General features: G+C 40.5%; 1 protein-coding gene across 2 annotated transcripts; it reads right to left on the minus strand.

Moving 5' to 3' along the window:
* Positions 1 to 29,609: 29,609 nt before the first annotated feature.
* Positions 29,610 to 59,957, minus strand: LOC121337609 (programmed cell death 6 interacting protein). Of its 2 annotated transcripts, none has more exons than XM_041407799.1 (18): positions 59,625 to 59,957; positions 53,569 to 53,623; positions 51,753 to 51,822; positions 48,537 to 48,664; positions 47,814 to 47,967; positions 44,668 to 44,768; positions 42,878 to 42,994; positions 41,840 to 42,062; positions 40,993 to 41,116; positions 40,190 to 40,367; positions 39,660 to 39,771; positions 38,422 to 38,591; positions 37,451 to 37,699; positions 36,033 to 36,167; positions 35,067 to 35,161; positions 33,634 to 33,766; positions 33,049 to 33,254; positions 29,610 to 32,182 (listed from the first exon to the last, which is right to left on the minus strand). In XM_041407799.1, the coding sequence occupies exons 1-18, from the start codon at positions 59,828 to 59,830 to the stop codon at positions 32,017 to 32,019; spliced, it is 2,622 nt and encodes an 873-aa protein (XP_041263733.1). In that variant the 5' UTR covers positions 59,831 to 59,957; the 3' UTR covers positions 29,610 to 32,016. The 2 variants fall into 2 exon arrangements, with proteins under 2 accessions (XP_041263733.1, XP_041263731.1); XM_041407797.1 differs by having other exon boundaries at positions 42,878 to 43,009.
* Positions 59,958 to 69,684: the final 9,727 nt, after the last annotated feature.

The following is a 69,684-nucleotide window of genomic DNA, read 5'->3' on the forward strand; positions in this document are numbered from 1 at the left end:
CTGTTCCAATGCTTGATAATCCTTTCTGTGAAAAAATTTTTCCTAATATGTAATCTAAATCACATCTGAGGTACAGGTTAGGTCATTTCCCCTTGTCCTATTGCTGTTACTTGTGAGAAGAGGCCAATCCCAACCTTGCAACCTCCTTCCAGGCAGCTGTAGAGAGCAATGTGATCTCCCCTGAGCCTCCTTTCCTCCAGGCAAAGCACCCCCAGCCACTCTTCATCAGACTTGTGCTCCAGATCCTTCACCAGCATCATCCACCTCTTCAAGTCCCTGTCCTGATTCCAGAGTCTGTTATCTTTTGTATAAGGGCACCCAGGAAGGCAAAGTAGTCAAAGAGGAACTTCTCCCACACCCCAAGCAGAGACTTGTATCCAATCACTTGTGTCCCACCTTCTGTCCAGTAGGGAGAAGGTGTAGGATCCCGTTTGCCATGTGCTCTACCTATATCAACATTTTTGTTCCCAAGAGGTGAGAGTAGGCTTCCACCAGCAAATACTGAAGAGCCTCCATCTACTTTTCAGTGAAACCTACAGAAAGATTGCAGAAGGTGAATTAGGATCTATTTCATAATATTAAACTGAGTTGATAAAAACATCCTTTGCACTTACCATTTACCTGTCATCTAACAGTATTAAAAACAAATGAAACTCACCTACTGCGTTAATGATGAGCACAGACAAGGGACAGTCTCTCAATTTGGTAGCAATTGAAAGTTTAAAACAACCTTCAAGTGTCATCAGCAAAGGTAATTCAGAAATTCTCCCTCTTTCACGACACAATTCTGTCAATTAGCTGAAAACAGCAATTATCAGTCCTTTCCTTTATTATTTGTGAAGAACCAAAACTTTCCAAGGATGATTAATGGCTCCTTGGAAAACACAATGCTCGTTTCTGCTAAATTTGCACTTTTTTGTTGGTTTTTGGGTTGTGAAGGGTTTTTTCATTTTTTTAACCATTCTTTCACACAGCCTATGAAAAGAAAGCAGTAAGCGCTCCTGGGGGAAAGTGGAGGGACAGGATACGTGCCATGGAAAGAAAACAGCAAGGGGTAGTTTAAAGAGGCTTTTTCTCATTTAACTCACTGACCAGGGCAGAGATGTTCCCGCACTTTCATTAATTAAACAGGAAAGTTAACATTGTTAGCAACATTAGGTACAAAACCTCATTTAAATTGTTCTGAAACAAAACAAGAAAAAAAGAAAATGCATTCAGAGGATGACCTTTGAGAATTCTGGCTTCATTAACATTTCAAACAGCACAGCACAAAATTAAGACAGGAAATAAACTTGCAATGCTATTTGACTGCAGAAATATATGTCATTAACATGCCTATAATTAACAGGATAGCAATGTTTGTCCCGTTGTCTCTGCTAATAACGGTGTAACATGCAAATGGAATTTATCCTAACAAAATTGAAGGGGATATTTAAGTTTATTCCACCTATCAAGCTTACTGAGAAATGTCAAATGACCCCCTTTTTGCCCTTTGAAAGGAATTTCTCCATGCCTGCCTTTGCAGGCTCATGTAAAACAATTGCAGGCTGTTTTTAAAATCCAGAGTCCAGTCATCCTTTCTGGTGTCACAGCAGCAAGTTGATTGGGGAGCCACTAGTGACCCAGCATTACAGAAAGTAGTTCAGAGGCCCACACCACCCCTTCCATGCAACACCACAGTGTTAGCAGCCTTTTTCCTCTGACTGGGATCATTTTCCCTATGCTCTATGGTCCTGATGGCACAGCACTGCCCTTTACATGGCCATATGCTGGGTTTTGGTTTTGAACACTCACACAGAGGCCATACGTATCAGCAGTCTGGTACTGTTCACTCAGAGGTATGCTGCAATCTGATAGACCTCACTGCTGGGAAATATTGACCTGATGTCCAGTCTAGACTCAATTTCATTCTCTGTTCCCCTGTTAGATCTTCTCAGATAATATCCATCCTTGTACTCTCAAGCTGTGGCATGTATAGGTTGGCTGCTTGGTCATCAAGTGGCTGGCTGTAGGACTTGTGCTTTCTCTTATGTCAGATCAGCTTGAAAATCTGATGAAAGCCTGCCCTCCGTCCTAGAGAAGTAAGACACAGTAAGAAGTTCTTGACAAGGACCTGTCTCTTCCCAAGGCAAAATGAAGGGCTCAGTGTAACAAACATTTCAAGTGTCACTGCCAGTACTACACTTTTGTGATTAAGTCAAGTTGCATATTTTCAATTTGTTCCCCTATTATTCCTTTTCTATTCAATCAAAGAGGCTGGAGCAAGAAGAAACACAGCTTACTCCCTTGTAAAGGAATAGGGGGATTATCTAACCTTCCTCTCTTTGTATTAAGACATAATTTACATTATGAGTTTGCCTAAAGTCACAGAAGGGGCAGACACATACTTTGCCTGCTGGTTACTTTGGTCATATAATAAGCATGGACAAAAAAGTCCCGTCATGAAGCTGTTGTACAATCACTGCTGCACCACAGAAGATGTCACCAATCTACTAAGGGTCAAGGAAACAATTATTGTGGGGTACAGAGACTTAGTAAACAGCAAACTTCAAGGATGAACCAGATTTGTGCATCTCAGCAGAGAACTGCTATTAAGATGTAATATCAATTAAGGTGCAATATTTTCTTAAGTTCCCTTCCCTCAGTGTCACTATTTATCAGTATTAAAAAGGTAATTTATACTTCTCAGTTCTTTAGACCAGAGAGCATATCTTACCAGCAGGAAAGATTAGACTGTCCATCACAACAACCTGTCCTTTCCCTGTTCTTATATTATCAAAACCTATTGAGATTAAAACCATAAGAAACGGAATGAAACACATTCATTTGCTTCAAATTCATGGACTTAAAGTGAGATTACCATACACCTGCTGTTACCTCTACCAGAAAAAGCAAAATCACAGCAATTCCCTCATCTGTAGTGAGAGGGTTTGAGAAATATTACATGTGTTTGTTGAAAGAACTGGTAACATAAAATGTCTTCTCAGAAGAAGTTTTAAGCAGCTTTCCCTTCCACAGGACTCTTACCCATCACCTCCCATGCATGCCAGTCAGCAAAGGGGTCTGAAGTTAAGGGATATTTCAACATGCTTCACTGCTCCACACACCATCACTCAAAAAAAAAACAAAAACAAACAAACCTATTATGACTAAGACTCAATACTGCAGCTTTACTATATCAATTCCACATGTTATATCATACTGATCTCAATTATACATGAGCAAGGTGCTTCTAGACACATTGCTGATAAGCCCCTTCCTAGGTCTGAAAACCTGAACAAGTCACTGCATTGTGCAGCCACCTCATGATTGTTCTCCAGTCTAATACTCCTGGTTTTCATTTGCTTCTAACTGCATCCATCAGGCCAGCTGCAAATCCTAGGGGAATCCAGAACTATTTCTCCTGTGACAGAGTCCTCCTTGCCAATTAGTAGAACTGATTTATTTGGTCTTTGTGCTTTCCTTGGTGTTGAATCAACATTATAAAGCCCAAAAAAAATTTAAAGTAAATACATCAGTATTTCCAGCTAGCTCAACACAACTGTGGCCTTTTCACAGGCAATACTGAGCACTCTGAAGGGATTTGGATCTGTCCACGAGCAAAATTTTGTGACTTTGTTCCAAGTGGTGTCCAGTAAATCACAACCACCTGTGCCCCAGGTGAGCTAGCTGTTAATTTAGCCAGCACAAGCTCACCAAAGCTGCAAAATTCCCTGGAGTATCCCAACTCCATGACAATGGAAGCAGCCTAAGAGACAAAGGAAAGAATAAATGGCTGCACAGGGAAAAATACTGTGGGGAGCTCTCCGTGGCACTTTGTGTCAGAGCCCAGGTACCCCCCACTGATTTTGTCTGTACTATCAATAAGATTATCTAAATCTTTCTGGAATTATGCTCAAAAGCAGTGAAGTGGCCCTTCCAAGCTCAGAACTATATAGGGAAGGCCCTCTAGGATGTCCTCATCTTTTTGTACAGCTTCCACAGACCACACTCCAACACAAAACCCTATTAACATACAATGGAAGGAATTTAGGGGTGCATTTTTCTTAGAAGCCTTGACTAGATAACCTTTATCATTCCTAGTCAAAAACACCTTTCTTCTACTCACTAAAATCCCCTGCTACTTAAAAAGCAGAACTGCCTCAGGACAGATGTGTCCCTACAAAGAAACTGCAGAACACAAATTTGGTGTCCATCCCTTCACTGATGAGTCACGTCCTCAGAGGTGACAGCCAAACACAGAGAAATTAAAAGTTTTCACTGCTCAGAGAACAGTGTGAAAAAGCAGAAAGTGAAAGAATGGAGGGCTGAAAATATTCACTCCACAAAAAGGTGATTTTTAAACTCTCTGCTTTGCCCATGTTAATCAGCAGCACGAAAAGTTACTTAGATCTATGTTCCAGCAAAGAGAAATAGGTTCAATAAATACAACAACCACAAAACTGCTGAGGACAGGTAGCCATAATTCTTTTTACAGCCTTAATCTGCTAACTGATAAAGTGTACAACTATTTGTGGTTCATTTTCGTGCCCATTTTAATAGGGAGAACAGTAGTTAAACATCCTTATGAAACTCTTCAGCAGCTTTAGACTGGAGGAGCTGGGGACTGAGAGAAGCCAGACCTTCAAGTATCATAAATTGGAGCTGGGTGAGGATCTACTCCTGTGCTGCCGTGACCTTTTTTTACAGGGTAAGGATCTAGACAACATCTAAATCTTTGGTGTTTCTGTACCACATAAGACAAAAATGCCTTTTGCTTTGCCCACCTCCCCTCAGCAACTTCCCCACCAGCCTTAGGCCTGGTAGTCCATACCAGAGGCTCTGTTAGGCATCATCTTTGGTGGAAGCAAGCAGATCTTGCAGCAATCATGAAGAAACATGTTTCCTGGGCTGTTGGGGTCCACTCCAGCTAGCTATAGACCCTTGCCCACACGATACTTCATAGATGAAGGTAAAAGATTAGAGCAGCACTCTCCTCCACGTGGGAAACGTTGTCCTTTATTCCAAAACACACATCAGGCAGACAAACCCATGGGAGAAAAGAGAGCATTCCCTGGCAGCAGGGAGCTTTTATACCCCCCGGGATGAGGACAGAGGGTGAGGACCACAGCCAATGGAACACCAGTGAGGAGTGGCGAGGGGAGGGGTAACCCAGGGGAGAGACCATCAGGTGGTACCGGGACAGGTGAGGGAAAGACCATGTGATGGGGAAATGGGGTAACAAACCACATGATATAACATAAGCTATACAGTGCAATATAAAACTATTCTGTGCAAATTCCCAATCACTAAGTACAAGGGAACAGCTAAACTGGTGCACCACAACAGAATCATATTGAAGTTGATTGCTGCTGTTGTGCTTCAGTGCAGCATTAACCCAAGTTGCCACTCCCCCACACAAAAAGAGTTCACTGCCTTTTGCAGGACACTGAGCTCTAGATTTCACTGTAGGTGTAACAGCAGTTCTCCTTTGAAGCTGTTTCCACTTATAACTCAGTCAAGACCTCATCCCATTGATGATTCATTGGTAGCAATCAGCAGACCAGAAGTACCAAAACGAATTCCTCAGCCTTGGTCACACTTTCTAAAGGGACCACTGCTAAAACGTGTACCCTTGTCATTATGAGATTGTCTTTCAGTACTGGTATAGGTAGATGTATTGCTGAAAACCATTTTTCAGTGAAGAATTCATTTCACCAAACAGACAAAGGCAGGTACTACAGAATCCAGCTTATTTAAAAAATAAAAAACCACTGAACAATAGGAGAATGGTTTTATCCTGGCAGGATTCAGCAAATTATATGTTACTCACTGCAATACATATAATTGCTCAAGCCAAGCACAAACAGAAACAAGGTGACAAGGCCAAGAAAAGATCCTAGTATAAGTTCATGGGGAGCTTTTAGGCAGCAGGGGGGCACATATGACCTTAATAAAGAAGCAGAGATGCTGATTAACACAAAAACACCTCTCTAAATTCACAACAGTGTCAAATCTAATGCCCAGAGGCAATACCATAGCATCAATCCACATCAAATTGCAAATAGCCAGAACACAGGAAAAAAACATCAGACCTCAAAGGACACATGCTAAGGGTATACCAAAATTTATCACTTATCCTATCTGCCCATCCAAAATTTTTCAACAGCAACCACCACAGTAGTCATTCTTCCTGTTAAAGTATACAGGAAATGACAGAGGTAAAACAAAACAAAAAAAAAAAAGTTTCCAGGAAAATATATTCCTAAAAGAAATCCAGCAGGGAATAGGAAAAAAGTAAATGCCATCCATCCCTCTTCACAGAGTTAAACTTGATGATCCTTGTGGATTGCTTCCAACTTAGAATATTCTGCAATCCTTATTAAAACCAGTTTCCCTGAACAGATGTTAATGGACAATAATAAAGTAATTTAATTCTTACAGACTTCAGCTGTTCAACCCTAATCAAATATACTTACAGCAAGCTAAGGAAAAACAAACACTGTGTTGTGACAGACATCCATCCATAGCACTTTCCTGGTCAGGCTAACAGCCGGACAAGCAGCAAAAAAACCAGCTGGAAGGTAGCCAGGCTTGTTATCCTGCAGCAAAGCTGCTGTAATTTAGCTGGTACCTAGCAAAATCTACAAGATTTGAGATACCTGAGAGACCACAGATATTTTGTGACAAAAGAGGAGAAAAATCCCAGTTTCTCCAGTGATGAATGGCAGGGGCAGGAAAGTGGTGCAAACACCTGCAGATATCAGCAGTTCTGCAGTCACCAGCCCCCTTCTGTGGGAGTCACAAATTAATCCACAAGGAAACCATGTGCAGGAGCAGTGAATCCAGCCTAAGCTCTCCAGTTCTGAAATGAACTCTAAATGACTAATTAAAGGCCAAATAATATTCTCATTACTCACATTGCCCAGTATCTCGCACCATGATTGGTCCCTTTGGCTTCAATTAGTTGCTATCCTGATGGGTGCCAACTAAATAGCAGATAAATGCCCAATCTTAGCAAATTCTGAAAAACTGCCTTACTGAGTGAGTTTTCCTTCCAGGTGCATGTCTGCCCTCAGTTACCTCATTCAAGGTGAGCAACCCAGAGATTTCAAAGGTCTCAATGATACCATTCTTGTTTAAGAAATCTGCTTTTTCCTGGAGAAAAACTTTATGAATCATCCCTGTATCTGCCTTGGCATGACCTGGGGAATGGCTGGCTCAAGTACAGCCTCACCAGAGGGGCTGCAAAGTTCATGGAGCACCTTTTCTCACCTCCTGAGAAGGTACCTTTTTTAAAAGCCCACACTGCTAACAAACAGCCATATTCAGACTGTGACCCGGGAGAGTACACTGGAGAAGTCAGTTTCTTATGTTTCACTTTTAAATTTTAAGAAAGGGATAAAAGCCATAATGTCAATTATACTGCAGAGCCTGCTCAAAAGCCTACAAAATTTTTCAAAGAGGCATTTTAGAGCTACTTATATATACACCTTCTGCACAGGGTTGTGTGAATGTCAAACACAGCCCAAAACAAAAATACCTAAGGTATTTATAAACTCCCAGGAAGGAAAATTCTTGAGAATCATATGTTATTTTTAATTTTGTAGCTTTTTGAGTAACTTCAGAAAAAGAGCAAAGAAGTTTCATTTTTTTATGGCTTCTTGTAGCTTCTGTTGAACACAAACCAGATGCTTTGTGTTTCTTGTGCAGCCATTCCAGCTTGCGCTGGAATGAGACACTGGTTTGCATTCCTTTTATACCCAAATAGCCTCAATTTGTGTGTAGCACTGGTCTTATTCCACAGCAAGAACAAATTGACATGCTATTCCAGAAAATATAATGTCTTTCAATTTCATGGGGAAAAAAAAGACCAAATTCTTTTTAGACTTTTCTCCTCCTCCACCCCCTCCTCAATAGAAAGAGAAGTTGTCCTATGAGCTCTGTGAGCACAGACCACCAGAGGATTGCTTGGAGAGCAAGCCAGGGGGCAGCAGCACCATGGGAAAAAATTAATTTTTTTAATGAAAAGTTCCCCTTTTCATCTGTAACTTCAAACTGTATCAATCACTCCATTTGATTTTGTCACCTGATATGACTTTGCTAAACAGGGTGGATCCTTTCAGTGCCAGGGTAGCCAGGATGACCCTGCTGGTCCCAGTAAAGTTCCAGAAAACACCTGTAAAGCAGAGGGCCAGGCACACTCCCCAGAGCTCCCGTGGTGACCTGGGGTTCACACAGAGCTCATTTCCTCATTTCCAGCTTTGCTGCTGGGCTTATTTGACAGTTGGGTAAGAGGATTTGTCTCCCCTGTGGTAAGTAGGGAAGGTACACAGGAGCTCAAATTGCAGAAATTTTGAATATCTCATGAGCTCTTTTCCAGCTTCAGCCTGAGCCAGCTGTCAGACAAGCAGCAGGTGCCTTTGCTAGCAAGATGTAGGGGAATGAGGGAAAGTGACCAAGTGAAATAAGATAAAAACTGATTTGGCTTACCCTCTCATGTTCCTTCCTCACATTTTCTCCAGCTGCAGGCTCAGGGTTAGAGGTTCAATTGGCTACAAACCAGGAACAGCAGCCCTGCTCACCTGCCCCACCTTTAAGCCAGCAGCTTTTCTGCTTTTTTTTTATATGACTGAGCCAGCGGACAAAATCTGCCAGTGAAGGTGAAGAAATCAAATTAGTGGTTCCACCTGGACTAAAGGAGTACAGCTGATGGAAATGTGATGTAAGTGTAGATACATCTGCAAAAGACTAACAGAAGGGTGGGAAAAAACAAGTTATTCAAAGCATGAACCAGGCACTTGCTAAGCAGCCAGCTGTGGAAATAAATGGACCCATCCTGACTCCCAGCCATTTATAATCGTAGACAAGAATGAAAGTCCTATTACTTTTGAAGCCTGTAGCCATTTTATCATGCCAAACCTCATAACTTTTCAACAAAAAACCTGCCAACTGGCCCCTTTGCTCGGCTGTTCTCACCCAAACCCCTGAACCCTGGACTGTGCATGCACAGCTTGGTTTAGAGCAGTAAGTCTGGAACAGCCCCGGCAATGACAGAGCATCCTCCTAATCCACAGAGGACTCTGGATGACCCAGGAAAGCTCATAAAACACGACAAATGTAGCAGATTTTCCTAATTAAATAGAGACCATCAAAACTCCTTTAAGTTTTTAAAGAAATGTTAGTGTTTATAAAGGGAAGCTGATGCTGTTCAAATGGCTCCTGAGAGGACCATACCAACAGCAAGTTTGCAGCATCTAGAGTATGTTTGTCTACCAGATATTTGGCAATATATCTATGTACACTTATTAAAAGTGAAAACGTATACAAACCTTGGCAGTCTAGACACCCACCATGGATTTAACACATGCTGTTCCTAAGTCTATTTATTTTCTCACATGCCTAGAGCAAGCCCAGAAGGCCTCAAGCAAAACCTTCTAGGGTGCAATACCACTGCCACAGGCAGAGGTAGAAAATAAATGACTTCAGGTGCTTTGGGAACATCAGCGGTACTGCAGGCAGAGAGGCAGGCAGTGGAAAATAAATACAGCTAAACAGTGGGAAATAGATTCCTCTTGCTCCTTCTGGCTTCCCACAGGGGAAGTGGATGGCAAATACAAGCCTGGAAATGCTCCCACAGTCATCAGTGACCATAAATGAAGAAACTAGCCCTTTTCCTTCTAAATTCTTCAGCTCACAAAGTTAACATTGTGAAAAAGAGATCCCCTGAGCTGGGGACAAATCCTGCGCTGCTTCCATAGGCAGGACATGGACTGCCTGAGAGCAGCCAGCTCCAGGGCCAAAACTATTTGGTCACTAGGGAAAAGTAAGGTATCAAGTTAAGAATTCTGTGAGTTGAAAAGGAAATGCAAAGGGGACTGGTGGCTTACAGACCCTTTACAAGCAGCCAAAGTTAGAGGCACTGACATTCTGTAGGTAGGAGAAAGGCAGCACCTATTCCCACCTCCTTTTCCGGGATCTCTTCTCAGAGGGGGATTTCATTTACCCTGTTAGATTTCATCCTGGGGAGAGCTTGTGACCTCAACTAGTCTGGACTGCAACACTTGATATTTCAGCAAGTGGGCAGCAGATGGCTTTCAGAGGGGCTGACAGCTCCTGAGTATCCATCACTGCACACACAGGCTGGCACCAGCCATGCAGCCAGAGCTGTGCAAACTCCAGCAAGACTCAAATTATCATGTGCCTGCCACACACACAGGCTTCTGGAGCATGGTCAGGAGTGGGAGACTCTGGGTGAAAGCAGGTGCTGAGGGGCTGGTGGAAGCATTGCCTCCACCTGGTGCTTCTTATTTGCTGACAGTGGTCTCCAGTAAGAAAGATCCCGAACAAAATGGAGCTTAATTCTTCTTAGAGCTGGACATGAGGAAAAAGGCCACCTTCCTGATCCGTCCACGGGCCTCCCTTTACAGAGGTGGCTGCAGCAGTTTGTGCATTTGCTGTAGGCACTGATTGGGAACAACCAATTTGGGTTGTTTGCAGCTGCACCCCTCCAACCTGCATTCTTTGGGATTAAAATTCAAGTTCCCAGAACTGACCTGGTACTTCTACCTGTTCTGGTCTTTAGAAGATGCAAATTCTCTTTGTCAAGCCTTTTCAACCTCTTTTTAATTACATGCAACTTAAAGAAATTAAGAATGCTTTCCTTTCTTCCACATAAACTTTTTCAGCAAAGTATTTCCAGCTCAGTGAACATACCGCACCTAAGAACAGTTAAACTGCTCTAAGTCCATGTTAATCTGCCAAAATGCCCCATATCAAAGGCTTTATGAGTCCATTAAGTACCACAAAATAAAGAAGAGCTTTTGAGCACTGCCAGCAGTACGAAAACGCATGAAGAGAAACCTGTGTGTGACTATAGTACTACCCACCCACCTGAGCATCCAACACCATGCCAGGGCTTACTGTTCCCAAATATTCAAAGACTTTTGTCTCTTCAGGCTTTTTACTTCAGGTAGTCCCCATGGGAAATTTAACCACATTTTAGAAAGAAAGAGAGAAAACTCTTCAGGCCTTAGAAAATAGTCCCACATAGACCATAAATCTCAGAGTAAAGGTTAAAAAGAACCCATTTGGTTGTCCCCCTCAAACCTCATACCAGGTTGGAGCTGCCAGCCCTCTCACAAACCATCAGCGGAGAACCACCAGCAAGAGCTGCAATGTGTTGTAGAGCTGGCACAAACAAAAGAAAGACAAAAGCAAACACATGAACATCCCTCGATTTCATCCCATGCTCCTAAGGTCTTTGGGAGAATCACTGAAGGAAAGGACACCAGCCTCCATTAAGACCATAAGCGAATTAAAAAGTTATGAATTGTATTTGATTTTTAGCCTTCTTTAAGGAGAGACTTTTGAAGTAGTGCTGTAAAAACATAGCAAGGAATTTTAAAAAGTAGCAGTTTGCATTATTAACATGAATGAATTATAAAACACGAGATTTACTTTTAACTTCTGTGCTCTTCCATTATTAACTTTGCTGTATGCTGCTCTTGGCATAGCCTCATGTAGAAATATGCTGAAGTAATCTAATATGAAGATGAAACAGGTTTGGATGGTTAGGGCAAGTCACATCCATCTGTAGAAAAAATCTTTTGCAATCTTTTTGACAACTAGAAATGAAAGAACATCCTGGTGTCTGTTCTTACCTGAAGATCTCAGAGCAAGTGAGGACCTAGCAAGGTTCAGGGAGGACTGACCCTCAGTCAGAGGAGCTCAGAACAGTATAATCCATCCACTTAGAGGCAGCCAGACACACCTTTACTCAGAGCAAGGTACAGCAGCCGGGCTTGAAAAATGGGTGTCTGCACGGGAAAAGTGTTAGATAGGAAAAGCACCATGTCTGGAGTCATCTGGGAGCACTCAATAGTTGCACGCCCTTGCTTCCAAACTGGCTCTGACTCCAGGTGCTCTCTGCCAGTCGGAGGTGGGAGGCTGGCACCCTCCAGAACCTGGCAGATCACATCACAAACCCTGCAGCAAATCAGCCATCAGGCATCATGCTGTCAGAGCCTACTTCTTCCAGCTCAGAAGTTGCCCTCAACTTTGGAGCAGGGTCAGCTGCTGGAAGACTGGAGCTTCCCACATGCGGCGGCGCAGAGAGAGAGCAGGAGGGCATCCTGCAGGGCGCGAGTGAGGGAGACCTTCTGTAACTGAGAAAAACAAAGCTCCACTGCACCACGCTGCTGAGGCCCAGCAGTGGTGAGGCTGCAACAATCTGTGTGTGTCCAGGGATGAAAGGGGTTTTATTTTGTTGTGAAAAAGGGAGGAAATGCTCGATTTGCCAAAATTTTACTTTTAAAACCGCTTCTTATTTAGAGGAGAAATATTTAGTGAGATATGATGTGGCTGTATTGAAACAGCAGGGCCAAGAGCAGGCTGAATTTCTCTGCAGCAGCCAGACATTATTTTCTAGGTAAGAAAAGATTAGAAAATCTTCATGTGGATGCAGGAAGACTTGGTGGCATTTAGAGAATTAGCATGGAGGAGAGCTCCACGGTTCAGGATATTTCTAGGACATACTGCAGCAGAACTGCAAGAAAAAAAAAGAAAAAGGAAAAAACAAAAGTATTAAAAATATATATAGTTAAGCTACCTAAATGGTGAAAACCAAAACTACTCAAAAGGTATAAAACTCTTCACAATGCAAAGGTTTAAAAAGAAAACAACACTTAAAAAGAGATTTTTTACTGGGTTCTATGCCAAAATAGAGCCAACATTAATTAGTGGCTATTCAAGAAGGGTACTCTGAAAATGTTAATTAAAAGGGCTTTCAATTAATAGAATGTAATTTGTAGGGAGATGCCTGGGAAAAAGATTAAGCTTCTGCTTTGGGGCTTAACAAAACAGTCATGAGGTCTAGTCTGGAAGCCCTAATCAGACATTATTGCTCACTCCTGATCTGCTGGAATTCTTTGGGGGAAAAAGGTGAGCCAAGCCTTTCAACACCACAGAGCTTCCGAAGATTTTGCTACCGAGAATAAGACTCTTTTTAGCTGACCTTGCAGCTCCGGGTGAGTCACAGAAGAGAGAGATCAGTATTTTCTAGTCTGAGCATTTGATCCAAGGCAGAAATGTCATTTGCTTCATGTTTGCTTTGCAATCTGAAATACAACCCTCCCATTCTGAAAAACATATTCCTCCTGTTGGTCCTGACACAAGTTAGGCATGGTGGTAAGGAAAAACTTGGAAAAATACTTTAAATAGTCTTTTCAAAATTTTTTAAAAGAAGATATATTTGCAGGTGAGATGTCGTTTGAGAAGCTGCATTCTGCTGTGTAAAGTGCACTAGAGAAAAACACACGGTGTAGCTAAAGGTGATCAAGGTGTAGCTCTAATAGCAGGGGAAACATGGAAGAGAAAGACAGCATCTCCTCTCAGGGGAAAAGCAGTCTCACTGATGAATGAGACAAGATGTCTAATAGCTCAAGGAGAGCAGATCAAAGGCTGAAAACTAAAATCAAAACACTAATACTAGCTGCCCAGGCAGGTGCCACAAGCACAGAGCATGGTACACAGACCAGTGCAGGCAGGGGGGAAAGCAGCAAGCTGGCTTGCTTTGACCTCCATCGGGTAGGAGAAAAAGGAAACCTGAAGGTCAGGCTGCAGCACAAAGGGGGGCAGGAGGAATCACAAGCCACAAAGTCCAACCTGAAAAGGTTGCACACAGGTAGGAGCAAGGGTCCTGTCTTTGCCATCTCACAGCCAAGCCTAATGAGGCCCCAGCTTCACCACCTAAAGACATTTCACATCCTTTCCTCAGGGCAAAGAACTTTTGAGCCAAAGGACACTGGCACACCCAATTTTGCATGATCTTGTGTCAGAGAGCTGATCATCTCCCAGGGCAGGCTTTAGGAAACTTGGTGAAAGGCAGAATGTTTGATTTAAAAGCTAGCAACAGATCTTGAACCAGAGGATGTGAAGCACATTATCCTTTACACAATCATGCTGACTTGCACTGGACTGTTAGTAAAAAATATACATAGAGAGAAAAAATATGTGCCCCCCCAACACTACTGGGGCCAAATGTTCTATGCATGTCATCATATGAAACAATGCAGGTTACAAAAATGTGTGCACCTCAGCTAAGACAAAGCACAGCAATACCTTCAACAGTGGAAAAACTCACATTGGAAATATAAAACTCCCATAGGTCTTAGTACTAAAGTTTAACAGTTCTGTTTGAGCCAGATGCAGCTGCTCACTGGCTTTGAGTTTTGTACAGGAGAGGCACAAAAGTTGTCCTGCCAGGTAAGCATCCCTGCTAAGTAACCCTGATTAATCCATCAAATTATGACAGCTTTCTGAAAGGATGAGAAATGCTGCAAACTTCACGCTTCAAGGCTTCACAGTTGTAAGAAATCATCTCTTGTCAGGTTTCTGCAGGTTCAGTCAACCCCACAGTTACTGTATCAGACAGGTTGAAATCCTTTTCAGTTAACAAATGCCCTTGTTGGCTGGGTATAGAAGAATGCCTGTGAAAATTTATGAATGAGGTACTTTGTGCAAAACAATGCCCTCGTGCACTGTAGTGGCTTTGAAGGATGCATAGACAATGTGAGAAGGATATTCCAACAGTTGGAGATGAATATAAATGTGGTCCAACTCAGAAGTGTATGGAGTGGGAGTCAAAACGTTTGCTCAAGGGGATTAGAAAACAGAGGAACATGGCATGTGGGATGTCATTGCAGGGAAACCACAGAGTGTCACTACAGTCTTTCCTGGTTGCTGGATTTCCCCAAATTTGCCACAACAACCCAAGCAGCAGAACTGCCACCTCAGTTGGTGATCGGGACTGGATACTCAATGTTGGATACCCAGAGCAGATTCAGAAAAGGAAGAAAGATAATGGGTATAAGCAGAGGGAATGTAGCTGGACTATACAAACTACAGAGCTGTGAACATGCTGATACTGTCAGAAAAACAGTCTCTCTTGCTTCTCACCTCCCCTGGAGCCTACAGACACATGTTTTCATTAAGGTATTAGGTACAACTCATTATAATGGTGTCAGGGTATTTGATCGAGCATCACTGTTTACAGCACAGGAAGAACACTAACAAACTGGAGAATTGGAAGTTCTTTTTCAGAAACACAGTGACTAACAAATTGTTGAAACATATTCTGAAAAAAAAAACCCTTTTTTTTTAATAGAGGGAACAACATGACCCCATTGTGACAAATATGGATTTTCCCCCATTTTGCTTGGACTGCAGGTACCAGACAGTTCTCAGGGTAACAGCATTTATTTGGGTACCTTACAGTTCACTGATGCAAAAGCATCCCAGATTTGTCAGATTCACTGAAATTCATGCTGAACAGCCAATAAACCTGGGAAAAAAGCAAAACTTTTTTTCTTTCTTTTCTTTCTTTCCCTCTCCCTGGCAAAGCAATGAGGCAAGTTCTTAAGCAACATCTTGGAAGTCACAAAAGAAAAGCATGGCATGAGTAAAGACAGACTTGAGCTGTGCTTGGAATCTAATTTGCTGCCAAGGAATTATTTAAAGTTTCTCAAAAACTCCTTTTAGCAAAGGTACTTCAGATGCTTGAGGTGTAAGATGCATCAAGACAGAGAAAGTTACTCCAATTAGCTGCACCTTTCAGACATCCTTTAACTGCAAGGGATAAGGACTGGCCAGCCTGAAGAGAGTAGTCTGCCAAAGGAGAGCCTGCTTTAGCTCTCCCTTGAACTGGGATACCTTCAGTTTCTCAATGTGAGATGTTAAAGCTTCAAAGCAGCTCCTGGGTCCCCAGTTTTCCTCCTTTTTTGCTACATTTACAGCTCTGGTGGTGTCTGTGCGTTTGTGAGGGCTCAAATTAAATACTACTTCAGCCCATGAGGGGATATAAGAAGGCATTTTGCACCCATTCCAGCTGGAAGACCACCTTCCACATATCAGATATCTTCTTTCCTAGATCATGCATATTGCATTAGGAACTCACTCCTGGATATGTAGCAATGTGTAACTTGTGTATAATAAGAGATGTCTGCTCTGGGAGCTCTCTCAGATGAAACCTGCTTAGGCCTCCCTGCAGTGGTCCCTCCACAGTCATCATGGGACAAACTGGTACCAGGCCTACGCTAGCCCATGTGTGTCCCTTTGATGGAAAAAAAAAAGGAGGCTTCTTGCTCTCCCATCCTATTCTGCTTCCATATCCCCCTACCCCTCTCCTCTAGAGCCTCACCCACGCAGCCCCTACCTCCTTATCCACTCTCAGACTCCTGCCTGCACCAAAGGCCCACAGGCCTGAGCCTTGGGAGAAACATTTCCACCCCAACTAGTCCATGGCAATCATGTGCACATGTGAAGAGCCTTCTCCTGCAGCCTGGTAGCTACAGATGGTTGGGAGCAGCCTCTCCTCTTGTGTCATGAAGCCCTTTCTGAGGAAGATGAGGTGTAATCGTTGCTCTGGTGCTGAAGCAGCAAAACCCCCATTAGGGTGACAAACAGACCCTGAACCACTGGAGAGGATATCCACAGCCCCTCGGAGGTATGTTATGCCAGATTCCTGAGGTGTTGTCTGGAAAGAGGCATATCAGCTGAGGAGGATCTCTTATTTAAAGAAAAATTAAAAAAGGAAAAAAAGAAGAGATGAGTGAACTGTAGAGTACAGAAAAGGTGGAACAATTTGAGGTGTGTGACAGCTCACTGGAGGTCAGTTTTCTGATCATACATGAGCCCTACATGCATGTTTTGTCAGTAGAACCTGTATCCTCATCCAAGCACAAAGCAAACTGCCACAACTCATCTGTAGATCCACCAGGTAAATTGAGCTTGGTTTAGAAGATGTTTCGTATCAAGAAAATAAAACAAAAGAGAAATACCTTTTTTGGCACAGCACACCAATGCACTTGCATGTCTTGCCTGAAGCCAAAATGTCAAGCAAGACTATAGTAGGCAACCTACCTCTCAGACTACTTTGTTTTGAAATTTGGTTTCCTGAAAAGGTGCCTTGAAGGGGGCAGAATTTACAAGCAACTCCTTTGGAAAGTTGCTAAAAACCATCTCACACAACTGTCAACTGCCCACAAATCAAAAGGATGAGCAGTCAGCTCAGCTGGCTAAGGATTTTACTGACTTTTGCATGACTTTGTCTGGCAGGAAGTAGGACAATCCTTATGTTTGGAAGAGGTGAAGGGATTGCTATGTTTCTTTGTTTCATGTACAAGAGCCTGAAGCATATCCAATGATACTGCATTTTGCTTGCATTTGTACTCTGAATATACCCCTTGAGACCATGAAGTTCATGCTGAGAAAGGAAAAACAGCAGAAGAAAGAAGCTTCTGAACCCGCATCAAAATATTTGAAAAATCTGATGGGGAGGGAAAGAGCATAAGAAGTCGCAGTGCAGCTTTCTTGTCAGGAGTCTTTCAGAAAAAGATCTGGCAAATTAATGTTACTAGGATGATAAAACTCATATCACACTGGGAAGGAAAGGGAAATAACCCAGCAGCAAAATCTGGGAATAGAAAAAGATATTAAGAGCTCTTCACTGCGGCACTTTACCTTCTTGTAATGTTTTGCCCACATCTCTGTGTACTGGTGTCTTTTGATCTGTGTCCTCCCTATGTCAGTTCACAGTGGGCTGTAAGGTAACCTGCAGAGCAGAGCAAACCATCCAGACCACATACAGACTGGAAGAAGACGAGGATTCAGGCTCCAGGGGCTGACACAGCAAGTGTAAAAGGTGCCTTGGCTTTTACCCACCGGCACCCTGAGGCTGTTTGTAGCTCAAAAACTTTGAACCTAAAAGCATTTTCATCTGCATTTCAGGAATGCCTGTGCTATTGATCTGTCCAACTTGAAAGCACCAACTAGACTGCTTAGCTATTCATGCCAGCTACTGAAAGGCATGTTTGCCAAAAGAGTAAGGTAGAATCTAAAACTGGTCATGTTTCAGAGGAGAAAACAGCAACAACCCACCAACACTAAAAGGCAATCTGGAGAAAGACAGCGGTGCTCCAAACCCACCAACACTTAGCCATCACAGGGTACTTAGACCATATTTAGCATCCAATGACTGCATCAGGCTCAGAAATCTTTTTTTTTTTTCTTATATGGTTTTTTCTTTCTATTTTTTTTTCCTTTTTTCCCCTCACTTTTTTCCTCTTCCCCCTGCTTTTTTTTTTTTTTTAACATGCATACAAAAGCAATTTCAGCTGCACAGCATCTCTGGACCTTTTTAACCTGTGCCAACCCCAGCAGACTGCATAGGCAATGATAAGCAAACCATCCTTCTCTCTTCACCAGCAACCTGTTTCCCAGACTTGTGTGCACCAGGAATGTCTGCTGGGAGATCTGTTACTTGTGAGCTATAAGCAACAAACTACACCACCACCTTCATATTGAACCCAAGCTCCTCCCTGAAACACTGCTGGCCTAAATATTTAGTACTTGTTAGGACAGATGGCAACTCTTATCATGCATTTGGGAAGGAGGAGGAAAATCCAAAACAGAGGTTTTTATGTGGGAGAGCCGTTTCACATCTGACACAGTGTGGCAAAGAGTTGCAGTTAGCAGAACTTATAGACCTTAGAAATTATGCAGGTGGCTGGAAAAATCCCATCATCTCCTTGTGCAAGCAGGCTGCTGTACCGGTGATCTGAGAGGTAATTCAGCAGCAGAACAGAGCACTGCCTAAACCTGCACTGCTGAGCAGCACGCTTCAGTTGTTTCTCTGCATATTACCTCTCTCTGCAGGTTGCCACAGAATGGTGCCCTAAATTCTGGCAAAGCTGCTATATCTAAGTGAAGAAAAAACTTGAGATTTTTGTTCAAGCCCTAATCCCTCAAACAGGACACCAGAAGGAATGCTGCAGTTTGGCTCTTCAAGGAGTAAGGCAGGCTGTGACATTCACCAGGCACACCCTGCAGCCCAAGCCCTACAGCATCCCTGCAAGCTCAACAATCTGTTTGTTAGGTATCTTACAATGGTGCTGCAGAGGGATGAAACACCTTGTCAAAAATTAATTTTTTTTTTCAGGAATGAGCCAGCTCTGTCCATCGAGAAATATTGAACAGTTTTGATAGTCAATAACAAAGGCATTTGAAGTCTCATTGCAGCTTCAAGTGTTTTAGCATCTGGAAGCTTGGAATATTCCTCCAAAGGTTTGCAGGTGCAGAATTAACCAAAATACATCAGCTCTCTTGCAGACAGCATCATTTCTGATATCTTCAGAGATAACCGCATGGATCAGGAGGATTATTGTGGCATTAGCTGCTCTGATTACATTCCCTACAGTTTAATAACAAGAGCGGTGAGACTATAGGTGTATCAACAGAGTTTTGGATTTGTGAGCAAAGAAAGTTGGGGGTTATTAGTAGAATGTGAGAAAAGAAAAGGTCACACACTCAAATATGCCTCTGAGGATACAGCCGACAATCTGTGGGGCAAGAGAAATGATTTCTCAATATAGCATCATGAGTTTTCTGATAAGAAGCAATAGGGACTTTGTTAGCAAAGCTGTAGATCCATCTTGTCACATCCAGAGGGCTTTGGCTGTAAGCTTAACCCATAAAAAAGGAGGCAACCTCATTTTGTAACACCTGCCTTTTAAAGATAGTAGCTACAGTGTGTGCACTCTTCATGTTCCTATTTATCTGCTGGTTTTGGCAGGGACAGAATTCATTTTTTCACAATAGCTCGCATGGGGCTAAGTTTTGGATTTGTGCTTTCAAAAACAGCATTGACAGTTCAGCAGTGTTTTAGTAACTGCTTAGCAGGCCTTACAGACGGGTCAAGTCCCTTTCTACTTGTCATATTGCCCTGACATTGAGGCTAGCCAGGGGTGCTCAGGTAGTTGGAAGGAACCCCAGCTGACCAAAGGGACCCATAACCTATGGCAGCATTCCAGTGTATAAAGCTGGGGGGAAGAAGGAGGAAGTGGGACATTCAGAGTGATGGCATTTTTCTTCCCAAGTCACTGTTACTTATGATGGTCTCTCAGGGATGACTGAAGACCTGGATCCCCATGGGAAATGGTGAATGGGTTCCTTGCTTTGCTTGCATGTGCATCTTTTACTTGACCCACTGAACAGTCTTTATCTCAACAAATTTTCCCAGTTTTACTGTTCAGGTTTTCTCTCCAGATCCATGATTCTGGGAGTGAGTACCTGTGTGCTGCTTAGCTGTCAGCTAAGGTTAAACCACAGTGTAACTGCACTAGGACCTAGATTTTTTAATCATTAAGAAGAAACCTACATTCATTGGATATAAAAAGCTAGGAAAGGTGGTCTCAGCAAAGTAGTGGCTGTTAACTGCACTGTTTCTCCTTCTGTCTAATGCTTTCCCCAAGGAGGTATCCTGCTCTTTCCACAGAATTTGTTTGGTTGGTACTTTGTGGAGGAAAGCAGAGAGGTAGCTAAAGAACTTTATAGCTGACATTACGAGCAAGTAGTGAGATTAAACATATTTTTTCCCAGGCACATTTACCAAAGAGAATACAGAATAAGTTTACAATTCTATTGTTCCAGCTTGCTGTGCTTGTTAAAGTGCAGAAGACAATCTGTAGTTGCTTATTTTGTATCTAAGCAACTGTCAGACTCTATCTCTACTAATAAGAAAGGGTATAATTATATGCTGCTACTTTAATTAGCAGCAGATGCCTATGTTTATGAAATAAAATGTAAGATTTTTCTAAAGTGCAGAGCCTTGCTTATATGCAAGTTGCAAGAGCATTTTGGCAGCTTCTGGAGGCTTTGTTTGGCCGTGTCATCTTGCTTGGGGCAGGGCACAGGGCACTCACAGCCACTTGCTGCGTGCATTAGACCACTGGCTCAGAGCCCAGCTGTCCTGAACACCCATTTGGGAGAGCTGCAGGGCAAAGATAAATCAGTGTCTAATATGGCTTTTTGACACTCCCAGTGCTGGCATGAAGCAAGTTCTTGTCCCTGATTCAAAGACCAAGAAAGCACAGCTTGCTTTGGGCTACCTACTGCAGTGCCCCAGAGGCTGCTTTCTGCAGGATGTGGTCGCAGAGCAACCAGCACAGGGAAAAATCCTTAACATGAATTTCTGATCTCATCGAGGTGCTTCAGCAGCACGTAGTGATGCAATGCAGCATTTTTCTTCAGAAAGAATAACAACAGGGGCTACTGCTGAGGGTCCTTTTTTGCGTATAAGAGGAGAAGAGTACCGACAAAACAAAATAAAATCCTGAAAACATATGCAAACAGAGAATACAGATGAGAATAACCTTGTCCAGGATAGAAAATACTTGTTAGCTGAGTCTCTAATTTCTATTATTCTGTATTTTTATCCTTGTTTCCATGGAAACAGCACTTGTGCAGTGATGCTGTCCTGCAAGGGAATGAATAGATGCAAGCATACTTCTGTTCCTCTGTGAACTCTTCTCCTGGCCTCCAGCAACTTTGAACAAACCTACCAGTAAAGCTGAGGTTCTGAGGACAGTTAGATGGAAGTTTTGTGAAAGGATTCAGGTAAAGTGATTTTGTAAGTTTTCCAGCCAAAGAAATCTCACTAGATCATAGAAAATTTGCACAGGAGGAGAACAAGGCCATGCCTGCAACTTCTACATCTCCAGAAGGTGCTTCAGCAGGAAAGCCCATACTTTCTTGAACATTCAACACCATCCTATACTGCCTGCCACAAGGCACAGATCTGTTCTTGTGTTTGGAACTCAGGGCTCCTGCTTAGAAACTGTAAAAATGCAAGACAACCTACATGAAGGTTTAGGAGGCCCACAGAATAATCATTTTGTTTGTCCATCCCTTGCGGTGCTTTGCCCTGTCACCTACACCTGAAGAAAACTAAGCAGGCAACTAAGTTTGGCCCATCTCTCCCTTCCTCCAAAATGAGCTGCCATGCTGCCTTTCACAGCCATGTACACAAGAAAAAGGACAGGTCAGATCATCAAGGTAAATTTAGAGAAAAAGCTGAGCATCCATCAGTACATTCATCATTTCAGGAAAGCATGAAATCCTTTAGCATACCTTCGTATTCACAGTTTTTATGCTCCCCTGTCACAGTTGGTAATCCAATTACAAGAACTAAGTTACACAAGACTGCACCCTAGTAGGCTGCAAGAGCATGCAAGCGTACAACCCGTACCTTTGTCTTCTTTTCCTACACTTCCCAATCTCTAATCCGCTCTCCACGAGCACTGCCAGCCATTTCTCTGCTCGCTGCAGTAGATGCTGTCAGCAGAGACACACACCAGATGCTTTCCCACAGAGCCCAATTTTGCTCTTGCCCTTACTCTGCAGCTCTCAAGCAGAAGTCAAGGTCATTCCAATTGCAAATTTCTGTTTGTATTTGGTCTTCCCCGTGCACAGCGTTAACTCACAGTGTGCAAAGCAAAGCTGCCACAACAGGTATCACTCAGAGCACATATGGAGGCAGAAGGATCTGCTTGAAGGAGACACCTGCAAGCTGGAGCATTTGCATTTATTCTAAAGATTTAGGGACTAGTTTACCATGTAAGGTATTTGTGACAAAGCTTCATCAGCCTCATCTTGAACGGGCTTTAAGTAATCATCCATGCTTAAGACTAGCTGTATAAAATCACTGTGACCTGTATTAATCAGTAATCTAGAAGATGAAAATTCTGTTTACACCTACAGTCATTTTCAAAGTGACCTGTATGACTGTTGAGGAGTATTTGAGGATTATCCTTTTAACAACAGAGGCTTTCTAACTTCTGCTACACACAGTTTCAGTAACCTGTGTGCAGGTAACATTCAATAACAGGGAACAATCAGCTGACTGTGGTCCAAATGCCTGCTTGCTTTCTGTGCCATGTGATATGAATATTACTGCAGCTGTGCAGGGAGCAGATCTCCTCAGACCACCCCAAAAGACAGCAAGCACAGCTCAAGGGAAGCACACCAAGGCGCAAGAAGTTTCTACCTGTGCTACCCCGAGCTTCCAGCTCACCCCTCCCAACTCCTCTCCACAGGGGAGCCCACACAAAACACAGCCACCATGGAGCAACAGGAGGCAAATAGTCCAGGTAAATTCTCCCTAAGCATAAACTGTACCATAACCAGCCTCTTAGAGCACGTATCATATTCAAGGCCCTACTGTCAGCTCTTTATTATAGCAGAAACCAGTACCAGTTCAATAATCACCTTTAGGACCCTTTTCCTTAGCCAACACAACCAACAGCTATCCAAAATTGTGGACAAGGAAGACTCCCATGCATGCTATTACCTCCTCTTCAGAGATTAGGAAAAGTGTTTTACACTAGCAAGGTTATTAAATGATAGTGTGGGTCATTGCTATCAGTATTTCACACAACCCCCTGCCTTTCTTTCTCTTAACTGAAAATAAAAGGCACAGGGTGTTATTTCACAAAAAACTAAGGTGGGGTGGAGGGGGTCCATTGTTAAGCCCCACTGACAACCCTGTGGTGAAATGCCACATGCTTAAACGTAGCCAAAGTGCGTGTATGTATATGGGGAATGGCAAAATCCAGAAAACATTGTTCTTCTAGAGACTTACAGGTAGCATTTCGATTTCTCCAATATTTTCAGAACAACCTTTTGCTGTTGCAGAGCAAAACTTTCTCTCCCTTCAGCTTGCATCAATTTTGTTTTGACTGTTAACGATGCAGCTCAAAATTTTCCACACAAAGCCGGTGATGCTGGTGAGATGCGGAGATTTACCAGCAGTGCAGTGCGCGGTGGATGAGCGGGGTTTGTGTTATGCCTTTCCATATAATGCCACCTAGCGCCACAGAACTGCCAGGCACATTTGGTTAGATATTCCTTCTACATTTGGGGATTGGAAATGCCCTGCAAAGTTTTGTTTACTTCAAAGCAAAATGAAAAAGTGTTTCAGTGTGGCCATATAAAAACACTGGAAAACAGCAAGGCGCCAGGGAAGTGTTTTTAATCTGAATCTACATCTGTTTCTGTGATAGATCACATACTCCTTTCCTGCTTATGGAAATTAATACTTGCTGGAAGCTGCTGGCTAATGAAAAATTTACTAATAGAATATGAAATGCTCCTTCACTAATGAAATATAACTAGTGACTGCAAGAGGCTGATTAGAGAAGAAATTCAGCTTTCTTAAATAAGAAACTCCATTCCTTTTGAGATACTTCTGTCTACCACCAGGACTTAGGCTCTTGCACTTGACCTGCTGTCTCCCTTCTGCTTTACAGGCTGCAGTTTCACATCGCCCCTTTTTGACTCCAACACTGGACACTAGCATGTAAGCACTTACCTTGATTCCACTACTCTGGTCACTCCATGGATTATCCTACTCATTTCTGAAACATAAATCCTCATTACAGCCAGCCTGGACCCACATTGTCATATGCACATGATCTGCTGCATCTTCTGTCTTCCCTTCTAAAGATCTCTGCCCATCATCACCCCCCAGCTTTCATCCAGCTCTCTATACTCACTGGAAAAAAATGTGTTCCCTTCACCTTTAAATTTCTTTTCTGAACTCTCTCTCTGTGTACAGCTAAAGCTGCTTTCCCCCCTCCCTTTACCACCATTGATTTTTCTTCTGTTTCACTTAATATTTCAGTCCTTTTAGCTTGAATTCTGCTTTCCTTGCACCACCTAAAATGCTATGATTCATAGTGTCAAAGTCTTGGGGCCTTTTTTCCATGCTTCCTCCTCTTGCTAAACTCATTTGATTTGCCTGCTGTTTCCTCAGCCATTGAGCTATCCCTCCCTCAGCTTTCCTTCCATTTTCTCCTGGCCCCTTCTCCTCTCTGACCACTTTGACATTTTCCCTAAGTTTTTTTCATCCCCCTGGAGCAACATCTGCTGTTAGCATTGTAGCTGCCCCGACAGTGACAGAGCTTACTTCCAACACACTTCTCTCCTGCCAGTACCATGGGACTCTTTTTTCTACTCCTCCTCTTAGAATGGGTCATGATGACACCCACCCCTCCACTTTCTTCCACTGTCACCTCATTCTGCAGATCTTTAAAACTAATCAGTTAATTTTGCATTGCTCCAGGTAAGCAGACATCTTATCATGCCAGATGAGCTTAAATCACACTGGGTATATACACAAAGACACTGTCTAAGTATGCAAACTAAAAGTAGAAAATTCCCAAAAGCTACATAAGTCCAGAAGGCCAATAAAATAGTTTAGGATGACCTGAAATCTTACCTATCCCTTCACCTCGGCATCACAGTGCTCTGAGTTTGGTGTGCAGCTGGTCAGGAAGATGGATGCAGGCAGCTGAAATAATTGTCCCTGCATTTGGCTGGTTTTACAGTTCAGGCTGCAGGTCATCAACCAAGGAGCACTCATGGTATCTACACAAAGTTAAATTTGATGATGCTTAATTTAAAAAAGATTTGCCTATCCTTCCACCAGCATAAACTTCAAATCTCTTTTCATATATATTCGCACCAAAAAGATCTGTTGGTTACACGGTTTCAGTCTGCCCCCTGCTGCAGGCAGCTCCGTGATGCTGCTCACCTTCTGAGAATGTAAACAGCACAGGCTTGATCTGTCTTACAACTCAGATATTTTGTGTGTGTGTGTATACACAAATGTATGTTCAACTCAGAAAAGTTTAAGCTAGCAAAAAGTAAGAGGTACCACCAGGTGTGGCTTTGGAGAGATTTAAAACCATTTAGTAGGAAATGGCAGAGAAACAAGAGCTGGGTGGGTGGGGTGGGGTGAGCCCACCCTCAGGCAGCACTGCAGTGAACTCCCCAGGTGTAAGGTAGTTGGCACTTTCACCTCTGCCTCCCAGCTCACACGCCACATACACTCTTTGCTGTCGCGCATTCAAAAGCAGAGAGAGCAATGGCAAATCTGTTAGATGAAATAACCTGTAAATGTTGTATCAGCCAGAACACAGGGCAGTTATCTACCTCAGACAGCCTCTGTGTTCCAGTGGAAGCCATCATTAGCAAAACCTGGACATTCAAATCACACGCCACAAGCAAATCTTCCTGTAGTCTGCTTTGGCACCAGGGCTGTAGGTCCACAGAGGACCCCATGGCCAAAACTGAAGCCAGAAGGGTCTCCCCACTGCTAGCAGCATGCCTGAGGTGGGGCAGGAGAAGCTGGAACTCAGCTATGGCAGAGGAAGCCATTTGTCCTCATATTGCCTGTGTAACAGCACAGTGCTTTCTGCCCAGATCACACAATGCTGCTTGTCCCCAACAATTTCAAAGGCATCCTTCCAGAGTGAGCCTGGGTCAGGTCCCATCTTTGTCATGGGACAAAGATTACTTGAGACCAAAGGTTACTTCAGGTCAGAGGGCAGAAGCTACTTGATGTCAAAGGTTACTTTCTAAGGCAGATTTCCAGAATGAGACTAGCCCAGCCTCTGTCACAGGACAGCAGTTAATTGAGATCACAGGACAGGGGATGCTCAAGGAGAAAGGTTACTGGAGATCATAGCCTGCATGAGGCCAGAATACAGAGGTTATGCTGGGTCAAAAATTCTTTCAGAAAAGAGATTACTCAAGGTACAAGGTTCTGCAAGGTCACAGGATCAAGGTTAATTTAATTCAAATGTTGCTCAAGGCCAATGGACAGAGGTTACATGAGGTCAAAACTTACTTCCAGTCAAAGGTTAATTGAGGTGACAGATTGCTCAAGGTCAAGGGTTAATTTGAGGACACAAGCTAGAGGATCCTCAAGATCAAAGGTTAATGAACCTTGAGGTCCAAGGACAGATGTTCCTCAATGGCAAATGTTCCTCACAGTCACAGGACAAAAGACACTCTAGGATAAAGGTTACTTCAGGTCACAGGACAGGTTACTCTAGGTGAAAGGTCATTTGAGGCCAAATCTGGTTTTGGTCTAAATCTCACCAGTGCCCACAATGACTCCACAGCCAAGTCTCAGCACGTTTTTATCACCGGGATGCTGTCAGCTGTTGTGTGCATGTGTCCCAGGAGCACAGTCCAAGACCAGCTGGGTTGCCAGACCCATACCCATGTGTTGGGAAGGACGAAAGTTTGACAAGAAAGTCTCACAGATATGCATGCTTAGCAGAAAGATATTTGAATGTAGAATCTGAAGAAGGAATAGATGAAAGCAAGTTTTGATATAGAAGAAAATAATTGCTGAGCCAGTCTTACCGGATAACCAAGGAGGCAAAGGGTATGTTAGTTAGAAGGGGGGTTTTATGACTTAGAGCAAAGGATAAACCCACCTCAAACAAGATGATGTTGTTACCAAGCAGAAAGATAGCACCGGCAAACAAGTCAGCAGATGTTGCAAGTAGAAAAAAGGTCTCAATTTTCCACTGCAAGAAAACTGAAAAACAACTTCTAGCTTAAACTGTCAGGTTTTTTTAGTGATTGGAGAATAGTAACACGAATATAGTAATTACAGTAGTTATGATAGGCTATAGATAAAAGTTAAGGTATAGATTGGTTCTACTGTATTATTCAGCAAAGAAAACTACATAATGCATTTGTAACCTAAACTAAGGGTCTCCAGGCCTGCCTGCAGCTCATGCTGACAGCTGTAGGCACAGGCTTTGTCACCCATGACCCTGGACTGCATCTTGGATGCAATAAACTGCACTTTGAAGAGCTGCCTGGAGTCCCACATCTCTCATTCAGACTCTTACTCCCATGTGTTTGCTCACCACCTTAGCCTCCAAGGAAAGAGACTGCAGGCAAGCTGCCCACTGGGAATGGCCCTTCCACTGCTCTGCCTTCCCAACACACCTCACTTGGCTGGAAAAGGTGCTGGTAGGAACAGGCTATCTTCACACCAGCAAACACTCCAGCAGCTTACCAGCATCGAGAACAGCACTCCAGCACCCAGGAGTGCTTGAACTTGGAAGTACAAATGCAAACAGGCATTGCCATGCAGAACTGCTGAATGGATTAAAGGTGAAAGGACCAAAGGGACCAAAAGCAGTAATTTGTGGTGAAGCCTTCGTGCTGATTTGCAATGGTAGCTGCCTCTTCCTTTTCTTGCTTGATAGTAAACAGTTTTTCTTCAGAATCTGGTTAATAAAATTGGTGGCCAGCCTCTCACATGGATTTTGAAACATAAAAAAAGAAAAAAAAAAAAAAAAAAAAAAAAAAAGCACAATATAACTGAGATACAGTTGATGGCAACAGGGACTATTACACTCAATTAGGGGAATTAGATGCAAGATTAAAGTCATAACTTGAGATTAGCAGTAACTCTATGCTTGCCAGTAAGTTACCAGAGTTCCAAATTTAAGTCCAAATCAGAAAAATCTCAACTTGAGTATCAAGTTTTTGACTGTCAGAACACAAAAGCATATGGGAAAGTACTTAGAGACGTGCAATTAAAAAATTAATTCATTTTTTATATCTAGCAGTACTTAGCTATCTTGATGAACAAGTCACTTTTTAAAAAAAAATAAACACTGACCGTTTCAAATATACCTTTCAAAAGTCATAGTAAACCTAAAAATGTTAGCACATTGGGTAATGTTAGTCAAAAGCAGCAAGAACCTCCAATCTTTCCCCATAAGCAATACAAAAAAAGCAATTTCGAGTTTTGCTCTGCTGTAATAGCTCATCTTTTCAGGCACTGAAACTTTCCAAATAGTTTCTTTTTAACTATACATAGTGAACTCTTGAAAATTCAGGCAGTTTTACTCAGTAGTATACAACCAAAACTCAAACCCACAATTGCTCAACTTAGTCTATTTTAATGTTCTGCCAGGATAAATGCATGCCAGAAAACAGCTTCTCAGATTCAAGTCATTTCAGAACTGAACACATTTTAGCAACAAGCAAGCACATCTCTCAGGTAATGCAGAGGGGGAAAAAAGTGTTTTCCAAAGGATTTTCTTGTGATTTTCAGCTATCTGCCAATGGGTGAGGTTGTTACAGTATGTCAAAGTTCAAATACTGCCTCAAGATACTTGGAAATAGCAAAGGACTTCATTCAGTCTAAGGTCAAAATAAATCTCACAAATCAGCTCTAAAAGCACTCAAAACAATGGGATGATAGTAAAGAACCACCATTAGCCGGCAGTGTCACATTAGTGGTCAGGAAAGAAGACACTTTTTCCATATGGGCTGAGACCATGTTAATAAAGAAAAAAATTGCGGAAAGACCTGCTAGCCTTGCAACAATTTGGTATTTCACCAATGATCTGCTATTAGCCTTCTTCCCAAAACTTGTTTTTCATACTAATTGCATTGAAAGCTTTTATGCAAGATGAAATAAATGCTTGACTTCAAAGTCTCTGAAAGGATATGGTTGTAAACTTTTCCCTTCACACAGCAATTGAAACAAGCATGGCATTACAAAGCCTTTAAAAGAAGAAAAGAAGTCTGCTATTTATCTGCTGTTAGTAGCTGCCCTTACAACCCCCCTTCTTGCAACCCATGCTTTAATGCCCATGATGCTGGGAATCTCGTGTAAGCCAGCCTGAACATGAGTTCACAAAAACAAACTTAGAATGCAAGTTTCTGAAGTCACAGAACCATTACATCAAGCTTAATCATTTCTTCCTCATATAAACAGAGGGAAATACACTCAATCAGCTTTGGAAATAAACACAGCTACCAGGATCTGAACGTGCCTGTTATTACTAAGCAGCTGTAGCTGATACGCCTTCACCTCATCACAAACATTCTTGGGAGCCCATAAATTGTTTCCATCCTTTCCAAAGTAACACTTGTCTGAACCCAAAGGAGTTGAGAGAAACACCATGAAATCAGGTTTTCTAACTGATTTTTTTAATAAACTATAGAAGAACAAGGTAACATTTCAACCAAAGTCATGACAACTGCATGCTTAAAAGCAAATACATAACATGTCTGGATTTTTCTGTTCTCTTTAGGAAAAAAAAAAAAAAGAGAAAAACTCAACCTAATGCATAGATTTCTACACATATTCAAATAATAGACTAAAGCAAGCAGAAACACAACTGGAAAAAATGTTTTGACAGTAATTCCAGATCTATGAAATTTTAAAAAGGAAATTTCAGTTCTAAGAACCTTTATGTGGGAACAAATGACTTTTTTTATACAGCACGAAAATAAGTTTTATCAATTGAGGCACTAGAAACAAACTGACACAATAGCTCAAATGCATCTAATTTGTGAACTGAAAAACCTACAGCCCATGGCATACTAAAAATTAAGAATTTAAAAGTTTGCATTAGACTTGCAATAGCACATTGACACAGTGAAATTAGTGGAAAACTACTGTTTTTCCTGCTAGAATAAAATCAGGTTCTGATTGCTGTTTCCAAACAGTTATCTTCCTAGCTTTTTCTCATTGTCCTCGCTTGCCTTATGTCTTCTTGTCAGGGGAAAAAAAAAAGGGAGAGGTTTCTGTGCCACCCCGTTCAGCAATGTTTCTGAAGAAATGCAAAGCACCTGTCTTTGTGCAGTGGTTTCATCTATGGTTCTGGATTCCCTTACTCCATCAAGTTCCCCACATCACTGAGCTTCTACAGATTAACAAATTTGTTTAGAATCAGGTACTCAGTAAGTTCTATAAGGGGTGCTCATTTCTACCTTTTGATCCACATTTTCTACAGGTGTTAGTGAGTATTAAAGACAAGGAGTCTTCACACAGTAATCAGGATGACCACACAGCAAGAGGAACTTGAGACAGAAAGAAAGGAGCTCGTATGAATACAAATGCCGCTTTCTTTATGAGGAAGAATGTTCATGATCCAGTGAGGTTTCCACCCAGATGCTACAATAACTGGCACCTCTAAACACCTACACTAAAATATACATCGATATCTTAATCAGGCACTTTAATAGAAAAACAAAGGAGTAAGTCTTTGTAACACAGGTATTGTTATAGTTATTCTGTAAGGCCAGAACATCTTCTCTGAAGCATTCAGAAAATTAACTGTCCCACAGAACCAACTCTTATCAAGGGCTAAATGATATGAGAGTCCCTTATTAGACAAGCCTGTTAGAAAAAGAAAAGGCTGAAAAATGGTTAGCAAATATTTGGTAGAAGCCATTAAGCCCAAACTTAGATTCTTCACTACCTTATGTAAAATGCAGTGCAAGGTTACTTATCCCTTGAGATGATGGATCCAAAAGTAAACATTCAATGTGCTTTAATTCACAAGATTTTCTTTCCCCCCGACCCCCCCAAAAAAAAGTTTTCCACTGATAACAAGCTCCCTGAGGGAATACATCTATTTTTTCAAGGGAAAAAAAAGCAATCATTTAAAAAGCAAACTGCAAAGCTCCAGCAATTAACAGTTGCCTTATTTTGAGCCACAACACATTTTCCACCACAATTTCTTTGGAAAACACAAGTTAGAACAACTACTCATTGGTCCTGTAAGAGGACCCTGATCTCCCTTCTTTTATACAGTATCCTGCAGATGACAGTAACCATTCTTTAAAAACGGTAATAAATGTATTTCAGTCCAATACACTCCAAAGATAGGAAAACTCTACCTGTAAGACTTAATCTACCAACACCTAAAAGGTTAATTAGAGTTTCTGTCACAAAAATACAGAATCATGGAGAAGAGATGGAAATTTACTTGTAAGGCTAAACCCTTGAGAACTTCTTTGTTATGAAAGTCAAGGGACAAATGAAACAATCTACAGACACACAAAACACATTTTTATGGTAATGAGAATGCCAAGTGTTTAAACCATTCTTAAGTAATTTATTTCTTTTTACTGATGATTTACAAGGTCTTGATTATTAGACAAAATAGCATATTTTAACTAAACTAAAAAAAATACAAACCAATAGAGTATAGAAGGAATTGGTATATGGTTCTGTAGAATATATCACACCCAGTGCACACACTGCTTTGTTTTTCTCATCTGTTTGTTACTTTAAGGATTTTTGCAAACAAATATTTTGGTCTAACTAAAATGTACTGTACTGCTTCAGACCACTGCATTAGGCTCGAATTCTGGCATTAGTCTATGGTCTAAACCACTGCAGCAGATCTTTCAAAGAGTTTAGTGTCATAAAAACTGATCTAGACATTTTGGAGCAGTTAACAAGAGACAGGAGTTATAGCTGCATACAGTTCAGTATGGTACACTAACGGAAGCTAGAAGTTTTAGTACACTTATTGCCAATTTCTCCCAAATTTTAACAAGCAGAACTTCTTTGCAGAGACATTATTGCTGATAATAAGGCTGTTGAGGAAAAGGGTATCCAGGTTGTTGAGGTGGCGGATATGGTGGCTGTCCAGGAGTTTGGTACACAGGTGAGGGTGCATATGGCAGATTATACTGACCATACATGTATGGATTATAGCCCATTGGCATTGGCATCTGGCAATACCTGTGTGGGGGGAAAAAAACAGCATACCTGAGTTGATAAACACTGATGATGGTAATTTGCAAAAACAACTCATTAATATATACAAGCACACACGCAATCTCCACAAATGCTTTCCTTTAATTTTACTTTGAGTGCAGCAGGGAATGTGGTAACTTTAAAGGAGCGAACATGAAAACTATTACAGTGTGTGGAACAGAACTGCAGACAGAAGGTGGAGTAAAGGCAACTTGCTGGAACTGGAATTGATCTAAATTAATTCTCAAATGTTTAATAACATTGTGCATATTTCAATATTTGCTGAGCCTGCTACCAAAGGAGAGCACAGCTGCCTTCAGTTCCTTGTGATGACACCAGGAAGATGGAAAAAGGCATCAGAAGAAAGCACTACTCAACTGGAATTTTCTCTGTATTTTTCAGTATCTTAGTATCATACTAAAGACTTGAAAAATAAGATATGCCAACAGTTTTGAGATAACCACCACCAAATGATTATGCAAATGTTGGCAATAATCAACAAACCACGGTTAAGGAAATGCAGCCCTATTTTCCTTCTCCTTTAAAAAAGATGAACTGTAAACACTTAAAATGTACCTTCCCACAAAAGGTACAAGCAAATAATTCCTACAAGAGTTAAACAATTAAAACAATTAAAACTAAGAAAAAAACAAAAAAAAACCCAACCCAAACAAAAAACCCCAACCAACCAAAAAACCAACCAACTAAAAAACTAACAAACCAAATAACCCCTTCCCTCAAACAGCAAACACACCTTCAACAATAACTAACACTAAAATGTTACACACAAGAAAAAGTGCTTTTAAGTAACAGGATGACAAAAAATCTGCTTAAGTGCTCCTATAACTTACCCTGGGTAACCGGGATAAGTTGGGTAAGGTGGTCCCTGTGCCTGTGAAGGTGCAGTGCTTGCTGCAGGTGCACTGGCTCCTGGAGTAGGAGCTGGAACAGCAGCAGGAGCTGCAGGTGCTCCAGAGGGTGCTAATGCAGAAGAGGAACTGCTTGCTGCAGAAATCACTGGTGGTGGCGGCCGTGCTGGTGGCTGTGGTTTAGTTCCCTAACAAGAGAAAGTGAATTAAGCTGGAGCTTCTTTATCAAAGTCTTGGAATCAAAAGCTGTGGCTATAGGATTAATTCATTTTTATTTTAATTTTAAACAGACATTCTATATTTCGTCTATATTTTGACAAAATACAGATAATGCAAAGTATCTAAATGGCAGTAAGCTTTTAATTTCAAATCTAGAAATGATGAGCATGAATAGTACATAACACACCTCTCTGAAAAGCCTTAAGATTTTGCCCTCTATTTCACTTCAACACATTTCCAACCACACCAGTATACTAAGGAGTGATACACATGAATTACAGATCAGTTTAGAGTTCTCAAGTACAGACCCAGTATTTTCAACCCACTAATTCTGCAGCATGTATTTACCACCATGGTTCTTGGGGCTGGAGTGGGAGCAGGCGATGCTGCTGGCTTACTTCCTGCTGCTGGCGTGGTCTGATACGTAGGCAGTGGAATGGAGGGAGCGCTGGGCTCCCTAGCAATGCTTTGTTGCAAATCTCTATTAAAAACAAAAGAGCAAACATGCAACTTAGTTTAAGAATTGCTTGTTATACACTGCAGCCAGTTAAGCCAAAAAGATGCAGCAGAGTAAGTCTACTATTTAAAGCATGATCACTGAGCTAGCTCAAACTAAATTTGGAGTCCAAATCACTTCCACCTCCAAGAGGTGATGGAAAACCATCCTCTAGCCACCTCTCTGATTAACTGTTACATTTAGTTTCTAATAATGTGTTTATGTTCTAACTCAGTACTGGGTAAAACAGTAAAAGAGCACAGCAAGACTCAGCAGAATGTTCTATCAACACTAACCCTACAGCCTTAACACTGAACGTAAACATTGCAGAGGTGTGAGATACTCAGGTCTCTGCCACAGTTAGGCAGCCTAACAGCTTCCAAACTACATGAATATAGGAAGGCAAATAAAGGCAGAAGGGGTTGTAACTCAGACTTTGTTTACAAGCACAGAGCCCAAATGAAAAGTAACAATTCTACAAAGGATCAAGTTTGCAAAGGTAAAAATTGAGGGTTGAGCAACCCATTTTTAAGATGGCAAGTACACAGAACAACTGCAGCTTCACCAACCAAAATTTTAGTAACAAGTCGTCTTATAAAAGGCTACATGCTTTGCTAAAGAACACTAATTAAATGGCAAACCTTTTCAATTATGCTTTCCTCTTAAGAGAAGAGCCTTAAAATCACATCTGAAACATACTATACTATGTCTGATCTCATATAGGGGGCAACAACATCAAACACTCTTCCTCACAAGAAGGACAAAATGTGCTTCTCTCCCCAACATTGTAAGCAATCCACAATATCTAAGCAATGATGAAGTATGAGACTAGAGCAGACTGCACAACAGTAGAATACTGATGCTATTCTCCTATCATGCTGAAGACATGGAAGGAAATCATATGATGAAGCATCTGATTTCTCAAACTAAATTGACAACAGGAGAAGGGTGCAGAAATCAGAAGTTCCTCAAAAGACAGAATAAAAAATAACTAACAAATGCATGCCAGAAAGAACAGAGAGTGAAACCTAACATGAAACAGATTTGTGTTGAACTGCACATAGGAACAATAGAGCAGACTTCAAAGTAGATTTTTCCATTTATCTCTCCTATCACTTTCCTAGGAGAGATGAGAGTAGGACCAGGATTAAAGTAAAGAAGTGACAGGCTTACCACACCTATTCTTCCTTTCTCATTTCATCATAATAAACACGTCCCCAAAGATAAATTTCTGATAAATACTTTAACATTTCTGCAATGTTTAAACAAAACACTGAAATCTTACTTGAGCAGTTCATCTCTTTCAGTCTTGCGAGCAAAGATAATGTCACTGCACTTGTTCTGGAATTTCAGCAGGATTTCTGTCAGCTCATTGTAAAACTAGTGAAGAAAAATAAAAACACAATATGCTCAATCAATACTTTCAAACTCCATGCTGGCATATTTCTATATATTGATCTAGTTATAGGTGTTGTACTATTACAGTGCCCAGAACCTGTCATTCCATTAAGGTTTGCTAGTACATTCTATTGTGCTTTTCAAAACCAAAATTAGTCAGCTGCCGTTGCCCATCACTGTAATAATACAGAATTGTGTGTGTGTGTAAATATAAAATAGTTTGGATAACTAAAAAAAACATACTAAAACCAGAGCAAAACTAGACCACTTCTGGTGACGGGCTATTTAATTTTGTAAAGGATAATTGTTTATTTTTAATTTTATTGCTCTCAGTTCCATGCATTTCATTTGTATAGATATCTCAGAAGTTGTGTTTTTTCTGTCTAATGAGCTATCAATAAACCAGCAAAAAAGTACTTCGTACAGAACCCATAAGACACCTTCCAGACACCTAGATCAAAAAAAGCAAGCTAAATACAGCTTTCATTATTTCTCACATATGCAGTAACAACATTTAAAACACCAATTTTATAAGGTGATTAAATACCATGGGAGAACAGATGCAAGAATTTCTTAGATAAAATGGCTCATCTGGGTGCTTCAGCATCATTTACTCAGCTGTAATTAACTTATCCTATTGCTCAGAAAAGCTTACTTTTCAGGTAGGAGCAAAGAAACATTTCACAGCTCTTGAAACAATCCAAATTCCAGCAATTCACTGTCCTCGCTTCAGTAGTAAAATCCTCAAAAATGCACTTGTCAGCTACAATGTCTCCAAAGTTTATTAGGATTTTTGATTCACATCTCATTGTATACATAAAATGTCCTTTCAATCCGTAAAGCATTACCATACCTTTGTGCCTTCTTTTAAATTGGCTACAAGCTCCACAAAGTTGTCATTTGCTACAGCTAAGTTCTTCAAGACTTCTTCTCTTAAATTAGATTCATTGTTTGAGTGTTTCATCTTTGAAAAATCCTGATGTGCATTCTTAAAAGAAGAGAATAAACAGTGTAAATAATGCAAGCTAGTTCTGTGTAAGACTCTGCATGTTTTATATTCTTTTTCCTCTTAGTCATTGCTTCTGTTTTCCCCAATACCTGCTTTTCCTCATCTCCCATCCACACTGGACTTCCATTCTTGCTACATGCCAAGTGCAGTGACTATTATAATGTATATTTCAGAATGTACATATGTTAATTCACTGGCAGCAGGTATCAACCTGCTCTGTTGTGGGCTGCCTTTAATAATTCTCAAGCTCATCCTGCAGACGGTCTTTCCAAGGCTATACTAATTAGGCTCTCTCCTGTACTAACTACCATTGATATTCATAAAATCATACGTAAAATCAGTATTTTTAAGAGGCATTACTTCAAATTTGGTTGACATTGGCAAACTATTAAAAGGACAGGGAAAACTTACAGAAGGATCACGTATTTACATCTCATTTCTTTCAGGAAAATAAACAAGCAAACTTTAAAAGACTGTTTCAACTGCCAGAAGCCAAGAAACTTGAACTCCAGGACAGTCAAACATTAAAGTAATACCCATCCAGATTTTTTAACTATGTTGTGCTAAAAAATATCCAAATATAAAATCCTTTCTAAACATGGTGTATATGATCATTTAAGAAAATATTTTTCCACTTGGAAATAGTCTCCATCATTACTCGAGCTGCCATTATCTTTTCTCCAAGCACTAAGACCTCTTTTACCAGATTCACATTCAGGTACCCATCTCTTAATTTATAACTTAAGACTGAATTTACAAATAAACTTTGGGAAATGCTATTAAGTTTTACTTCAAAGAGCTCTGCACATACTGGAAGTCAAGCATATATTGTAAAGAGCAATTAGGAATAAACCAAGCTGTAGTTCAGAGACCTAAAATGTCATCTAGTAGACAGGAAGAACACGAGTCCTGTTATCCCAGGAAGAATTAAAACGGAGTGAGGAGAAAAAACAAAAACCCAACAACTTTTTAACACACCACTAAGCTTATTTCAAGGACAAAACCATCTACAGAATTATGCCAAGAAAAAGTCCATGAGAATTTACACTGGAGCTGTAAAGAGAGCCTGCTAAACATTCCCATTTCTTTCTAGTGAACACAAAGACATCTCTGTATTTTTCAGTGATTGAGGCATAAAGGAATATCAACTGACATATGACAGAATAAAAAGCAAAACAGATCAGAAAGCGAAGTGAGACTAGACAGGTAGAAGTATCATTGCTCTTAGTTTAGGAGAAAGGAAAACATGCAAAGTGTTGTACCTGAATGTTTTTGAGAAGTTCTTCCTGCTTTTTTAGGGACTCCTGCACTTTCTGCGTGTAACTTCCATAAATTCTGTCCAACTCAGTCACAGAGATAGCCTCCTCATTTATAGCACCATCCTGCGCAAGTGCAGTCAGGAATTTGCTTGTCATATCAAAATTTACAGATTTCAGGTCATTTTCCAGTTGTTCTCTCTCCTTCTTAACTTCATCCAGACTGGCCAGCAAAGTTCTTAAGACATTAACAACCTAGACAATATAAATGTCCTAAGTTAGCAGATTTAGAGGAACTATTGGGGAGGTATAACCTATTAATAACCTGTTTCCATCTTGCATTCCACACTGATGCTGGTAATATTTCTGCATATTTGTTTATGAATGTGTTTAAGGTGAGAAACCAGGACAAAATATGACTAAAAAAAAAGATCTTCAAGCATTTCTCAATCTATATTCCCTTCTACAGGCCTGCTTTTGCTGAATTACTGCAAAATGTTTGGGGTTTTTTTAAGTTGATCAGATACCTTCTAATAGGATATTCTAAGATGGCAGCAAAACCCACTGACTTCTAATAATTACTATGAGAAAAATAGTAGTATTGCTGTAGATGAGCCATTAACTTCTTGAAAAGCAAATTGGTGTAATTGCCCAATACTTTAAAATACTGAGCCATGTCTTATGTTGTCCCAAGGACTGAGCATTACATCGCACTTCCCTATGTAACAAAAATATTCATTGCTCCTTTTATAATAGTCAACCAGTCTTGCTGTCCACAGTGATTGACTTTGCTCACATTAACTTTGACAAACTATGCTCAAGAAGATTTTAAACATGAAGTCAACCTCTTTTCCAAATGTTAGTTACCTCATGTATCAACTGAGACAGAAACAAATTAAATTCCCAATTCAAGCAAGTTGACTTTGTTAGACAAATAGCACTTCTATTCAAAATAGAGACAAATCTCACTGCTTTACCTCATTTCCCTGTAGTGTTTTTGCTGGGTTGGCAGAAGGTATGGCTGCGTTGAGTTCTGCCTCTGGCTTACACAGAAGTGCAATCGTATCCCGGTGAGTCTGATAGCGCTCCTTCACCTGCCCATCTGCTTGCATAGCTTTATTCAAAATATTATGGTAATTGGCTCCCTCTGGAGGCATGCGGAAGAAAAGAGTTTATATCATTTCAAAATTTGTTCTGACCAATCTTCCACCTGAGCAGTTTTTGTGCTTTTCAGCACAAATTTTTCATCACACATTTTTAAAAGCCTGCACAATATGTAAGACTTTTATATAAACTTAAGCTTCCAAATTATGTTTTAAGAAGTGCATAAACTAGGCACCCATATTAATTCTCCTGTGAAGCATACAAAGGTATATGAACGAACACTGGTTTGATCTACTCTGCAGATTTAAACCTCTAAGTTTGCAAGTCCAAGTCAATGGTATCAGTCTCTTGTTCACTTCCAAAGACAACACATATTAGGCACACAGAAAGCACGATATAGTGATGGTTTTAAATAGTTTGACCTAACTGTTGGGGGTAAAAAAACCCCACCACATTAAAGAGACAACACACTAATGGAAAAAATAAATACGGTATTTAAGAGGCAATTGAAACTAGAGCCTTAGAGGGCAGGCATTTTTCATTTAATTTGCCTTCTGAAACTTCAGCATGCACACATACAAAGCAAGTGACTCAGAATCCCCAGGCAATGCAAAGGAGAGCTGCTTTATTGCAAAAAAACAGGCCTTTTAAAGCAGTTAGCCACTTATCAGTTTATATACTTTTAAGGCACAACAAGCCCAAGTCAATCAACCTCCACACACCACAATGTGGACATGTGGCAGTCATGCAGCACATCTCTCATGTCTCTCTACCCCTATTCCAGCTGAGTCACTCTCCTAAAGTTCCCTTCTACTTAGCCTAAGTAGCCTGAGCCATGATTTTACAAGGGCAACAAGAGCCTTATTTCATAAGACTTTACCTATATGCAATATACACGTACACACCAAGAGTGCAAAAGCAGCAGCAAATTCCCTGCTGTCACATCCTCTTTCAGCTCCAGGTAACAGTGCAGATTGCAATCAGGATGTTTTGGCATAACCTGCCTCAAACTGTAATCGGTGTATTTATAGGTAATATCAAAACACTGAAAACTACTTTAATTTACACTATGGACATCTTTAGAACCCAAAGCATGAAACATGGACTGTACCTGCCCTCAGAGGCTTATAGAGTTCATTGGAAGGTGTTCTCTGCCAGCGTTCTTTGAATTTTGTTCGCAGGTCATTGTCTGTAGCTTCTTCTTCATCTAATAATCTCAGGGACTGCAAGAGTAAAATGTTACATGCATTATGAGCTGTTTTAAACATAAAATAGCTTCAAAATATGTAGCTAGTATAGAAAACAAAAACTGCCTATACATTCTTCTAAATATAATTTGACAAATAAAAAACAGGCATGAAAGGGACTAATCACTCAAATTTCTTTAGAATGTTTCCCAATGCTTCCCCCTCTCCACCAACTTGTTTAAAAAGAAAATATTTGTAAGGAAACATCCTCATGTGACAGCACAGTTACAGCAAGTTTTTGTATGGGCTGAAGACTTAAATAGCATACTTTGAAAGTGTTATTAAAGTTACAAGCATTTGAATAATTATGCACTTTTTCTACTGTCATTTAAAGCAAAGTAATCAGTGGAGATGTATTTTATGAATATTTTAGTGTAGTGGCTTTTGGGCTTACTTCATCTAGAATTTCTTTGTTCCTTTGTAGCAGTTCGGGCAGATCTTTGATCAGCTGATCAACAGTCTGAATTCCCCCCTGCTCAATCACAGACTTAGACTTGTTCAAAATAGACTGAGGAACAGTATCACCAGACACATCTTCAATAGCAGCAGGAAGATTGAGGGAAGCCAACACACTGAAAAAGTCAACGTGTTAAATAAACAACTTTTATTCTGAAAATAACACTGCTACCTAAACAAACAAGCAATCACAGTCAATTATAATGGAAATGGAGTGCAATGTACTCCTAGGCTGACATTTCAAACATACACCTCACTAAGAATACATTTCAAAGCTCTTAAGCTAAAGAAATTCTAGCCTTTTAGCACTCACAAACATGGCACACATTTTAGGTAGTGACTGGTAGACAAAAGAAACAACTGCTTTAAGTTATATTGCTATCTCTCAACTTGGTACAACGTTTTTATAATTATTTATTTTAAAGAAGTTTTTTTTAATGACCACTGGAATATTGAAATCCTTCTAGATTCATGGTACTGGTTCTGAGTAAGTGTTGGACTCCTAAAAAATAAGGAAAGATGGCAGAAAAATAAATACCAATTGCTTTTAATAAGCTTTCAGATTTAACACCTACAGAAAAGTAGTTTTAAATCCCCCTATTATGGTTTAAATTTGCCAGCCTCCCATACAGTAATGAAAAAACACTGCTATAATCTGGATATCTACAGGCTGCAAGGCACCCAGGGCTTACAGGCCGTGTACAACCTCACTTGAGAAACTTAACAAGAAGCCATATTTACCCATTTGCCAGATTTGTGGCTTCTCTCATCTGGGCTATTGATCTGTTCACCAGATCTGCCTTCCTCTGGTTATAAACACTCACAGACTGCTGCACTTGCAATGGAACCATCTTCTCAAACAGGTCTGCAATTAGAGTAGCATAAATTACACAAGTTGCATTATGAAATTAAAAGCACAAACATTCTTCACAGCTTTTTTGTACATATTGTACTACAGAAACAGACCTAAACAGTTTAAGATACTTTCCTCCTAACCCCCAGGATATCTTAAAAACAAAAATCTATTTTTAAAGGCCTTTAGATTTCAATTTTTAAGGCTGAATTGAGTTTGAAATAATTTAAAGACAATATATTTACACCAATTGTAGGGTTACAAATTACATTTGCCTTAAGGCTTCATTTCTAATTTTGTTTCATTAAAAGAAAAATATGAGAAAGTTAAGAGAATTTTTTCACAACTCATCTGTAGAGCCAACAAACTGAAATTTTTCAACTTTATAGGAGACCAGCAACAAGGTTAGTTAATATTGCACAACAGAACTTTTCCTTGTGAAATTAAAAATATTAGTTACATACAGAAAATACAATTGCTGAGAAAAATCTTAGAAAGATCTTTAAGAAAATTGTACATTTCAGATCAGAATTTTCAACCTGTGCTTTATTACACTTATCATCAAGAACAGCAACAACAAACTGGAGAACGAAAGCAGCAGTTTCAAAAACACAGCTGTACACTTCACAGAATGCAAAAAGTAAATGTTTATTTTTGAAAGGTACAAATGAACTTTGTTGACCACGTGTTTCACAAGGTAACAATTACCCTGTGCACTCCACACACTTTGCTTACCAGTGAATTTCTGACTGAGTGGAACAACAACCGGAGTAGACTTCACAAGACTGGCTTTTCCAATGGGCTCCAAATCTTTCAGGTCAGGAACCCGGTCATGGTAAATGAAGTCATTGTCTTTTTTAGCAGCTGCAAGTGCACGGTTGATTTTGTCAACCAGATCTTTAACGTTTATATATTCATCATAGCGAGATGCCACTGTTTTCACCAAATCTGCTGCATGCTAAAAAAAATTTTAAATACAGTTCAAATAATAAATTTTCTTTCTCCCTTTCATATATTCTTAAGAAAACAGATGAGCATACAGGAAAGAAATTTCAAGACCCATCCTGCACAAAGTTGATAAATGCATAACGGTAACTTTCAATATGTCAACACGATCATCTTATGTAAGTCTGTCAAATTTCCTGCATATCAGTAGATACATAATGCACATGGATCTTCACTATCAGCTGAAGCAGCATTTCACATATTTATTTGACAAAAATAAATTTCTGGAGACTTGAAGGAAGAAGTTCATTTTAGCTTTTTTTTTTTTCTACTGTATTTAAAATATGAGATGACCTTATTCATTACAAGATCTGAGTCCCTCTAGAAACCAGATATATGGGGCAAAAAACTATAAAGACTCAAAAGAGAACTATTTGTACTATTTTTTTAAATTACTCAGATTTAAAGCAGGATATCAGCAAAATAATTAGGTATAGATCAGGCAGAATTTTAACCTTTGGGGGATTTCTAATAACATTACATAGAAAAAATTATCAACGTATCTGCTTATATATGAAGCCTATGCAAACACAAAGATTTAACATGTCAAGCAGTATCAAATTGCCCAAAAATCACTAAAGCACATATTTACAAAAGTTAGAAAGGTGTCTTTCATCTTTGCAGCTGATAATAATTCAATTCATGTGATAAGCATGCTCAACAATTTCTGAATACACTTCATTCTTAGTTATTTGGATTTCACAACTCCAACCCAGCTTTCCAGAATTAAAAGTTTTTCCATATTTTTCAGAGCAAAAAGTTACTCACCTGTAACCTCCCAATTTCTTCACCAAATTTCTTCTGTTGTTTTGCCAGGATAGATTGATGATATTCTGCATTGGCCTGCATAATGCAGTGCTTTGCAGCCAGAACAGGAAACACCTCCTGGAAATAAAAATACTGACCAGGGGAAAGTCCAACCACAATAACCACCACAGACAACATGGGATGCAGGAAGAAAAAGGAAGAAGAAAAGGAAATTAGATTCACCCAATTAATGGTTTAGATAGGTTAAAACATTAGAGGTAAATGTCAGAGATCATGTGGCTTTGCACGGATTGAGTATTTTTTTTAATCTGCTGTTGCAAAATTCTTGGTGTTCATTATTTTAAATGAACTATGATTTAAATCCAAGCCATGAAGTCACAACATTTACTTCAAAGATAAGAAATGCATGCATGTATTAGAAAGGACAGTTGCAAGAACACACCCAGACACCCCCAGACAAAGCCAAGACAGTGTTCTTAAGAAATGGAGGTGGGTGGAAAGATAGGTCTTCTAGGGGTTTTTTGCTTTGATTGGTTTTTAATCAAAGTAATTACACTCAAATCAGCAGCAGGCCTATCAAGAAAGCAACTACAATTATGAAAGAACAAATAAAGAAGACCAGTGACTACCAACATGGAAAGCAACTTAAAAGTCATTTTTAGACCTTATATAAGTGCACTTATCTTTGCAGGAGTACCAACCAAGACATGAAGAAAACATTACACTGCAGCGCACAGTACAAACATGGTCTTAGATCAAGGATTTGGCCTTACTGTTTTATTTCTTAAATCAAGGAGCACTGGAAAATCAGAGTGATGTTTTAAAGACCTCAGTATACAAAGACCTGCTTCTTCATATTTCTGCAAATTTGCTGCTCTCCCAGAGATGGAAAAATAACATTAAAAAAAAAGGGTAAATTTGGAAGACAAAGCTGTCTGGAAGGCCTTGCAACAGGAGTTTCAGTTACATCCAATCAACCTTCACGGCATACTCCTAAACATGTAACTGTTCTCAGAGCTGGTGTTAACCTTATGTTCTTCCAAATAATCTCACTTGACAGATTACTTTGCAACTGGAACAAGGAGCAGAGCTACAGCTTAGAAAGGTACACAACAACAAAAGATAAAGCAACAGCTTTATTATTGCTTACTGCCTGTCACTGTCAAAAATCATCATGAACATAATACCTACATGAGAAACATTCAAGGAACACAACAAAGATCTTTCTACCTCTTCCAAAACCAACAGCATTCAAATCACCAGTCAAGATCAAATTGGGATATTTTACAAGCATCGAGATTGCTTTGAGGTAGGGCAAAAGAAGGCAGGCAGAAGACACACACTGACTTCCAGTCATATTTTTCACTAACAGGTCAGTGAACAAACCTCTGTATTCATGCTGTACTCAAAAGGAGAGCAAATTTCACATGGACACACTGAGACTAAGAAGCCAATTAAGCCCAAACAGAAAGTGTTAGTTTGAAAACAGATTTAGTAAGGCATTAAGTTCTAAGACTGCATCCCTAAATAACACCATAACCATTTCAAGTTTACTTTAATGAAATGCATTACAAATAAATGCACTTCATTGTAATAAGATCTTACTTATTAAAAAAAAACCCACACTCTTTTGCTCCCTCGATTCTTCACTGTTTTTCAAATTACAGGTTCATTTTCCTTGAAAGCAGCTTGAGAATATACATTTTAAGTTCTTTCTTTAAGTACATTCTAAACAATAACAGTTATTCACAATAACAACATATCCCACATTATTTCCATGAGTTACTAACCTTGGGCAAAGTATCTTTATATTGACACTGTTTGTAAGCATCACCATAGTAATCTGCAGCTTGATTTGCTAGTTTAGCTATGATAGCATCTTTCATTTTATCTGTGGGGAGAAGGAGAAAAAACAAAGAACAATTAAGATAATCATAAATTTTTACAACTGAACAGGTGATTATTTCATCTTTAAACAGCAATAATTGCATTTTAAGTGTACAGCTTTACATTACACCTATGTAATGGGTGGGATCCCATTCTTCCCTCTTGACATCTAGCAGCAGTTTCCAGAATTTCTACTTCAATTATGACACCCAAGGTTCAGTCAGTCATACAAGAAATCTTTTGGCAGCTGCAAGCATTTATGCAGGATTAAGAATGATGCTTTACCTCAAACCAATGGCAAGCTGCCAGTAAAAGCCACAACAGTCCCACTCATAACTCTGGCAGCCTGCTCCCAGCCCTTCCTTGTGCCAGCACAAGCACTTGTGCAGCAATAGCCAAAGAATTTAGCTGAAATCTAGTTAGCAAAATAGGTTTTATTTTCAGCAGGATCTGCACCTAACCCAGTTCCATGTCAAGACTCTGAAAAACTGCAATAGAGAAGATACCAGTCATTTCCATTGCAGTCCACACCACTGTTAGCTTACAGCAAATACAGAAACACCACTTCTAGACATAAATAACCACAGCTCCTCAAAGTCATATCCACTACTTCCTATCAGTGCATGTGCCTATCTGCTGTGGCGTCCCCTGCCTCACATCCTCATCCTGCTCCTGAAGCCAAAGCTGCTAGAATAGGAACATTCTGCAACTCTCTTATCTCCTTTTATAAAGGAGATATGCACTATTGGTAATGCAGGCTGGAGATTATCTCCTTTTATAAAACAGATAAAGATAACCTCTGGCCTGCACTAGCAATTCAGCCTTCCAAGACAAGGCAGGCAATCAATGCAAACACTGGCTGTCCACTCTAAATAGCTGCCCTTAGAAACAAGCACCCAGTGATCCTTAGGTATTGACATACTGATAAGCATGACTGTGGGGAGATTAGAAACTGCAGAGTATGTTTATCTGCCAAAATCCGACCAAAGAATTCCCAAGTGGTCTGCTCGTAACAGCATATTCAGACGTCTATGTACAACATTTCAGACAAGAACTGTGATATACTATATTCAGTTTCTATGAAGTAAACATGTTTAAGATATGCCAGGAAGATCTTTTCACTGTGGAAGAGGACTTAGAGGAAAACCTGGGAGAAAGTAGCTCATGAGATATATCACCTTTCTTTGCTGGAATGTTCCTGTCTGGGGCAGCACATTTTTAGTAAAACCAAACCACACAAAAAACCTAAATAACTTTCCTTTCTGGCCCCACCAAATATGCAGTAGTTGCATTTTCCTTCCTATAGTTGGACCATTAAGAAAGGAAAAAATACTGGCATATTAACCACATTTGCATTAACAAAGAAAATGTTAGAGGAGGCTCATTTGTCCATGCAGACAACTCAAAACATATCTTTCACCATCAGAAGCTTTAGTTTTTACCCCGGTATCTTTAAAATATAGCAGCTGCAATATAAGACTTGATTCAGAACAGAAAACGTGTTCAGACCTAAAGACAATTAAAGAAAACATTAGGAAAGGCTCAGAAATTAAAATAACTGACTTGTAGTCATGTAATGAAGTTAGATATGACTGACTAATTTGGCTTTTGCCAAAGATAAATAGTCAATGCAGCAAGAAGCTTAATTTCTGTTTTGAGATCTAACTTTGAAGGATTTGTGCTTGAAAAATAGGTTTTTGAAGGCAATCATGTCAAACATGGTTCTTCACAAAATGTTTTTCCCCCCCAAGAAAAGAACCTAAATCCAGCAAAATCTACAGCCTTCATAATCAGATGATTATTAACCTTACTGTCTTTAAAACACTGTCAGACTTGAGTCTTAGGAGTAATCACAAAAATCTTCAGGTCACTGTGCACACCAGGGGTTTGGATTAGCCTTGTTTTGTCTTTTTCATGTTTTGAAAAAGAAGAAATCAAGATGATGACGATCTGTTTGTCACGCAAAATGAGGGAAGCACCTGCTCCATTCCTGAAGGAAACATTTTGGGCATTTGTTGTACTAATTTATTTCAAAACAATGTCCAAACAGCCAGAGACTAAAATACTACTACCATCATGACAAAGAACAAACATAATTTATCAGCTGGCTAAAGGATGACAGTTTCTTGTTGACCTTCTCCTAAAAGCAGAAAGGCTACAAGAGTTTTCAAGTATCTTCCCTATGAAGACAAGAAACATTGCAGTTCAGATAACCCAGGTCTTCCTCCAAAGTATTCCAAACTATGTCAGGAGAGAGAGCCATTTGTGGGCAATCACATTTGACCTCTGTCCTTAGTTCTACCTTTAACTATCTGTATCTTCTAGACGAGCAACTTTTTCTGAACAAAGAAAGAAGAGCAGAAGAGTAAGAAATTTTGTATCAAAGATAGTACCATTACACAGAATATTTCTTTGACGCCTAAGTTCTCTAGTAGTTGTATTAAGATAGCTAGACTTGGAATGCGTATTTCACAATCAACCTTTAACATCTAGGGAAATGATTTTTTGTTCTCCTGCAGAATTTCTCTTTCTGAGATCAACTGGGCATTCTAAAAGAATTGGTCAAAGAGTCTCTCTGTTAAAAGCAGGAGCAACCAAAAAGAATTTGTTTCTCTTCAACTCTTAGAAAATCTCATTGGTTTCTAACACAGTCATTTCTTTCTAAATTCTCGTGAGATCACTCCCTAGACAGAGGAGTAGAGGAGTACTTGCAAAACCCCTTATACATCATTTTTAGTACTCTCAGTTATTTCAGAGTCTTTTGTTTTCAAGGGGGAAAGCGAAAAAATATAATTCAGTAATATCATTTGTGAAGATGAAGAACGTAAAAAAGCAGATAGAAGAACTCTGTCAGGTGAACCTTAGACAAATTCTTAAGGGACATCTGTATTTTGTGTTTAATGACCTGCAAGGAGCATGGGGAGGATCAGAAAAGGCAAACATAAAAACTTCTGAAACACCCTTGACAGACTCTTAGTAACTTAAAACACTACTAAGTTTTTTGGGGACAAGCTGCCCTTAAATATACAAGACAAAAATTAAAATATACCTCTTGTCGCTTTCAAAAAAAAGACTTCTTGGGCTTGAGCCAGCATAATAAGACTGAGAGTCCCAACTGTGTCTGGAGAGATGTCCACTGTAGGTTCTCGATTCAAGGCTGACAAAACTGTGTCTTTAATGTGTTGAAAAGCACCACTAGCAAACTAAGTAAAACAAAATATATTATCACCCATTCTTTTCATATACATTTTCCCACTAACACATATAATACATTTAAAAAATTTTTTTTAAAAGTTTCTTTGGTGTACGGTCTCCCATTTATTGTTTACCACTAAAAACAACCCCTTGTGACCTCTTGTTCTTGCAGCCACTTACAATGAGACCATTATCATGACAGACTATAAATAATGGTATATTGGTTACACCTAACAGCCTAAGACTTTAACGCATTCCAGAAAGATGTAAGATTATTCCTGTAATACTTGTGAAAACTAAAATTTATACTAGCTAAAATTATTAAATCTTAAGCTGAAGGTTTAGTTACCAACTCACTTAAAGGAAGGCGTATGGAGAGCTGTATAGAATTATATCCTCCAAATCTGATAAACAAGTATGACACAAGACCATGTATACAGCCAATCCATCTTTGCAATTAAGAGCAGGAAAATATGTACATATATATTTTTTGTGTGTGTATATAGTTGAGATACTTGTTTGGTTTTTTAACAATATGAATTCTGAATTCATAAGAAGAAGCAGGGAGTCTCTGTACCTGATAGTGCTTAGCTGCAGCTTTTAGTCCTTCATCGTTATCCAGATTCTGTTCTGCTGCAATCTGGCTTGCCAACGCTCCACAGTTGAACAAAACACAGGTCTTCTCATATCCCAAACTCGCCAGAGCTGCAGGCAAGACAGACAGTCAGCCAGACTGTTAAGAAAATAAACTTCAGTTCTCTAGCATTCTACACATGAGGCCAACACTACTCTTATCAGTAAAGGTATCAACAGTTTCAAGTAAAAACAAACAAAACCCCAATCTTACTCAACTTTTCAGGTTGAAATTATCTTCAATCTAAAGGCTTTACAAAGTCTAATTTAGTATTACCACAAAATGTTTCCATGTGAGCAACTACAGAAAGCAACACAACGCATAAAAGCAGTAGCATGAAAATGTATACAAAATAATTTCAACGTCTTTCTAACTAGAGTGCAGCTTTTTGGCTCTTGAAGCATTACCAAGTGGTCATCTGAAATATGAACTTCCACACATTAATTCCTTCACAATAACTGACCAATTATGAATACTGTTACATGTTCTGTTTTCTATCTATTGAAATGCAGGGATTTTTTCATTTTTAAAGCTACTGTTTCGGGCTGAAATTGCTGAAAAATTTCTTCTCTATGTATGTTCTGAAACAGTTCAGGATTTACTTAGTTAAAACTTGATCGCACTAGGCAGCAGTGTAGACTGTCCAGAAGCGACTCCTGCAGTACTTCATGGGCCCAGAGGATGGAGCCCACACTTCTGAAACTAGAAATACCTGAACAGGAACCATTTTGAATATTAATTGCTTTCCAAAGGTCAGTTGTCCTACACAAGTGCTTGAAAAAAACAAATACTGTAAATATTAGTTCCTACCAGTGTCAAAAAGTATCTAGACAGTCCTCTTGGAGAATACAGGAGTGACAACTAGTGAATTTTCAATTTCACAAACCCAGGTACAGTTATCATTAAAACATGAAGGTACTCAATACATACATTTGTTTCATTTCACTAATATCCAGCCTCCTTAAACAGCTACATAATTATCTAACACCTCTCTGAAGCTTCTACGTTAGTGCTCACTAACCTGCACCAAGTTTTCAGCAAGCAAGCCTAAATCTGATGTGCCATTTTTCCCACTTGTTTCCAAGTGAGTTACACTGTCACAGTCACTATTTCACCCAGATCATCTCCCTTCTCTATTTTCCAGAATTTTTCTAAGAATAAGGTCTTGAACTCAGACAAAAGTTGTTTAGACTTGGAAAAGACAAACTCAAGACAGGACAGAAAATATGGCTTGAAGTTTCTGAAGTGCAGAATTACTTTATACTCTGGACCGCACCTCAAGTGTGATTTACTATAGCAATACAGATTTTCCACAGACTCATCTGTTCACAGCACTACCTATTAACTTAGTCAATATATTTCAGATTACGTGTCGTGCTGTGAACTCAGTCACTTTCCAAGCAGTCACAGCATCTGTCAGCTACCACTGTGATACAGATTTGGGATCCAGGGGAAGGTGGGAAGCAAACAGTTAGGCACCACAGCAAGAGCCAGAACTCTCAAGTCACATCCCTGTATCTTGTTGCCACAGAAGTCTCAGGAGTTTTATGCTGAATTTCTATCTGGAAACTCCTCTTAGATTTCTCTTTCAAGATAAATTTTGCTTTCTTGATTACTGATAGTTTTGCTTTACACTGAGAAACCTCACCACCAATTCTGGTCTGACCACCCAGATCTCCTTTTGTTAATTTCTTTCCACCAAGATCTGCTTCAAAGTTTCAAAATTACCCTTAGCCCATTGCTTGTTAACTGAGCATTACTCACATCTCAGTTAAAAACTTCTTTGATATTTGACACAGACTGCTGCATAAATCTCTGACCATCTACCTCACAGATTATTTAGACTAGTATATAATTAACCTGCAGACAAGCAAACTTCCTCAAGCTGCAGTAACATCACATTTATTCAAAGTGTTACAGTAATCATCATTGTTAGAGTTACTGATTTTTTTTCTCACAATTATTACAGATCTCTACATACAGACTATGTTTACATCATAAACATTCTGAACTTTACAAAGAAACTTATTCAATCCTCATTAAATATTAGGCCCAAAGAAGAAAGAATAAGCCAAATTCTGTGAAAGAAAACAAAGCATGTTCAGGAAGGTTTCCAATTATCCAGGACTTCTTAGAACAGTTGGAACAGAAAGCAAGGATCACCTGAGTATGCACAGGTATGTGGTGCATTGTTACAGATATAGTTCACACAAGCACAACTGTTAGCATGTGTATTCAGAACATAGCAAACTGCAAAGACTTCCAGTACTTGCTAACTGAGACGTGGCAAAAACTTTAATAAAAATAAAACCAGAGTAAAGTTCAAACATCTTCTTCAGGCTTTGTCTGGAACTTTAAAATTGCAACGGTCATCTTGCAATGCTGATCATGATGAACACTTAGGTATAAATAGAAATACTAAAGAATGATGACAAACGACTGAACTGCTCCTCACTCACTCAAAGGATGCAGTCTTACTTCTATATTGGCAAGTGTTCCAAATCCATTTCATGATCCTGAATTTGTGTGCAGGATTGTCCCTCTACGACTGAACAAATCAGACTCAAACTCATCATGTTCATGGGAAAAAAAGACAATTTTTTTTCTTCCCGAGTGTTTAAATCTGTATGAAAATATTTCAAAAAGAAGTGATAGAAGAGTAATTTTGGAGCACAGGCAAATAATTCTATTCTGTTGAAAATGTGGTATCAAGACTAGGTTAGTGTAGCCAGCCACTGTCACTCCCCTTCTCAAGTGGACTCACTCACTCCTAAGCACTCTCCATGTTACTCATTTAGAACAGCAAGAGCTGCATTACCCAAAATCTAGTGGATCTTAATGTTAACATGAACAATTTTGATTAGTATCAACTGAAGTTGTTCCCAGAAAACATCTGAGAAGCAGACAGTACAACTACTATCAGACTGCACATCTATTTGTCCCTCTGGAAATCTAATAAAAAATCTCAATTTAGTAAAAATTCTTTGCATGGTGTTTACTTGTTCGCTATCAATGTTGAAGTGATTAATTTATTACCAATACAGTTGAATTCATTTGAAAGTTATGTTGAGAACGCTAGAAAGACATTAATTTGACTACATAAAAATATTCTCAAAGTTCAGTATCATTAATACTTGTTTTCTTGGTACATTCACATACCCAATTTGGCAGATCCTCCAAAAAGTGATCCTTTATCAAAAGCATCTTTCCATGTAAATGTTACACAGACCTGGAAGTTGTGAAAAACAAAGATCTTTACCTCTAAAATCAAATATAATCTTAAAATACCCCAAATCTATATTCTAATTGCATAAAACTTTTCATTTACTTCTTGGAACATTACAAACATTCTGTAAGTTTCAGGAAATCATCAAGAAGTACTCAAAACAAAATTATGCTACATTTTTTTCCTTTCTGTTAGTTTGCTCAAAACATTTCAAGTAGACAAGACAGAAATTGTCAGAATCATTTTTCAGCTCTGTTCATATTCTGAGCAACAGATAAATTTGTTTCTGACAAGATACTCCTCTCCCAGTAAGCCTGATGGGTTGATATAATCACAGTTTAAGGAAACCACCCAACCAGGCAGTTTCCAGTTTGCCAAATTACCCATGTATTTGGATCTGTTGTGCAATACCAAAATCCACTCATTATTATGAGTGAATTCAATAGCAGCATTATCAGGAAATGCCCTCAGGAAAGAGAATGGAGGAAGAAAGAGTATGTTTTATTTATACTTCCAGGATATACTTCAGAGGCAATGCAAATACTTCACTGAACCTCCTTTCACGTCCCACAGTCCGATTCCTTATTCACCTGATCAAGTAATTGTAGGCAACTGGTATCAAACCAAAAACGATGGCAAACTTCCTCAGTTTAAAGAGCTTGGGGAGAATCACTTCAGAAAGAGCAACAGTACTGCTTGATAGTGTATTTTCCTCTAGCAGCAGTGCTAGTGCAGGATGTTCTGGTCCCCAGATGCATTGCTGCTTCCACTGACTACTTCTCCCTTTAGGTGGAACAGTTTACAGACAAGCAGATCTTGCTAAGTTTTCCAGTTTTCCTTGTCTCAGGGTTTGTAGATTACCATAGCAAAGGATTGGCTCACTGAAAACCCATGTGCAGTTCTTGGCTGCAAGCAAATGCAGCTACATGGAAAACTCAAGTAGAAGTTAGAAACAGATTAACATTACTTATAACCTGTAAGACTGAAAGGAATTTCTCCTTTTAATCATAATATTACCATTTAAGTATGATTTGTTGATTTGTTAAAGAAATACAAATTCTGCCGTATTTGTAAACACATGGAAAGAAAATCCAAACCTTTCTCCTACAAAATACAGGAGCCTACAGATCTATTCCAGTCTCCACCTGAAGAAGCCTTCAATAGGGAGTTCAGCTGCATTTCTCTCTAGAAACATGATTCTAAAAAATATGGCAGGAAAAAAAACCCCAAACCCTAATGAACACCATACCTATATAAAAACTATGCCTCATGAAGAGGCAGGAATAAAGGGATAAGCTCTTAAATGGATTATTCTGTTGTGAAGGAAACATCTCTCCTGCTTCAAAAAACAAAGATCATATTCCATCCACTTCTATAGGTTTTCCCATAGAAATAACGAATTTAAAATCCTTTAGAAAATAGCATGAAATAGACTTCTTGGAAAGCAGAAAGCTGAAGAGGAATCAGCACAGGCCAACCCCTTCTGCCCTAGACCACAGTGATCACCCAGCCAGAGCCAAAATATTTTTCAATCTGTAAAACAAAGGCAATTATGTCCACCAGAGGTGAAGTTTCAGCATAGACTGTATGTGAGCATCGACTAGAAAATAAACAGAGATTAGGAAAATAAGGCTCAGAGAGATTAGCTGTCTTGTTCAATAAAAGTACTCATTAGAGGATTAGGTACAGGCTTGGAAGTCACACATCATAGGTGCCATGATTCACTAACTGGTTTGGCACTCTTCTTACCTGATTTTCAGAGAATGGAAACTTTGGTTCAATTGAACACAGCTGATCATAGTATCTAAAATTAAAAAAAAAAAAAAAGAAAAAAACACACAGCTATTAGATAAATGAAATTAATAGTTTTGATTTATTAAACTGGCATATAAGGTAGGGAGAAGGACACAAAAGTCCTACACACAAGTAAGTTAAGAAGCTCATTTGTAGAAATGGAGGATTTGCAGGATGGACAATTTCTGTCTAAAGGGATTCTTTCAGCAGAGAAAAAAGTTCAGCAGGAGGTAGTTTTTCACAGGTAACACGGGAACCCCGTCTCAGCTGGAAGTAAAACAGTATCAAGACAAAGCTGACCCTGATATCGCTACCTGATGGATGGTGGATTAGAAAAGAGCACCACGCAAAGGAATCCCTGTATACATGCAAGCAGACAATGAGTACATTAAGTCATGCTGCAAAAGTAAATTAAGTACAGCATTTAACACAATATAAACATGCTACACTGTACTCTCCTGATCTTACTACTACAACCCAATTTCAATGTATTCGAAATAGATGCCATTTGCTTTGCACAGAACCAGTTGGAGAGACCAATCATTGCTAAAATCCTTCAGTTGTAAACTTAATTTTCACTGGAATATATTCTAGCAGTCACAGTGAATTAAACCCACAATTTCTACATGCCAATATTTTGTCTAGTCATAGTAGATGTTTAGGACAGGATGCTAGAAAGATAATATAGTGAGAGTAGAGCATAGTCCCTCACACAATCTATCCAGGCAACAGTAAGGAATTCCAAGTTTTCCTGAGTGGTGACCTACTCTGCACCATTTGTTAAACATGGCAGGCTAGATACAGAACACGAAACCCTTAAATTGCTAAGACCACATAACACTTGAAGCCTGTTTCCTGTACTCTTCCTGTAGCACTGGCCATACATACATGCTCAACATTATATTGTGCAAATTGTTTTATAAAGAATTTATATTCCCAATATACAAAACATCTTGCAGTAATGGTTTTCATAGCCTGTGAAACAGGACTAACATTGTTCCCAGTTCCTTTCACTATTAAATACTGATAACAAGAGATACAGGCATGAGATGCATGTACAAGACCTCTATTGTACAGACATTAAACATTTGTTTAAAAATTCAAGAGAAATTTTCAAAACTCATATACAATAAAAACAGTGTTAGTGTATTATTCAGTTAATTGTACCTGCCAATGTATATTAGATTACTGGTTTCTGACTTCAAATGAGCCACTGCAATTTAAGATACAATATACCAAGCCATGTCAAAAACTACAATAATCTACAACAGCAACAGGACTTCCACCAATAAATGAATTGAAAGAAATTGCTTGTAAAGCTAAAAAAAGACTGCAAATATTTACTGTAACGGCAATTTTATCAAGATTAAACAACTTACCAACTTTGTGAAAGGTATAGTTAAAAATAATAACTAGCCCTGAAGATTAATGCAACTATATGTTTAAATATACTTCCTCCATTGCCTTCCTCTGGTCTCAATCCACTTGCTTTAACATAGTATATCACAAAGAAAAGCAGACTTTGTATGCTGTCTCCTCTTGACTCAACTTAATTTGTTAACCAAGAGCCGCCACTAAAGCCAAGCTGTCTTCCCACATTCCACGATTACACTGTCCTCATCTGCCATGAGGATGGAGTAAAGGAGCAAAGCCTGTCAAATGTCCTTGTGAAGCCGGGTGTGCCCAAGCCTTGGCTCCCTGCAAACAGACTATTCCTTGTGTCAACATTACCACAGACAAAATAAGCCAGAGAGGTGTATACTCCTCCTAAAAAGGGCTTTTTGTTTGGTTGGTTTTAAACAAGTTCAGAATTTATGTCACTGTTTTCTTGACTATTTTAAGCATACAATGTTATTTCTTCTTATTAGAGAACTTGAAAATCTACTCAAGATTTAAGAGCTCTTTAAAACTGAAGACAAAAAAAAAATCCCAGAACACAATCATGTAAAGTCTTTTAGTTTTATAAATATAAATGGTATAAATATAACGGTATGCATAAAACTAAACACATAAAAATGGCAAATGAAGATGTTAACCACAGAACAGCACAAAACCATCAGTACAAAACCCGAAAGTAACTACAGAAGGAAAACCCACAATGGATGCACAAGTCAGTTACACACAAAAGATGACAGTAAATACAAAGATGTAATTTAAAACTAAATTTACAGTAATTTAAACTATCAAGATATAGAGAACACAGGGCACAACACAGAGGAGTGGTGTGTTTGGCTGTACCAGTGAGGAACTACAACTGCAGCAGTGAAAGGAGGGGCCACATGTCAGCAACACAGATCTAGTGCTCAAAATACAGCAATCTCTCATCAAAACTGGCATTATACACTCCTAAATGCTAGTAAGAAAAGGTTATCAAATGAGTAGGAAGTCAATGTTTAAATTAGAAGTTAACTAAAATTTATGCACTGCATTAAACTCAAATACTGTACCTCCTCCAAAGAATCATAAAGAAAAATCTCCTTCAAAAGAACATCAGAAAGACCAAAGATCTGTCTTTGCTCTTCAAGGTAAGAACCAGAGTCCTGAACTCACAGCTGGAAACCACAACTGCAACTTTCAGCCCTAAGAGAATTTGAGCATTCAAAATAAAACCATGTACTCCTCCGACCCCCTTTCTTTCTCCCAATTTTCTTTTTTAAAAAAAACCTGCAGGAGTTGTTAGCAAAATTGAACCAATTAAACTTGCACCAATATTCCATGTCTCCAGAAAAAGGAAATAAAATCCAGGCTATCTTTAATATTGAAGGAAGCAAGGAATCCCTTGAAGCTATAATTATACTCAGAGGTAAAAAAAAAAAAAAATCTGCTACAACAGAATTTAAGGGGAAACATCTGTACCAAGCTCACCTACATCACCTTCGGAGCACTCAGATCCTCACAAAACAAAGAAAGCTTGGAAGCAGGCTGAGGTCTTTCCCAGTTACCCAGTGAAAAGGGGCACGTCTATCACAAATGCTTCTCCAAGAGAAGCATTTGCATTCAGCAGCTGAACAACAGCACACCACATGCTTTCAAGCCTTATTGGTCAATGCTTGTCTAGGAAATGTGGCTGCAACAGGGTTCATTTCTTCCATAAAAGAAAAAAAAAGTCTGTAGTGACTACTCAGTAAAACGAGGCTTTCAGAAATTACAAAACCATGGGCAAATCCTAGATTAGTTGTCAGAAGACTAAGCCCTCATTTCTTAACAGTTAAATGGTCTACAATGCTCTACTAGGTATTACGGTCTATAAAAAGCCACAAGGAAGTAAAACTATGCAAATGGTACCCATGTTCTAATTAGTTCTTCTAACCTTACTTCACCAACAAAGTTTTCAACTCCAACTTCAATGAAATTAAACATTAAGACTGTGTATTGCTCTTAAATACCAACAGGAAAACACTGGAAGTTGGAGAGGCAAGGAGATTTTCAGAAGAAACACAAGGCACTTAGGCACTTGTATATCTCAGTTGGATACTTCAAACTTCTGGATGTGCAGACAGTTTAAAATAACAGTGCCTTACAGAATAATTAAGAGAATATACATCAGAATACTCTTACAAAGTAAGAGCAAAATTTTTTTCTAGCAACTGTAACAAATATAAATGGTCAGACATGGACCAAACACGCCTAACTTGTTAGAAATAAGGGAAAACATACATCTGATTGTTTTATCCTCACTAACTTACAGTTAATTCAGACCTTCATCTTATCTCACTTCCACTATAAAAAAGAATAAATATTCACAAACAACACAATTAAAAATGCAGATGTTTTAAGAGAGGAACTTTTGCATGGGAGGGATATCACTTCATGTTTACATCAGTTCAGAGCTACACTCAACAGCTCCAGTCTACTGCAACAGCATCTGGGCCAGCTAAATTCATCTGCTTGATCACTGACCACCAGCAGAGAGAACAGACCACTTCACATGGAATTGACTCAAAGCTGGTAATTAAGCAACTGCAAGTGGTTTCCCTTGATTATTCAGAGGGAAAACCTGAGGTGAAATTGCATACAGTGGATAAATTCATTTAATAATAGGCTGGCTCTGAAAGAGCCTGCTGGCTCTGCTCAGCCTCCTGGCTTTCCAAAACACTACTTTTATTTATTTTTACACCATTTCTGATGTCTATCTGACCCTCCTCTGAACTCATTTAAGTAGCTCAGAATGCTATGCATAGATTCTGCCTTCCAGAAAAGGTGTAAGGATCAGAATTGAAAAGTGGGCTGCCTTCTTTTGGTGCTGCAGAGCAACTGTTCAGGTGAAGTCACACAATGTGTCAGGGCCAGAGACTAACAACAAACCTGACTGGCACCTTCAGAAAAAGAAGCTCAATTCCAGCACGCTCAACTGAAGCTCAATTCCAAGGGAACATAATAGCATGCTTTTCAATTTGGGTAGCAAAGTTCCTCTTTCAGTTCACAGATACTCACAATTTCCCCGACCTTCAAAGGCATAAACTCAAGTACCTTCAAAAGCATACACAGCAGTAGACAGAAATAGAACAGGGAACTACAAAGCTACTGTAAAACATTCAGTGGAGTCAGAGCTTTTACAGCACAAATACCCAGTGAAGGGTTGATAATCATCAGTAACTCATTTCTCAAAACTTGCATTCTTTTTGGCAAGGCACTTGTTAAGAGGGTTTTGAACATCTCCAGAGACAGAGACTCCACATCCTCCCTGGAAAACCTGTTTCCACGCTCTGTCACCTTCAACATAAACAATTTCTTCCCCAGGCTGAGGTACAACTTCTTTTGCTTTAATTTATGGCCACTGCTCCTCATCCTGTCACTGGGCACCACTGAGAAGGGACCAACACCATCCTCTTAAAACTCGCCTTTGAGGTATTTCTCTGCACTAATATGATCCTTTCCAGTCTTCTCCAGATTAAACAGGCCCAGCTCCTTGTAAGAGAGATACTCCAGACCCCAAATCATCCTTGTGGCCCACCACTGGACCCTCTCCAGTAGCTCCTTCTTGTTCTTCTTAACACTGCAATCCCTAAGTGTTTTAGAGAGACAGGACTATGGAGCTGTTAGTCCTAACGCAGGCTTTATGCACTTCACCAGGCAGAAGGCACAGATAAATCTTTTGCTCAGCTAACTTATGGTAACTCCAGCACCACAGAGACCCCATTAAACTTTCTGATAGCAAACTAACTGTGTTAAGCAGAAAAAAAGAAAGGATATGACTTTGCAAATACATTAAGAAGCTGCTAAATATAGAAAACAAAAGGAAATCATGCTGGTAGCAAAATACAAAAACAAATCCACACACAGAACTGAACAGGAAGTGAAAAGAAAGTTGTAATAGCAAAAGGTAATACTGAAGAGAAAGAAACACCAACTCTATATGGAAAACAAAACAGTCTGTCATAGGTACAAATTGGAAGAGGACAAATTTACACTCGAAGAAACTTCTTACTGTGAGGGAGGTGAGGCACTGGCAGAGGGATTGCCCAGGGAGGTCGTGGATGCCCCAACCCTGACACTGTTCAAGGCCAAGCTGGATATAACGCCTTGAGCAACCTGGTCTAGGCGGAGGCGTCCCTACCCATGGCGGCTGCGGGGGCTGGGACTAGATGATCTTTAAACTCTCTTCCAAACCCTTAACTTCTCTCGTTTTACAATTTCTACGTACACCTAAGAGCTACTGACACAACACAAACACTGGGAAGGGGATGTTGATGGGGACAAGGCCTTCCCCTCCCTGTGCTGCCATCATGTGACACCCCACGACACCGGGGCGGCGCGGCGAGGGCCGGGGACACCGGGATGCTGCAGGGCGCCGGAGCGCCGGGGCGCCTGCATCCCACAGGCCGCCGGAGCCGGCCCGGCAGCCCCGGCCGCTTCCTCCCGGCAGGAAAGGCCGCCCACACCTGGGCCCGCCCGCACCTGGCTCCGGCTCCGCCACGCCCAGGGCCTCGAGCTGCCGCCGGGGCCCCGCGGGGAATCAGGGCTGGGGGAGATGGAGGAAGGGGGAGATGACGGCGGTGGGGGGCCCCTACCTGAGGAGGGTCTCCAGCGCACTCTCGTGCTTGTCGAGCGGGCGGCCGAGCGCGCTCTTGCGGAGCCTGCTGAGCTCCTCGGCGGCGCGGCAGTGCTCGGCCTGCGCCTCGGCGCCCGGGTAGCTCTGCTGAATGAACTTGCACAGCGGCTTGGCCAGGTCCACCTCCGAGGCCTTCTTCAGCTGCACCGAGATGAAGTTCGTCATGGCCGACGCCGGGCGGACAGAGCCGCCACCGCCGCCGCTCCTCGCCGCAGCCTCGGGCTCCCCTTCCCGGTCCGCCGCCGCTGCCGCGCTTCCGGGAGCGCCGCGCACGCGCACGCCCTGCCCGCCTTCCGCGCGGCTCTCCCAGAGCCGCCCCCGAAGCGAGCGGCTCCTGAAGGGAGCGGGAGGTTCCTGAGGGGAGCCGCTCTTTCGGAGAGCGGGTCGTGACGGGAGCGCCCAGCCGCGATCTGCCCCAAGCGAGGGGGCGGGTGCTGACCCGCGAAAGGCGGGCTCAGCGGTCATCAGAACTTTATGTTATTTACACATATTAAGAAACAAAGGCATCAGCGCTTACTGTTTCTAAATTGAATAACTTTCTTATTAATTAGTACTCAAGTTCCTATTTGCTGGTTTTATCTATCGCTTGTGGTGCTAATTATTCCGCAGGCGCAGTTCTTGCCTCCATTTGAGTCTGGGGTGTGCTGAGTTTTGGCGTCCTCACTCATGGTGGCTCTTGTCCGGACAGACTGTTTTGGAATTATTTTATTCTCAAAACAAATGGTTAGCCAAGGGTGCAGGCAGACGGAACGACCGGATCCTTAGGCTTGGAAGGGAGATCATCTAGTCCAGCACTCCTGCCAAGGCAGGGTCACCTACAGTAGATGACAGTGGAACATGTCCAGGTGGGTTTGGAATTTCTCCAGACATTCGCCCTGGGCAGCCTGTTCCAGTACTCGACCACCCTGAATGGGAAGCTCTTCCTCCTGTTGATGTGAAACTTCTTGTGTTTTAGTTTATGGCAATTGCTCCTCACCATGACTCACTAAAAAATATGGATATTGATCTAGTACTGATATCCAACTGTGACGGACAAAAACTCTCTATGAGTTTAAAGTTAGAACGTGTATGTTTATTGCAAGGCTGGGTAGCATGCAGGATAGCTCCCAAATACACACCGCAATTTACAGGTGACAGAGTCCTTTTATCTATAACAGTATTGAGTACCCAAAATACAAGTACATATTCATAACTTTGATACATCCCATTCCCCACTTTGTATGCTAATTAGTTCAAAAGCTATTAAACATGCATAGTGTGTTCCTTGAAGTGGGTCAGTGGTCCCTTTCATGGGGAGGGGTCCCAAAATGAGGAAGTGAATGAAGTCTTCCTCGTTCTGACCTTTCTACATTTCAATGCAAATATGACAAATGAACGCTTGGTAGAACTCCCATTCTCTGTCTTCAATTGGTTTCAAAACAGAGGAGGCCCACAATTGTCTTATGTTCCTAAAAGCTATTTATCAGTTTCTATATTCTTCATTATAAACCTAGCTAACCAAACTTGCTTGTGTTGACAAGCAATCAATTATTAGTTAACTACTAACTCTTAACTTCATCAAGGCCTACCCATTTATTTTAATTAACTCCAATAAAGCTTATCTCTAACTAAAATCTTAGCTCCTCTAAACTCTCAAAGTTCCTTAAACTTTATGTCTCAACCCTGTTGCTGGGCAGCACCTAAAAGAGTTTGGCACCAAATTGCTATGCAATTCCTTAATCATATCTGTCCAGCTACAGCTACTGATTAACAATTTCAAAAAAGGTACAAAATTTAATTCAAACCCTGAGGGACTCAAATCTTGATGGGCTCTGTATCATCCCCTCCTCTAAGACTATTTAAGATATAAGATGCAGGATTTTGTATCTCCGTGACAGCTGCCTGAGGGGAGAAGGGCACAGTGCTCCCTCCCCAGATAAACCCCTGGCTGTCAGAGGGTCAGCACATCCAGTGGGACCCCGGGAAGGCAGTGACCTCGAGCACTTGAGATGTGGCTTCGGAGCTTGGCTGTGGCGAGGGAAAACCTCACCAGCTGGGAACACAAGCTGTGACATGGCAGTGACAGTGGTGGCCTTGAGAAAGGTGGTGCAGCAGACAGGCATGTAATGCCTCACAGAGTCCTGTTCTCAACCCACCCTAAGGGTTACTGCCTTAAATTAAAGGGGGGGGGGGGGGGGGGTGCTTCTCTGTAGCAAAAGTTGAAATGTCTCTATTGGCAGCAAAAGGAACGGATTCTCGTGTTGTGTAATTGTGGATCAGCTGTTCACATCACGCCTGCTTTCTGCTGACTCAGCCCAGCATGGCTCAGAGGAGTGAAACAGGCACTCAGCCTGCCAGGCTGGCTGGTCTGGAGACCAAAAGGGAATATTCAGCCCTTGTGATCATCTCCTCCTTTCTTCTGCCCCGTGTTCCAGACAGCTAAGCCTCCAAGCCTGATATTTTCATAAGCCGCCAGGTGATGACACCATAAAAGGAATGGTAAAAGTGCTTTTAAAATTACATATTTGTTCTCACATTGTAGCAGACCATGAGTTTTACTGTAAAGCAGGAGACCACTCCATACTGAAAGTGTTCTGTACTAAGCAGAGCTGTCCTTGGCATCTCGTGAATGTCTAAAGTGGTGGTGAATAGGAGGAAAAGGGTAGAGCCTGGGAAATCAGTCTTAACCACTCCTGTCACCACTGGGAGGGGCAGCTTGTCCAGTATTAAATGTTCTTGTATGCAATCCAAAGATGCTGTGGCAACAGCAGCCAGGCCTTCCCACGCACAGGCATAGGGAATGATGGAGTAGTCCTTAATTCTGCCGCATCCAGTCACCTTCATTGAGGCCCAAGTGGGTGTCCTTTGGAGCTCTGCCAGATTGCTTCTGCTACAAACTTTGCTGTAGTCACAAAATGTGACTCTGTGTTATATAGCCTATAGTTCTTGTATCTATAGTCATACAACTATATGTTAACAGTTTCTAGCACCCCTGTACTGAGTAAACCCCCAGCTCAATCAAAACCAAGTTATAATTGACTTAATTTTACATTTAAAATGTAAATAAAATTTAAATAATTATAAAATAACAATAAAATTTTTATCCTACAATGAATACAAAAAGTAGGCAGTCGTGCCATACTCCTGTCTGGGTGCATGAGTTCCTCAGTGCTTGTTTTCCCTCAAGGCTTTATTGCCCACAGATACTTGCAAGCATTTTGGTCTCCTGGTTTGAGTTAGCCTTGCACTGGCCACACTTTCCTGTTCAGGGAAAACCTTCTCCCTTGTAAGCTCGCATTCTGATCAATCTTAAGATATACTCCTAACTTTGGACAGTTTCCAATATCAAGACCTTCTGGAGTATAGTTAGCCTACACATTGTTACAAGATATGTGGCTGCCTATATATGGAAGATGGAAGCCATCAATACCTTCCAGCATAACACTCATAAACACGGAAAGGGTGTGAACAGGGAAGGGCAAAAACTGCAGCTATGAGATCATAGTTCTACTTTAGAGCCCCAGTGACCTTTAGATGGCTGTTGCTTAATGAAGGCAATGACTGGTACTTTGCATTCCTGAATGTCCATCAACACAGCAGAGGAATTTTTCACTTTGTCTTAGTTTGCAGAACTTCAAAGGAGTGATTTGCTTCTTTCCCACAGATCTCTTAACAAATCAGTACTCCTGAAGGCTTTATTCTGATTATTACAATTACAATGTTATAAGTAGTAATGACTTGTCTCCTTGTTACCTGTGTCTAACTAAATGCTATTTCCCAATTTAAAGATGAGGAAGCCACAGTCAGTAGTTATCAGTAGAGGGGGCATAATCTACATCCTCTGACTCAGAGTCCTGTGCTTTAAACAACAGACCATACTTCCTTCTTCAACAGATTTATGATAGTATCTAAGGGAACCACTTTAACAGAGGTTCCCCTAAAATGTTTAAAGTCATGCAGTATAAACACATTATAACCACATTTAAGCCTTACTGCGGTCACTGATGCATTTCATTTTAGTGTGGACATTAGATGTCCCCAGCTTTCCTCTTTTTCCTAAATAACTATTTTTATTCTGTAGAGTTTGATCATGCTGCTTTATTCATAGTGTAAGAATTACCCTGTAGCAATTGCACTAATTGGCAAAGCCATGCTATAGCAAATCAAAAATCAGAAAAGGAATTGGTAAGTTGTTAATTTCATTAAATCTGATGGTCCTCTTGCCTAAAGTTTTATTTCATCGCTCAGATCCAATCCCATTTTGATACTCCTAACATCATTTTTTGTGAGATAGGGTAAGGACTAAGTATTTTATCACCATTATCTTTTGACCATGAGTTTCAGGAGTGGTTATCATCATTTACTAAAATGAGGGAATGCAGGAAAAAAGATATGTCTGATTTGATCTGAATAACCCATATAGTTCTACTATCCGTTTAGAAGAAATTGTAAAATTCCTTTGATGTATGAATGAATTTTCTCCTTAGCTTCCCATAATCAAAAGCATAAGGAAAAAATCCTGCCATTGTCTTCAAATCTGACACTCCTTTACTCTTTGTTTCAAAATTTAGAGGCATTATTAATCCTAATTTCCTCGATTTTAATTTGTATTCATGAAAGTTTTATATTTCTCATATTTGAGGGCGGACCTGCACCAGGAGATACATTGATATCGAGCTCAGCTGGGCAGGGGCCATGCTTATCTCTGTGCTTGTAAAGCTGCAATCACAAGAATGCTGAGTATGTAATCCTACCCCTGTTCAAATGCTAAATAAGAAAAACACATCTTCAGTCTATGTTCCATACGTGATACAGGTCAGGATCAAGAAGTGAGAGACTGAAGAAGTGGGAAAACATCAAATCAATACTGTTGGTACACTTAGTTAGAGTATAGTGGCAATTACAGAATCACAGAATCACAGAATTACTAGGTTGGAAGAGACCTTCAAGATCATCAAGTCCAACTCATGCCCTAAACACCTTAACTAAACCATGGCACCAAGTGCCATACCCAGTCTTTTTTTTAATGCATCCAGGGATGGTGACTCCACCACCTCCCCAGGCAGGCCATTCCAATATTTTATCACTCTTTCTGTGAAAAACTTCTTCCTAATATCCAGCCTATATTAACTGTGGTGCAGCTTGAGGCTGTGTCCTCTCGTTCTGTCATTCGCTGCCTGGAGAAAGAGACCAACCCCCACCTGACTACAGCCACATTTCAGGAAGTTGTAGAGAGTAACAAGGTCACCTCTGAGTCTCCTTTTCTCCAGGCTAATCAACCCCAGCTGCCTCAGTCATTCCTCACAGGGTTTGTGTTCCCAACCCCTCACCAGCCTTGTCGCTCTTCTCTGGATGCACTCAAGCATCTCAAGGTCCTTCCCAAACTGAGGGGCCCAGAACTGGACACAGCACTCATGGTGCGGCCTCACCAGTGCCGAGTACAGGGGAAGAATAACCTCCCTGCTCCTGCTGGCCACACTATTCCTGGTACAGGCCATGATGCCATTGGCCTTCTTGGCCACCAGGGCACACTGCTGGCTCATGTTAAGCCGGCTGTCACCAGCACCCCCAGGTCCCTTTCTGCCTGGGCACTGTCCAGCCACACAATCCCCAGCCTATAATGCTGCAGGGGGTCATTGTGGCCAAAATGCAGGACTCAGCACTTGGACTTATTAAACTTCATCCTATTGGACTATGCCTATTCAGACAACTGTTCCAGGTCTCTCTGCAGAGCCCTCCTGCCTTCCAGCAGATCAACACATGCCCCCATTTGGTGTCATCTGCAAACTTACTAATGAAGGACTCAATCCCCTCATCCATGTCATCAATAAAGATATTGAACAGAACTGGCCCCAGCACAGACCCCTGAGGGACACCACTGGTGCCTGGCTGCCAGCTGGATGCAGCACCGTTCACCACCATTCTCTGGGCCTGGCCATCCAGCCAGTTCCTAACCCAGCAAAGAGTGTTCCTGTCCAAGCTGTGGGCTGCCAGCTTTTCCAGGATTGTACTGTGGGAGACAGTGTCAAAGGCCTTGCTGAACTCCAAATAGACAACATCCACAGCCTTTCCTGCATCCAGGCGGGTCACCTGGTCATAAAAGGAGACCAGGTTGGTCAAACATGACCTACCCCTCCTAAGCCCGTGCTGGCTGGGTTTGATACCCTGGCTATCCTGTAAGTGCTGTGTGATGGCACTTAATATAAATTGCTCCATTATCTTGCCTGGTACTGAGCTCAGGCTGAGTGGTCTGTAATTACTAGGATCCTCCTTTCTACCCTTTTTGTGAATGGGTGTCACATTTGCCAGCTTCCAGTCATCTGGAACCTCACCAGTGAGCCAGGACTATTGGTAAATAATGGAGAGAGGCTTCACAAGCTCATTTGCCAGCTCCCGCATGACCCTGGGATGGATCCCATCTGGTCCCCGAAATTTATGAACATCCAAGCATTTCAGTAGTTCTTTGACTGCCTCCTCTTGGATAATGGGGGGACCATTCTGCTCCCTGATACCACCAACCAGCTCAGGAGGGCAGTTGTCCTGAAGGCAAGTCATCTTCCCACTGAAAACTGAGGCAAAAAAGGCACCTCTGCCTTCTCCTCATCTGCAGTAGCCAAGTTCCCTCCTGTGGCTAATAAAGAACAAAGACTGATCTTACCCTTCCTTTTATCGTTAATATATTTGTAAAAACATTTTTTATTATCCTTTACTGAAGTCACCATTCTAAGTTCAAACTGAGTTTTGGCTTCCCTAATTTTTCTTCTACATGCTCTAGTGGCCCCCTTAAATATTTCCTGAGAGACCTGACCCTCTTTCCAAAGATGATACATCCTCTTTTTATTCTTAAGTTCCTCCAAAAACTCCTTGCCTATCCAGGCTGGGCGTTTGCCTTTTTGCCTCGTCTTTTGGGACACAGGGACAGTCTGTTCCTGTGCCCTCAAGATCTCTGTTTTGAAGCCCGTCCACTTTTCCTGGACTCCTTTGTTTTTAAGGGCTGCTTCCCCAGAAACTCTTTGAATAAGCCTCCTAAATAAGCCAAAGTTTGCCCTCTGAAAGCCCAGTATAAAAGTCTTATTTAGGAGGCTTATTCAAAGAGTTTCCTGGACTCCTTTGTTTTTAAGGGCTGCTTCCCAAGAAACTCTTTGAATAAGCCTCCTAAATAAGCCAAAGTTTGCCCTCTGAAAGTCCAGTATAAAAGGCTTATTAATGTTCCTCCTGACTTCACCAAATATTGGGAACTCTATAATTTCATGATCACTATGCCCCAAGCAGCCTCCAACCACCACATCTCCCACCAGTCCATCTCTATTTACAAACAACAGATCTAACATAGTCCCTCCCCTGGTGCGCTCACTCACCAGCTGAGACAAAAAATTGTCTCAACCAAGTTGCCTTGCAGCCACAAGCTAAAGATAGTGACTATGTCTGATTTTGGCTTGAGGGGAGGGTGCTGGCTGAGTGATCTAGAATGAGAAGAGCATCACATGCTTAGTGCCTCAGAAAATAACATTGCAGGGGTTTATAGAAAGATATTTGCCAGACCTGGAAACTGTTGACCTAGGTAAATAATTTTACCTGCTGCATTGCTCAGCATAAGCTGGTGATTGCACTTGCAGCACAGAAAGCCAACTTCATTCTAGGCTGCATCAAAAGCAGCCTCAAGCCTGCAGGGTAAAGGAGCAGATTCTGACCCTCTATTCTGCTCTGGTGAGACCCCACCTGGAGTGCTGCATCCATCTCTGGGGCTCCCAAAATAAGAAAGGCATGTACCTGTTGGAGCAAGTCCAGAGGAGGCCACAAAGATTATTAGAGGGCTGGAGCACCTCTCCTATGAAGACAGGCTGGGAAAGTTGGTTTCTTCATCCTGGAGAAGAAAAGGCCTCACAGAGATCTTAGTACCTAAAGGAGGCTACAGGAGAGATGGAGAAGGACATTCAGCTAGGGCATACAGTGACATTACAAGGGGTAATGGCTTTAAACTGACAGAGAGTACGTTTAGATTAAATATTAGGAAAAAATTCCTTATGGGTGGTGAGACACTAGAACAGGTTGCCCAGAGAAGCTGTGGATGCCCCATCCCTGGCAGTGTTCGAGGTCAAGTTGAACAGGGCTTTGAGCAGCCTGATGTTGTGGAACATGTCCTGGCCCATTAAAGGGGGCTAGAACTAGATCAGTTTTAAGGTCCCTTCCAACCCAAACTGTCCTATGATTCCATGATGTTTGTAGATGAACTAGAGCCAAGCAAACAGGGAATCCAACCAGCATCAGTGCAATATTTTCCATAAATGCTTACAAGAATATTAGCTATTAGGTCAACTACAGCCCAGCCTAGAATTTTCCTCAAGTCTCAGCAGGCTTCAGAAATATGCCATATTACTGATCATGTAATGATAGAGCCTGTTCTTGTTAATCACATACCACAGAAACATGAACAAACAGCTCCTCACTTTCTCACATCATGGTTTGTAGTGGTGGGTCTTCATATTAAGCACCATGGCACTGCTAGTGTTTTCATATATCCTCTTAAAAATGTTATTCTTTTTACTGCTTAAACTATTCATATCACTGTAGTTCTAGAAGATTTACAAAGCAGCAGAGGTTGTGGTAGACAATAGCAGCTTCTAGTTCAGTAGGAAATAGCTGAGATGCTGTTAAAACATGTTTCCCAAAAGCTGAAGATCAGAATTAGTTAAAGATCTGTGAATACAAATATAAATGCTTTTTCACAATGTATTGCATAAAACTGCTTTTAATTGGCTATGTTACCATAGTACTGTATGTTAGGGTGCAGTCATGCTCAACCTCCAGATACACAAGAGACAATGATTACAGAGGTAATTGTCCTGAAAGAAAGCAAACCATAAATGTGCAGTGCTATAGATTTACTGATAAAAGTCAGGTGAGTAGAAGGCCCCAAAATGGCCATTTCCACTCTGAATGAGTTTGTGAGGATATAAGTTTATACTCTGTTTCCCATCTATTGGTAATGGGACAACTTTGCGTAAGAAGAAGTGGATGTAATACAGAATATCAGTGTAATTTAATCCTGGACAGATTATACTGATTACAGCTATTGACTGAAACATTGCATATAATTTTCTGAAAGATCCAAAGTCATGCATGAGTGTTTAACTTATATTTTGGCATGAAAAATCTGTAATCAACAGATTTAATTGCAAGGTTTATGGTGGGCTGTTAGAAAAAAGTTCAGAGCCTTCCAGGTTAGGTCGGGCTTTGAGCAACTGGTTCTGGTGGAAGGTGTCCCTGCCCATGTCAGGGGGCTTGGAACAAGATTATCTTTAAGGTCCCTTCCAACGCAAACCATTCCAGGATTCTATAATTCTGAGTTTGTTGAAATGAAGAAAAGGTTTGCTCTACTTTTGTTCAGTGTTGAACCACTGATATTACTTACTAAATTATTAATTCTACTTTACATATATAAATTATGGAGTTTTAAACAATATTTACCCTTAGGAATGGAAAACAAAGGACCTGCCACATTGCATTAAGAGCAGATGAAAAATCAAATATCTGCTTTTTGTGACAATGGACTAAAGTTTCCCTTACTCTGCACTTTTTCTTGCTATGAACATTTCCTTGAAGTGTCATAGGATTTCAGAAGCCCCAACAGGAGATGGGTAGTGTTCTAATGTTATCACATCTTTAATTAAATGTTGAAGGAAGAAAGGATTAATGGCCTTGAAACAGAAGAGTTTTGCAATATAGCCTTCCCCTAACTATGCTGTGTTTTATTTCTTCTCATTTTAAAATAATAAATGACCGAACCTAAGTATGTGATTCTTTATTCATTCTAGAAGAGAGAAGGATTTTTTTTTTATTTTACAAATTGCTCTTACAGGCTTTGATTTTTTTATTAAGCTAGGCCTTAAGAGCTAAAAGTCACAAAATTTTCACTTAGATTCTGTATTAGTAAATAATGCAAACATCAATAGTGACAATAGCAAAACAGATGAAAGATACTTGGGTAACTTTGAATCTCCTAATTATTGCATATGTCCTGGTTTAGGGCAAGTTTGGGA

Source organism: Onychostruthus taczanowskii, unplaced genomic scaffold (genome assembly GCF_017590055.1).
Source record: "Onychostruthus taczanowskii isolate IOZ18803 unplaced genomic scaffold, ASM1759005v1 scaffold28, whole genome shotgun sequence".
NCBI classification, from domain to species: Eukaryota; Metazoa; Chordata; class Aves; order Passeriformes; family Passeridae; genus Onychostruthus; species Onychostruthus taczanowskii.

Bases quoted from the DNA above. Each gene is read 5' to 3' on its own strand.
- LOC121337609 (XM_041407797.1), bottom strand. From the start codon at position 59,830: ATGACGAACTTCATCTCGGTGCAGCTGAAGAAGGCCTCGGAGGTGGAC. The intron at 53,624-59,624 runs GTAGGGGCCCCC...TTTTAATTTTAG, and splicing joins GCGCTGGAGACCCTCCTCAG to ATACTATGATCAGCTGTGTT. The intron at 33,255-33,633 runs GTAAATACATGC...TTCTCTTGTTAG, and splicing joins CAGCCCCAAGAACCATGGTG to GGAACTAAACCACAGCCACC.